This window comes from Phyllostomus discolor, chromosome 4 (assembly GCF_004126475.2).
Source record: "Phyllostomus discolor isolate MPI-MPIP mPhyDis1 chromosome 4, mPhyDis1.pri.v3, whole genome shotgun sequence".
Classification (NCBI taxonomy): domain Eukaryota; kingdom Metazoa; phylum Chordata; class Mammalia; order Chiroptera; family Phyllostomidae; genus Phyllostomus; species Phyllostomus discolor.
In genome coordinates this window covers 36,659,675-36,731,763 of record NC_040906.2, presented here as the reverse complement: position 1 = coordinate 36,731,763, position 72,089 = coordinate 36,659,675, and the positions used below count along the sequence as shown (strand labels likewise).

Here is a 72,089-nt window from a genome sequence, read left to right as displayed (position 1 = left end):
ATTATATTTTTAAAATGTAGAAACTAGAGACAAAGGAAATTAATTCTAATCCCACCAGCCTAAGGCAACTGCTTGCATGTTGGTGTGATTTTTAAATTTCATAGTTCTTTTCTTATGCATATTTTTTAAAAGCTGAATATATTATGAGTATAGAATGTCTTTTTTTAACCTCTTTCAATGTATAAGGATTAGGAATTTAATCTCAACTGTACTGTTAAAGAAAATAAGACTAGAAAGAGATGTGTAAAAAGGAAAAGAACAAAAATGATGGATGAAAGCTTCCTTCAGCCCTAAATTTGTTGAATTTTTTTCCAAAAGTCTTATCCCATTCTCAAATATTGTGCAAATGAGCATAAATATCTTAGCTTGGGCTGCTATAACAAAATGCCAAGGAGTGTGTGGCTTAAGCAACAAACATATATTTCTCACAGTTCTGGAGGCTGGAAGTCCATCCAAATCAAGATGCCAACAGATTCCAAGTCTGGTGAAAGCCCGCTTCCTGAGTTGCAGACTGACTGCTACCCTCTGCAGTGTGCTCACTGGCTTTTCCTTTGTGCATGTGCATGGACAGAGAGCTCTCTTCCTCTTCTTATAAGGGCACTAATCTCCTTCCTCATGGGGCCCTATCCTCATGACCTCATCTAAACCTAATTAACACTAAAGGCCCCCTCTCTGAATTACCACCATTTGGGAGTTAGAGATTCAACATACGAATTGGGGGATAGGGTGGGAGAAATACAAACATTCAGCCCCCACACAACAGGCAAACCATAGTTTATGCAGAGTAAAACCCCATCATTATGCTATATAAGTGGAGTCCAAGAAGTTCACTCAAGTAAAATTAAGGGTGAGTGTTACAGCAAGATTAGAGAATGACCTGGGTGGTAGGAAACAGTCATTAGTTGCACCACATCTGAACTCAAGTTCTCACAGGGCATGTTATTCCTCTGTTTTGAGAAGATGCTTACAAGGATGGTATAAAAATAGGATCTGAGCCAGTGAAAACAATGACCGTCATCTTCCTTTGTTGGATATCACTGTGAGTTTAAGACTGACAGTTTTCACTTTTAATGCCAATTCTCATTGGTTAGTACCGGCAACCTGGAGTACTGCATTGAGGAGAATGCCAAAGCATGTTTTGGCTCAGGGGAATCCAGTGCCTGATTGAGTAGGACTGTCCAGAATGATTGTGGGTAGGAAGTATGGAGATGTAGATACTGCAAATTGGTCTACCTAGTCTTTAGACATGTTAGTTTTATTACTAATGAGGACATTCAGAGAGATACTTCCAGAGAGGCAAAAGCGGGACGGGGTGGGAGGAAGTTGCCTGAAAGGATCACCAAAGAGAATCTGAAGGAGTGAACAAAGGTGGTAAACTTCAGGAAGAACTTGATTATTCCAAGGACTCAGAGTAAGCCAATCATTAATGCCCTGAAAATTAATGGAGAACTGGGCTCTCTCTCCACCTTAAAATTAGGGAGCTGTTCAAGAGGAGCTGAGAGAGAAAATACTTGAGGTATCTACTGTGGTCATTTGTAAGGGCAGACAAGCTTGCAGAATAAATAACGCATTTTTGGACTATAAGACACGCATCCCCCCCAAATTTGGGAGGAATAATGATTGTTAATGCTGCTGTTGAGTTCTGTTTACATTTACATTGGTGAAATATTATGTTATTTATGTTATTAAATATTTTACCACATTTTTTGCTTCAAAATTTTTTTTCCTATTTCCCTCCTCTAAAACCTAGGTGCATCTTATGGTCCGATATATATAGCAACCATCATCAGTGCAACACATCTGTGGGTGGGACAAAGCTAGAAAGCAGTACTTCATTTAAAGCAGTAGTTTTTTTTAGTAAAAAATTTGTATTAAAGTATAGTTAACATACAATATTATATTAGTTTCATATGCACAATATAGTAATTAGACACTTACATCTCACGATGTGATTACCACAATAAGTCTAGTATACACCTATCACTGTACAGAGTTATTACGCTATTACTGACTATACCCCCTGTGCTGTATACTACTTCCTCATGGTTCATTATTTTATAACTGGAAGTTTGTACCTCTTATTCCCCTTTCTCTTTTTCACCAATCCCCCCATTAAGCTCTCCTCTGGCAATCATCATGAGTCTGTTTGGTTTAGTTTTATTTGTTCATTGTTTTGTTTTGTTTATATTCCACACATAAATGAAATCATACTGTATTTGTCTTTCTCTGTCTGACCTATTTCACTTAGCATAGTACCCTCTAGGTCCATCTGTGCTGCTTCAAATGGTAGGATTTCTTTTTTTTTTTTTTTTTTTATTGCTGGGTAATGTCCCATTGGGTACAAGGGTGGGGCAAAAGTAGGTTTATAGTTGTTCATATGGAAAAAGACATATAGGTTATGATTATTACAATAGCTTTATTAACTCAAAAGAATTGGCATTTTGATAGGGGATTGCATTGCTTTGGGAAGTACGGACATTTTAATGACATTAATCCTTCTAATCCACGAGCATGGTACATCCTTCCATTTATTTGGGTCTTCTTCAATTTCTTTTATCAACGTGTTAATAATTTCCAGAGTAAATGTCTTTTGGCTCCTTGGTTAAATTTATTCCTAGGTATTTTTTGATGCAACTGTTTTCTTAATTTCCCCTTCTGATAGTTTGTTATTAGTGTATGAAAATGCAACCGATTTCTGTATATTAATTTTGTTTCTGTAAATGAACTCAATTAAAATTGAGGGGAACTCAATTTTAATTGAGTTCATTCATTAGTTCTAAAAGTTTTGAGGAGTTTTTGTTTATTTTAAAAATTATTTTATTTTTTATTTATTGATTTTAGAGAGAGATAAGGGGGAGAGGAAGAGAGAGAGGTAGGTAGAGGGAGAGAGAGAGAGAGAAAGAGAGAGAGACTGACTTGTTGTTTACTCTTTTCCGTCCCCTGACCAGGATGGAACCCGCAACCTTGGTGTTTCAGGACAATGCTTTAACCAACTGAACTCTCCAGCTGGGGCTTTATGGAGTCTTTAGAGTTTTTGCTACATAATGTCATGTCATCTGAAAGTTCTTTCTTTCCAACTTGGGTGGCTTTTATTTCTGTATCTTGTCTGTTGTAAAATGATAGTTATTGATGCTAATTGCATCTTAGGTTCACTTAGGGAGTTTTACAACCCTATTTCTGCCTGGGAATTATCCCAGATGAATTAAAGCATTATTTCCCAGAAAACTAGGGTATTTTACCTCAAAAGCTTCTCAGGAGATTATGGCCCATTGATCTAAAGCAAGAAGAACCAGTATAGGGTATTCCCAGTGAGTGAGGAGGATCAGAAAGACTATTCTGGAAGAGAAGGATCCTGATAAAGGAATTTAAGTCCTCTACTCTCACCTCCAACTGGTAGTCCACTGACCTCTATCTTGGGCCACGTCTAAAAGGTCTGAGGTCTAAAAGAGTGGACTTCATTCAACACCTTCTCTACGAAATCTGGAACTGAATGAAGAGGATGCGTCAAAAGTAGGAGTTGGAGGCAGGGGAGAGAAAAGGAAGCATGGAAAAATAGCAAGGAAGGCAGGAGCTTTCCCAGTCTTTAAATGTCTGTAATACTATTCGGGGTCTGATGCTTGAGAGAATCAGGTGAAGGAAATGGATATGCTTAGCTTAAAGAACAAAAGTCATAGGGACCATGATAATTGCCTTCAAATGTTTGAATGGAAAGCTACTATTGCTTGGCCTCCTGATAAAACCAGCCACATGCCAAATTCTAAAGCAAACGATATCCAAAACTCTTGGAATGTAGAAGGAATTAGACTTCTCCAATGTGGTCCAGAGGAGGAATTTGGACTGGGGAACTTAAAGTTCCAAGCATGCAGGTTTGAACCCAATCACAAAAAGAGCTTTCTATGGACAGTTTACAAGGGTCGAAAGGCTTTCGAGTCTGATGTACTTGGTCAAAGTCCTGGATCTATCGCTATTAACTGTGCAGTCTTGAAAATGTACTTAAACTCTCTGAGTTAGTGCCATTATTTCCTCACCAAGAGAATTTAGGTAATAAATAATATAGGGGTTTCAGGGTCACATGAAATAATTTATATTAAGGCTCTAATACAATATCTGGTATTGGGTAGTGACAGCACAACATTCTTGGAAAGTTTTCCTGGAATTCAAAGCTAAGGGCAAAGCGTCAAGGAACAAACAATAAATAATAAACGAACAGGGATCAGACATTCCTTTCAGGGCTTATTAAGAAGTGGTTTAAACTGGCTCTGCTTCTCCAACCTTCATCTCTGTCACCTGCTTCCAGTCCCTATAAGCAGACAAGAGCCAGGAGGACAGAATTCAGAAAATCACCTGTATCCTTGGGGTGCTGCATTGTGATGAGATGCTTTTCCTGCTCCCTCCTCATTCACTAATTGGGTGTTTTCTTGTACCATAGATGGGCTGGTGTGCCTCTGTCCAATTTGATAAGCAGAAGACAATTAGAAGGGGAAGGCAGAGCAAAGAGGAGGAGTAGAGTGCAGGAACTTCCATGCCGAACATTTAGCTTTTGGTAATGAATATCTGATTTTACTTACCATACATCAAAGGGACACTGTGCAAGACAGCCAAGCTTGAGGCTGTTTCACCAGTATCCCTCCCAAGAGGCCTTGGTGTCAGGAAAGTGAATTAAAATTTTTTTTTTATTTTTGTCTAAGTACAGTTGTCTCCATTTCCCTCCCACCACTCTACCCTGTTCCACCCTTGGTCCTAGCCCCTCTTTGGCTCTGTCCATGTGTCCTTTATACATGTTCCTTGATGATCCTTCCCCTTCTTTCTCCATTATCTTCCTCCTCTGTCCCCTCTGGTTAGTGTCAGTTTGTTCTTTATTTCAGTGTCTGTGGCTGTATATTCCTTGCTTGTTTTGTTGTTTAGGTTCCACTTATAGGTGAGATCATATGGTATTTGTCTTTCACTGCCTGGCTTCTTTCACTTAGCATAATGTTCTCAGGTGAATTCTGATAACAAGAAATGTTGGATCAAGTGAATCACCAAGGGTAGGAGCAGATGATAGAAATGGTGATGTGGGAGGCCCCCCATGAGGCTTTGGGAAATTCACTTAAGCACCAATGAGGGATCCAGATTTGGGTGTCTGCCACAGAGGGGGAGCCAACAGCCAGCCATCACTGACCAGAGGGGCTTTTAATAAACACTCCAGGTATGTCTGTCTCTTCTGTTTGTCTTACGCATCTTCACACACAGAGCAGGAAGTAGAGGAGGGTGTGCTAGGAGCAGGTAAGCCCTTATGCACTCTAAGTCCCTCCAGTGCAGGGACCAGCCAGGGCTGAGAGAGCAGATATGGTCATTGTACTGAAGTGAGATTGAAGTTTTAAGTTAGATTGGGCTGGATTAAGCTTTCAATCCCCCAAAGTGATGGGAACTTCATAGATATGCCTAAGATGTTGTCAGAGAACACATAGGAAGATTGGGAACAGTACAGAGTTGTAAGCAGTGATTGTAGAAAAATAAATTCATTTCACATTTGACCCTTCTATGAGCTAGGATTGTTTGATAAACCAGATGTAGTAGCTACTATTTTATTAACAACAAATTGGCAACAGGCAAGGAGACTGAATGACACAGCTTTGGGGGAATGCACTGGTCATGAATCACTGTGTGACTATGCGGGTGGGGTTTCCCCTGGAAGAACTGGAACAACTCACTGCCAGCTGTCCTCCGAAGAGGTCAGTGGTGAGGCAGGAAATCAGAATTCTGGGACGTGGAGTTAGCCTTCCTAGATCTCCCAGAAAGGGTGAGTCCTGAGGCCCTGAGGTACTCTCTGGAGCACACAAGCTGCCAGGGGAATAGCAGGCTTCCTCCTGGAGGGGAGGGAGCCTGTGGCCAGGTATCGACTCATTCTGGGTTCTCTTTACCATTCATTGCCCCTATACCCTCACTAAGATTCAATCAACATTTTACATATTTTGACTTGTAATGTCCTGAGGGATTATGGAGAAAGGTCTTCAACTACACTTGGGGCAAAGCAGTACAGAGGGGTGTGATTTCTGTCCTACAGCTGCAGCGGTGGTGGCATCGGCCAGCCTTGGGCACTAGTGAAAAGGGCTTTGCCCAGAAGTAATCATCTCACAACAGCCAATTGCATCAGAGGCAGTTGCCAAAATAGGGTGCTTGAGGGACTGGCTGCTGATACACATGACAGGGAACCCTGAGGGAAAATCAAGATTCTCAAGCATAGCAGAGGATACTGTGGATGGGGAGTGCCAACTTATGTCAATAAAACTAGTATAAGTCAAGCCATAGAGTTTGAGTTAAGTTATGATTAGAGTTATTCAGCACTGGAATGAGCACCTTGTCACTGTAAGTGTTTAAAGGATACATATTTTCCATTTAGAGAGTCTTCTAATGGTGTTCCGATGACATTTATTTATTCAATGTGTATTTATTTTACATTTACTGCATGTAAAGAATTGTGCTAAATGCTTTACATACAACCCATATTCATAAACAGTTTTCTAGATGAGAAAACTGAGACTTAGAAATTAAATAAGTTGCCAAAGGTCTTAACAGCTAATAAGCAGTAGAGATAGGTTGTCTACCTCTAAACACTACCTATATTCACTCCAAAGGTGAGTACACTAGATAGAGTATCCAAGTCTAGTGGGGGAGGTTGAAACAATTATAGGATGATTCATTGAGGCACATGACTTAACATGATGGAAGGAGAAGAGTGCAATGGAGAGGGTGAGTTGCCAAGAATGTGTCTTAAATGATGTCTAGGTCTTACAAAAAGGAGGGAGGAACATCATGGCCACCCGGCTGAGAGGAGGCTGACATTCCAGACAGAGGAGCCATCAAAGTGATTCTTATAGTGAGGTACTTCAATAAATATTTTAGTAGGTGAATAATAGCATGGGCAAAGTCATCTAGTCAAGGCACACACAGATTTGGGGGGCAGGAGTGGGGAGACTCCAAGCACACCAGCATGGGATGCAAAAGGAAAGGTAAGGAGTGTCAACAAGATATCGCAGGAGGCCATGAGCCAAACTGGAAAAAAAAAAAAGTAGCAGCTGTGAAATGTTTGGAGGTTGTTTTCCAAGAGTAAATTTTGGAATCTAAGATTTCTGATGCGAAGCACTTCCAGATGATAAGAAGATGCATGGATAGGGTCACCCAAGGAGTGTTGGCTTAAATAAATGGGTGGTAAAGGTTATTGACGTTCAAAGAACATTCCAACACTTCAGGCTAAGTACTTACCACTCTAAGCATCTGTAATTCTATTAATTACCTGGCTTTTCTTGAAATGAATGTGTTTGTAAAATGCTTTAGTATTATTATACCAAAGCTGGGTGCCTAATTGAAAGTTGCTATTTCACTCAGCTTTCACAAATACACTGCCAGGGCGTTACGACCAAAGCCTGTGATTGTTGTAATAGTACCCAATTAAGCCTTTCAGTTTTGTGAAGTGTGGACAGAGTGTTTATTTGTGACTCTAACACCCCGTAACCTGGTTTTCATGCAATTGATCAAGCTTATATATGTGTTAGCATAAGAAACAGATGGTCTACCTCGCTTTAAGGGTACATGCAAACAGCTTAGCTAGAAGGCTCTGAAAGCTTTATTAGTACAAAGATGCACTAGAGGCATCTTTGGTGTTTGTAGAAATCTTGAGAAGTTTGTGCCTGTTCTGTACACTCTGCTTAGACACCTTCCTGGTGTATGAGGCACAGGTAGCAACTATCAACGTAAAAAGACACATCTGAACAAGATTATGTAAACAGAGCACATCTGAGCACTTGAATATGTTTTTACCATTGAGCAAGTGGCTTTGTGGAGGTCGTGACTTCTTGCCACATTAATCCCTACTACACCTTACTATTATTCTTTTATTCAAAAAAGCAAAGATCCCAACAATGTATAAAAACATGTTTAAAAGAGTTCACTGCCAAATGTAACCATCACAACTAGAACTTTTACCTTCTCCCCCAAAAGAAGATAGCATATAAATTCAAACAGGTAATTTGAGTTAAAGTGAACGAACTAATTTTGATCATCAGTAAAGACATGCTCCTTCTCTATTGCTCCCTGGAAAAGGTCATATTGATCTCAACTCTATCATTTGAGAAAAACGTTCTCAGCCTTTAAAAAAATAGCCTCAAGTTTCAACTTGTGGTGAGTTTTTATGGTTGACTTACAAAGGGCTAAAGAGTGAAGGGGAACATGAGAGGTTTAGAGTGGAAATGCTGACTGCTTTCTTACTTTAGTGGTGCTGACAAGAATCTACTTTGCTTAAATCTCACAGATGCGAACATGAATCTTGCACTTCTGAGTTTCTTGTGGGGTTATCGATGAGGGAGACAACAGATGTGCTGACTTCACTGGAAATTCCCTGGTTAAAAGACCCTTACTAACATTTTGGAAATTGGGTCTTTAGGCTCTTGTAAGTCTCATTGTCCATCACAGTAATGAATTCCCGACCAATGTAATTTGTGAGAAAAAAGAGAAATAAATCTTTTCCCTTAACCACATGATCACTTAGGAGGAAGAAGCCCCTGCCAGTGAGTAGGTGTTTCTCAAATGCTTGCCCACTGTTTAAGAGGAAGGGCATAGCAAAGGCCTCTACACATAGCCTGCTGTTCCCAAGTGTCTTCTGCCTTTAGACTTCTTAGAAAATAGGGATGAAAAGCTTCCATTATTTTTCTTTCTCAGGAAATGATTCATGGCATTTCCAAAGTGAACAGAATCTCTCTGATACAGCAGAATATTTAAATTCCCAAAATAGGATTTGATCTTTGCCTACCTCCACAATCTCCTTGTTCATTAAATTTATGTCCTTTAGTCTCTAACTTACTGGTGATTTTGGCACTTTGAGGCCAAACAAAACAAAATAGAACTTTTTAATATATTAATATTTAACACTGAAAATTTTCCAGTCTCCCTGAAGCACATTTGGGGCCTTGGTTCTGCCTTTTAAGAGAGGGATTTGACAATGATGCAGAGGAGACATGTGTGGGTTAGTGGAAAAAATGCTGGAGTTCAGACTCATCACATCTCAGGCCTGTATCTCTTACTTACTGGCAGTGGAACTCTGGCCTCATCCTGTAACCTTGAAGCCTCCATTTCCTCAATTATAAGAATTGTAACATGGCCTGCTGAAGCTTACATGAGATCAGAGGATCTAGTATTTGTTCAGAGATCTGAAACATGTCAAGCAAAATAATGTCTGAAAGGCATTGTGTGTAATTCTTTGGAAACTGAACACTTTTGTATTTAATGGATAGAATGCTTCAGTCTGCTACTGGGGCAGATTCCTTGCTCCTGGGCATAGTATTTCACAGCCAGAATTTCTCTAAGTGACTGGTGGCGTTGGTTATAGGATTTAGTTGGGGTCAATGGCTGATCAGTAAACTTCCCCATATGGTCTTCTGAAGAAAAATTAGGGCTGTTCTTAGGGCCCTTAGGTGCCAAGATCCTTTAGAAATATTCTGTCCTATATATCCTACATACTCTCAGAGCTTGTCCTATGTACCTATACACCCTTATTGCTTGAATTTGGACCCCCTGTAACTCAAATTTCTGCTATTAGTATTCTAACATCTTCAAAGTGGTTGGATGCCGTTAGCAAAGAAGCAATGGTGCCATTTATACAACCAACAGCACTCAATTCATCGTGCCCTCTGAGGTGGATGCTGGGATGAGCTAATCATAGACTGAAACACTCGTTGACTTTCTGAGAGGTTGTCCATGGAGGGCTTGATTCCTTCTTCCTTCCCTAGGAATTGCTCTCAGCTGAAAAGAGCTCACAATGCCCGGTCAACATGGAGGCAGGAAGGTCTGGCCCCCAGGGCTTGATTTAGGACATCTTTGAAGATCATCAGTTTCCAAGCTCTCAGTGATACTGGCCGAGGCCTTTGTTGCATCTGCTTCATGATCAACTTTTTCTCTGCTCAGTCCTGCTTCCCTTCCTTCTACATAGGTGATATTTCATGTCTATTGAAAAGAACACAGCATCCTAAGACTGCTATCCTTAGAAATGCCTGCTTACAAGTTTGGCCTTTGGCTGGCATCTGGAAACTTGGGTTTCAGTAGGATTTATAGCATTCCCAAAATTGATAAGAGCAGCTCATAGTGCCTAAACTGTTCATAAAAACAATGTGGTTTAAGCTTAACACCTGCTTTCCTTCTTGGAGTCTGGAATTTTGGTATGTGGTAGGCCAAGGATACCTACGTGGCTGGCCTCCAATAAACACCACGGGCACTGAATCTCTAATGAACTTCCCTGGCTGACAACATTTTGCACATGTTGCCAGACAAGTCTTGTGTGACTCCACAGAGAGAAGACTCTTGGAAGCTTTCACCCAATTTTCCCTGGACTTTGTTCCTTGCATCTTTTCCCCTTTGCTGATTTTTAAAATATCCTTTTGCTGTAATGGATTATAACTGTGAGTACTACCATATGCCAAGGCTCTTATTCCTCCTAAGGAATCACCAAACTTCACAATGAACTTCCTGCATGCAAATCTCTGTCATCTCAGAAAACCTGACTTAAGTCACCCCCTTCCTTAGTGTTAACCCAAGCACTACTCTTCCCTGAAGCTTTATTTCCGTTAATTGTACCACCATTCTTCCAGTCCCTAATTTTACAATCTCAGAATCAAAACTCTCCTGTCCAGCTGGCTGATAGTCCCTCCAAATATATTTCTACAATGTCTCCTAACTGTGCCCCCTACATTTTCACCATCGTTATGATCACAATTTAGGCCATCATACTTCCCATCTGGACAAACATTTCAGTTCCCTAATTGTTCTCTTCTCAGTCACACCGATGCATAGTGCTGCCAAATTAATCTTCCTCATGCAAATTTGGAATAAGTGAGTTTCTAGCTTTAAAGCCAAAACTTCAATTTTTTCTTACTGATTTCAGAATAATGTTAAACTTCTTAGAAAGGTTTTTAGAGCGTCCATGAACTGGCCTCAACAATGACGCTAGTCTCATTCTCTCCTGTTCAAGGTACTATCTCTTTTAGCCATATGGAGAGTCACACTGCCCACTGAACAAGCCTTGTATGTGTGCACCCCTTTTTCTGTGCTTACGTTCTTCATCCCTCCTCAAAAGGTCCTGTATCTGTCTTCTTTTATCAATATTCTATCTCCATTTTCAATGACAATCTTCTTTTGAGAAGTCTTTTCCACAATCTGTCTTTTCAAGGTAAAATTTGTCTCATCCTCTGCTTTTCTACAGCAAAAACAGATTACTGTGTCTCCTACCTCCACCCTTGATGTGTGACTCTGAAAGTAATGACAAGGCTTCCCCTCATTTCTCTTTGATCTCAACCAATAGATTTGGCTATACAAGAACAAGAAGTTCTTAATCGATAGTTTTATTCCTTATGTGACAGAGAACCATCCATAACTTATAAACTGTATGCTCTGGACCAGTAGTCTCTAAATTTTCTGAATTATATATCCCCAAACAAATTTGAACATTTATCAGCAACTTTATATGGGCTTATTTATATGTTATATACACGTAAATTATACTGACATTTTCCATACATCATAGAACACACACATAACTAGTAATGTTCAAAGGATGAGATAAAAGTAGATGCAGAACATTCTGATATTTTCATGTCATGTCCCAGTGAATCCCCTCACACTGAGATGTGTGCACTCCTATCTAGAGAACCCCGATTCCCACCCACGGGACTGTGTGTTTAGTTTTCCCTTTGCAACTCCCTTCCTTGAGTCAAAGTTATGCTATGAGCAAAGCTAGAAAATATTAACTTCTTTGTGTGTGGCCAGACAGCAAAACTGCCATTTTTCTCAAGGGAAAGGTGAATTTCACGAACAGTGCAAGGTCCTGGTGGTTTAGTGGTCCCTCTGTAGCCAGAGATTGTCCAGAGGGAATCAGTATCATTTTTATTAAATAAGGCAGTGTTATTCAGATAGATCTTGAAGATTTCTGTTTTTGTTGTCATTGTTGCTGGATTTGCTCAAACCACACCTTCTAATAGGATCTGTAATTAGGAAGACTTTTCAGAGTCTGTGCTGGGCTGAGGGCAGATTGAGGCAAAATATTTTTTCCCTTAGTAATTTCAAATCCAGCTTGATAATGCAGAATGTAAGTAGCAGTGACCTTAAATATGTGAAGTTCTAAGCTTACTTCTGCTGTCACAGCACACTCTTGAGCAGTCCAAGCAGAAAAAACAGAAGTACAAGAAATATGTAAAGGGAGGAGTGGCATAAAAATAACCATAGAAAGGTTTTTGGAAATTATAGTCAAATACATATTAACATCAAGCATAAACTTGAGAATATGAGAGAGTACGGCTCAGAAAGAAAGCATATTTCAAAAGAACATTTACAAAGCCTTGGATTAAATAAGCTCTTTGAATTTGAATTATTGAGGAAAGAGAGCCCAGAAAGATAGAAAATTGCTGTTCTACAAAGCTATCATTTAGAATCGAAGGGCAGATAAAGAGCTTCCCAGGGGCCCTGGCTGGCGTAGCTCAGTGGGTTGAGCGCGGGCTGGGAACCAAAGTGTCCCAGGTTCGATTCCCAGCCAGGGTACATTTCTGGGTTGCAGGCCATAACCCCCAGCAACCGCACATTGATGTTTCTCTCTCTCTCTCTCTTTCTCTCTCTCTCTCCCCCTCTCTTCCCTCCCTAAAAATAAATAAATAAAAAATAAAATCTTTTAAAAAAAAAGAGCTTCCCAGGGGAAAAAAAAAAGCTAAAGGAGTTTATCATAACCAAGCCATCATTATATGAAATGTTAAAGGGACTTATTTAAGAAAAGGAAGAAGATCAACACTATGAACAATAAAATAGCAAAAAAAATACATATCTATCAACAATTGAATCTAAAAAACAAACTAAGCAAACAAGAACACAGACTGAATCATGGTTACAGAGAGCATTTTGATGGTTTCCCAGTGGGAGGAGTTGTGGGGGAATGGGTGGAGAGGTGAGGGGATTAAGAAGTACAAATAGGTAGTTACAGAACAGTCATGGGGATGTAAAGTACAGTATAAGAAATGGGGTAGCCAAGGAACCTATGCATGACCTATGGACATGAACAATGGTGTGGGGATTGCCTGAGGGAGTGGGGTTGCTGGGTGGAGGGGGACAAAGGGAAAAAAATCAAGACAACTATAATAGCACAATCAATAACATATAATTTTAAAGAAGAAAATTTCTATTGTACAATAAATTTGGGGGCTAGTATTCTCAAACACATTTCCTACAGAACTTTAATGTGATTCCATTAAGATTAACATTATCTAGCGCTGGTTGGCGTAGCCCCGTGGATTGAGTGCAGGCTGCGAACCAAAGCATTGCAGGTTCAATTCCCAGTCAGGGCACATGCCTGGGTTGTGGGCCAGGTCCCCCAGCAACTGCACATTGATGTTTCTCTCTCTCTCTCTCTCTTTCTCCCTTCACTTCTCTAAAAATAAATAAATAAAATCTTAAAAAAAGAAAAGATTAACATTACCTGTGACCTTTGTGTTTACACATGGACTCTACTTCTGCAAACAAAGTTTACTGGAAATCACTATATTGAAAGTCATTAAAACATATAGGTACTATAATGACTCCAAAAGGCAAGCTGAGCATCATTAATTGTCATTTGACACACCTCCCACACCTCCCACACAACAGAGGTAAAGACGGGCTGCAGTTCACATTCTAGCTCTGAGTATAATGTTTCAAGTCCAATCACTAGCCCACTGCTAGGAAGGGACAGTTTGGGGTTTAAAGCAAAATGCTGCTTTCCCTGGGGAAATTTCAAGGAAGTCAAAATAAATGGGGCAGAAAAGGTATATAATGAATTGCTTTCTTCTCCTCAGCCATCCTGGTATATTCTATGTCTACCTGGGTGCCAGGGCATAGCCTTTGCCTTGTACACAACTCACATTCTCAGGGGAGGTAAGGCAAAGGAGAAAGGGAGAAAAGTCTGCTATACTCTTTAACAATCACTCCAGTGCATTATGAAGCAGGTGTAGATCATAAGGGTGCAGTTTGAGGATGCTGGGTTGTGGTGTTCTTACACAGCAAAGCCTACTTACACATCAGCAAATGTACATCAATTGCACAAGTAATTAATATCAGTGCATTTACTTTTTCTGCATATATTTGAGGAATTTAAGAAATATAATTAACATGATATTTTATCAATAGTTAACATTTCTGAAAATGCTACAGATATCTTGAAATGTAACTAGTTAACACAGAAAGAGTCTAAAAGAGAAGTGATTTTTATGTCTCTCTAGAGTATAGTTACAGTGTGCATTTTGAGGTCTTTTGTTCTGTTGAGTTTAGATCAAATAAGAATGAAGAAAACACCTCATTATTCAACAGTTGGTGAGCAAAGAGAAGGAATATACCAAGATTTAGAAGTTTTTCTCCAATTCTAGAGCAATAGTGATATTTGATATTTATAATTCAGGCTATCAGGATAAATGAATACAATGTGCTGTTTAGATGTAGTAATTTTCTAATAGGATGCAAAGCTGCTAATAATACCAAGTAAGGGAACACCAAAGAGAAGTACAGAATGTAACCAAGAGGTCATATTGCAACTAGGAGGGAATGAGCAATATGGGAATATTTTTTCTGACACCAGGATAATTTTGAAGGACAAGTCCTTATTGAGCCAATCAAGACTTGCCAGTGGCTTTTAAGCCCTGCTCAGTAGACCTGTAAGCCATTTGTTGCTACCATGGTTTTTTCTTTGTCCACTGTCCATCCTCAATGTCCTCTCCATGTTCTAGGAATGACAGGACAACCTGGAGAGACACCTCTTCAAATACTCCCCATGGGCCTAGACTGACTGAACCAAACCTTCACGTCTCCTTTCCCAGGTGACAAGTAACCAAACAAATGCAGTCTTAAAAAATACACAAAAACCTCATATTGGTTTGCTGAAAAAAGATAGCCTGATTTTATTTAGAATATTACCTTATTGAGGGAGCTGATAAATTTAAAATACAGTTTAAGGCATTCGCTTACTCAAAACAAAAGTAATGTTTATTATTAAAACAGGGGAAAATACAGAATAGTCCCCTCCCCCCAAATTAAAATTTCCTATTATCCTACCTCCTAAAGATAATTCACTATCAAGATAGCAAATTTGGGCCCTGACCAATGTGGTTCAGTTGCCTGGGCATTGTCCCAATGAGTGAAAGGTTGTTCATTTGATTCCCCATGAGGGCACACGCCTGTGTTGCAGGCCAGTCCCTGGTTGAGGTGCATGCGAGAGGCAACCAATTGATGTTTCTCCCCCTCTCTTTCTTCCTCTCCTCCCCCGACACTCTAAAAATAAACAAAATTTTTTAAACAAAGATTTTGTGTACACTTCCAATATTTTTTTCCTATGTATATGTGTGTGTATATAAAACACCTTTATAACATACACAATATACATTTGTAACATTTTTTAAATTAAGGTTATGTTTGGAAGCTCATTTTTTTCACTTAATATAAGATGAATACTATATGTCATTAAATGTATTTTTCCAAATTTCTCTGGCTACATAATATTCTATTTTACAGATAAAATATGATTTATTTATCTGCTTCTAATGTCCATTACATTCTATTAATTTTTATATATTATGAAAGTGAGAGAGAAAATGCATAGTTCCTTCTTTTTTCTCATGGGTAAAAAGCAAGTATAGGAATGACTAAGTCGTAGTTAGCTGTGAGAATAAACAAAAGTGGTCCCCAGTAGAGACTGATTTTTACTCACTATCACTTCCAGAACCTTGATTTTATTGAGACAGAAATGCTCCCAGCTTAAAAAAAAAACACCTCAGCAAAACCCCTTTTGTTTTCCATATAAGTAAGGTGATGTGATCCAATTCTAAGCAGTGATAAATCAGCAGAGTAGTTGGTAGAGATACACAGAAGGGCACCTTTTTGGGAAGAAGGGCAACATCAGTTTGGAGGTGCCTATTTTTCTTTGCTTTTTTGCCTTGTTCCTGGCTGAAAAGTATGCAGATCTGATGATTAGAGGTCTGGCAACCATCTCAAGAACAAAGAGGCACACTGGTGTTGTCACAAGAATTTTTAAGGCATGCCAATACACCTGACTATTTAGTCAAAGGCAGTGATCTCTTTTCCCTTAAACTGTCAAATAAAAAAATGACAATAGCTAATACAATAGCCATCTGGTGTGAATGAGTCAAAATTATACATTTTTTTGTCAGATAAGCAAAAAAACATTTTTTTCGTGTGCTGCAGAATTCTAGTAATTAATTTATGTGTGCCATAAGATGAAAAAGGTGGAAAATCTCTGCCCTAAATACTTCACTGAGCACCTCTAAAAAAACCGAGAGCATTTTCCTCTATAGTCAAGACTGGTAGGAGAGGCAGATACACAGAGCAGGCCGGTTCCACACCCATGTGTAGTAGATAAAAATTGGGAGGGATATCTCAACAGCAAGGATTTCTAGCCCCACAGCAGACGCCCCAGCCCAGGGTTCCAGTGCCAGGAAGATAAGTCCCCATAACTTCTGGCTGCAAAAACCAGAGGGTGGTGGGTAAGGCTGTGTAAGACAGAAACTGCTAGAGACTCAGGCTGTTCCTCTTAACGTATCCATGCACAGAATTACTCGGACTCACTTCCTCTGAATTTCAGCAACAGGGCAGCAGTTTGAAAGGCACCAGAGACATAGGAAGAGGAAGTGAATTGTCTGGCATCAGGATGAGAGTTAGGTGACAGCTTTCTCCCCAGATAGAACTGCTGACAGAGGCCAATGTTCCTTTTCTAAGCCCTCCCCCTACAGAGCTGGAAGGTGGTGCCATGTATGATATTCCATCAACCTGGCTCACACAGGTTGCCCCACCCTGGTGACTCCCTGAGTCTCCTCCCTACCCAAATTTTGGGCCTACCCAAGCTGTTTCCAAAGGCTTTTCCATGCAAATGTCTTGTTTTGGCTCATGCTTCAGATTTTCCTACATCCTCTTAAACAAGCAGCATTTGGCCTCAGAAAGCCCCATACCTCTTGCTAAGTGGCCCCTAGCCTGGCAATAGCAGCAACAGATCCTGGTTCACAGCTTGGCCTCACTTGGACTCCTCCAAGCCTAGCACACAGAGCAGCCATCTTCAGATCACTTTGTAGCTTATGCCTGGTGGCCTCAGACAGAACAAAGGTGGTGGATGACCTTAGTCTGTACCTCCCAGGATGCCCCACAGTCTGCATACCCAGTGGATGACTACAAACCACATTGGAGGACAACCACCAAACCAACTCCAAGAGTGACACACTCAAGGGGCAGACTCAATGGGCGCCAAAGCCCTGCTGAAGTAAGTCCTGCTCTGTGGAGTGGGCCCCTGCACAGCCGGTCCTCTGCAGTGGTTGGAGGTTGGTGGTCAGTGGTCACAGCAGTTCATTGAAGGTCATCAGCCTGGGTAAATTTCTTCTATTGACCTGTCCACAGCAATCAAGGCTCAACTACAAGAGGAAGATGTACACAACCCACATGGTGGGCACACCTTGAATACCCAGCTTGGGTGATAAGGGAGGCTGTGCCACTGGACCCTATAGAACATCTACTATATACCAAGCCCGGGAGTCATAGCAGCTCTACCTAATATATAGAAACAACCACAGGGAGGCTTCCAAAATGAGGAGACAAAGAAACATGACCCAAATGAAAGAAAATAACAATTTTCCAGAAAAAGAACTAAACAAAATGGAAAAAAAACCCAGTATCTCAGATACAGAGTTCAAAGCACTGGTTATAAGGATGCTCAATGAACTTAGGGGAAGAGCAGATGAACTCAGAGAGAACTTCAACAGTATAAAAAAGGACATGGAAACCATAAAAAAGAACCAGTCAGAAATGAAGGGTACACTAACTGAAATAAAGAACAATTTGCAAGGAATCAACAGTAGAATGGATGAAGTTGAGAATCAAATCAGTGATTTGAAATATAAGAAAGAAAGGCCCCACTAAGCAATAGCAATCCTGAGAAAGAAGACCAAAGTTGGAGGAATTATGCTACCTAATATCAAACTATAAGACTGTAGTAACCAAAACAGCACAGTACTGGCATAAAACAGACATATGAATCAATAGAACAGAATAGAGAGCCCAGAAATAAACCCACAGCTTTATAGTCAATAATATTCAACAGAGGAAGCAAGCACATACAATGGGTTAAAGATAGCTTATTCAATAAATGGTGTTGTGAAAATTGGATAGATATGAGCAGAAAAATAAAACTAGACCACCTTCTTATACCATGTACAAGAATAAATTTAAAATGGATCAAAGACTTAAATGTTAGACCTGAAACCAGAAAACTCTAAAGAAAACATAGGTAGCAAAATTTTAGACATTGCTTGTAGCAATATTTTATTGGACATACCTTCCCAGACAAGGGAAACAAAATAAAAAAATAAACAAATGGGACTACATCAGACTAAAGAGTTTTTGCACAGCAAAGGAAATCATCAACAAAATAAAAAGACAACCCACAGAATGGGAGAACATATTCTCCAATACATCTGATAAGGGGTTAATATCCAAAATTTATAAAGTATTTACAAAACTCCACATCAAAAAAAACACAAGCCACCCAATTAAAAAAATGGGCAAAGGACCTGAATAAACACTTCTCCAAAGAGAACATACGGATGGCCAATAGAAATATGAAAGGATGCTCAACGTCACTAATCATTGGAGAAGTGCAAAGTAAAACCACAATGAGATACCATCTCACACTTGGCAGAATGGCTACCGTCAATAAATCAATAAACAACAAGTGTTGGCAAGGATATGGAGAAAGGGGAACCTTTTTGCACTGTTGTTGGGAATGCAGATTGATGTAGCCACTGTGGAAAGCAGTATGCAAGTACCTAAAAACATTAAAAATGGATCTGCCTTTTGACCAGCAATCCCACTCCTAGGAATATATATGAAGGAACCCAAAAAACTAATTTGAAAGAACATAAGTACCCCTATGTTCATTGTAGTATTATTTACAATTGCCCAGGAAGCAGCCCAAGTATCCATTAATAGATGAGTGGATAAAACAACAATGGGACATTTACACAATGGAATACTACTAGCCCATGAAAAGAAGAAAATGTTATCCTTTGTGACAATATGGGTGGACCTGGAAAACATTATGCTAAGTGAAATAAACCAGTCAGAGAAAGACAAATACCATATGATTTTACTTATATGTGGCATCTAATGAACAAATTGAACTAGCAAGCAAAACAGAGACAGACTCATAGGTGGAGATCAGATGACAGCTATTTGATGGGGGGAGGTGAGTAAAAGGTGACTGAATGGTAATGGGAAAAATATAATAAATATTTTTTAAAATAATGAATTTGGGGGAAAAACACCCAATCAGAACAGCAAGAAGGAAAAAGAACCCCCCAAAATGAAGATAGCGTAAAGAGCCTCTGGGACAACTATAAGCATACCAACATTCACGTCATGGTGGTATCAGAAAGAGAAGACAGTGAGCAAGAAATTGAAAACCTATTTTAAAAAGTAATGACAGAAAACTTCCCTAACCCAGTGAAGGAAATAGGCATACAAGTCCAGGAAACACAGAGAGTCCCAAACAAGATGGTTGCAAAGAGGCCCACTCCAAGACACATCATAATTAATATGCCAAAGGTTAAGGACAAAGAGGGAATCTTAAAAGCAGCAAGAGAAAAGCAGTTAGTTACCTACAAGGAAGTTCCCATAATACCATCAGCTGATTTCTCAAAAAACACTTTGCAGCCTAGAAGGGATTTGCAAGAAATATTCAAAGTGATGAAAAAAAGGGACCTACAACCAAAACTACTCTACCCAGCAAAATGATCATATAAACTTGTAGGGCAGATAAAGAGATTCCTAGACAAGAAAAAGCCAAAGGAGTTCATCATCACCAAACCATTATTATATAAAATGTTAAAGAGACTTATTTAAGAAGATCAAAACTATGAATAATAAAATGGCAATAAATATATATCTATTAACAATTGAATCTAAAAAACAAAATAAGGAAACAAGTGAAACAGAAACAGAATCACAGATACAGAGAATATGCTGGTGGTTGCCAAATATGAGGGGGATCAAGGGGATGGGAGAAAATGGTGAAGGTATTAAGAAGTACAAATTAGTAGTTACAGAATAGTCATGGGGATGATACAATACAGCATAGGAAATAGAGTAGCTAAAGAACATGTATGTATGATCTATGGGTATTAACAATGGGGTGGGGATTGCCTGAGGGAGTGGGGGGCTGGGTGGAGGGGCAAAGAATAATTGGGACAATTGTAATAGCATAAGTAGTAAAATATAATTTAAAAAAACAGCTAAATTATACCTATTTTTGTCAGATCAGCAAAAAAAAGTTTTTTGGTGTTTAGCCTTAGAATATTAGTAATTAATTTATGTGTGCTATGAGATAAAAAAGATTGAAAATCACTGTTTAGGGGATAAAGTACTCTCAAAAATATGTGGGCCTCTTGTGAATTTCATTGTAGTTCACTCCATTAGATAAAAGCCACACCTGCCAAAACCTTTCTCTACTTTGTACCCCTGCAGAGCCTACTGAGGGACAAGAAACTACTTAGAGGCTCTAGTGTTTGCTTCAGAAGACCTGTGAGGTGTACTCTGAATCTTTTTAAAGGACCCATTGTATGATTGAATAGTAGTCTGAGGAACCACTTTTGATCTTTGAAAATCTCAACAAAAGGTTTTACAGTCACACTGTTTGCTTTGTCTTTAGATTTTTATCTCCCAGCAGTGCCTTGGATTTGAACTTTACTCACAATCATTTCTTTCTTTTTATCTTTTATTTTTTTCCTCACCTGATGACATTTTTTCATTGCTTTAAGAGAAAGAGAGAGGGAGGGAGGGGGAGAGAGAGAGAGAGAGAGACACACACACACACACACAGGAGAAACATTGACTGGTTGCCTCCTGTATGTGCCCTGACCAAACAAAGATCAAATTCACAATCCAGGTATGTGCCAAACCAAGAAGTGAACCCACTACCTTTTGGTGTACATTACAATGCTCCAGCTGACAGAGAAACACTAGCCAGGTATGATTTCTAAATTTTAAAAACTTTTGCTGTCTCAAGAGGCTGAGCATTTTCAAAATCATAAGTTTAACAGTACTCTCAATTTATCTCTTTCCTTTGATACCTTGCTATAAGCAGGTTGTACCTTTAACACTTTGTGTGGAAAGCCGCTTAGCTAGATCATCAAGTCTATTAGGTATATCCTCTGCTCTCCACATAACTGAAGACAGCAGTATTGCTGAGATTTCTGCCACTGCTAACAATAATCTTCCTCCTTGTGTTCCTCACTTCTTTTTGAATCTTTACCACCAGCTTTCTCAAAGTTCAGATTTCCACTAACAGTCTATTCAAAGAAATTTTGGTTTTCTCTAACACACTTCTCAAAATCAGTTCTAGCTTTCACCCACCACTTGGTTTCAAGGTTACTCACAAATTTTTAGGCATTTGTTATGGCAAAACTACTGGGTTTCATCAGAGAAGAACTACTAGGATGGATATATGTATACAGAGAATTTGATGTTCCTGAATTGTAGAAGCTGGTTATTGTGGAAACAGTTTCTGTAAAGCTATTGTATTCATATCTGAACCTAGAGCTTGAAGTACAACAGGCAGGCAGAGTCTGAAAAGGATGCTGGAGATCAATAACAAGCCAAAACCCATGAGCATGCTGTTTGAGTGCCATGAGTACATTGAAATCCATGCCAATTTTTATTGCCTCTACCTTTTGGCAGGGTGAGTATCCTGCAGAAGTGATATCTCATTGTCACAGAGCTTAAACTAATACCTGGCTCAAAAGCAAGATGCTGAAGAAAAATCTCAGGGAAAATGGAGCAACTGCTGCCTCACATCAATGAGGTGAATCCTCAGGTCAACAAGGTGTGAGAGCTACAAAATGGCTGCAGCTCTCGAGATCTCCCATGATAATCTATCGTAGGATGTCCTAAATGGAAATGTACAGGAAAGGGAATTCTAGGGAAAGTGGTTCAGAGTGGCTAAAATGACACATTCTAAATCACCATGATCCATCATATCTGTAATCCAGCCAGTGGAAGAAGGAAGAAAATGAAGATCTTACCCTCCTTTATTTAAGGATATTCCATCAAAGGAATTCCTAACCCAATGGGCTAAAACCTAGCCTCTCAACTAAGCTGCAAGGGAAGTGTGAAATGTAATCTTTTTTTTTTATTATTATATTTTAATCATTGTTCAAATACAGTTTTCTCTTTTTTAATCCCAATCCTTTCCCCCCTCCCCACTTCCCTCCCATTACCACCCTCCCCTTAGTTTATGACCATGTGCCCTTTAAGTTTGTTCCTGTGAGCCCTTCCCACTGACCCCTTAAATTCCCTCTTCTCTCCCCTCCTGTCACCGTGAGCCTATCCTCTATTTCAGTGTCTTTGGTTGTATTTTGCTTGCTTCTTTGTTTTGTTATTTAGGTTCCTGTTAAAGGTGAGATCATATGGTATTTGTCTTTCACTGCCTGGCTTGTTTCGCTAAGCATAATGTTTTCCAGCTCCATCCAAGCTGTTGCAAAGGGCAGGAGCTCCTTCTTTCTTTCTGCTGCATAGAATTCCATTGTGTAAATGTACCATAGTTTTTTGATCCATTCATTTACTGATGGGCATCTTGGTTGCTTCCAGCATCTAGCTATTGTAAATTGTGCTGCTATGAACATTGGGATGCATAGGTTCTTTTGGATTGGTGTTTTAATATTCTTAGGATAGAGTCCCAGCAGTGGAATTGCTGGGTCAAAAGGCAGATCCATTTTTATTTTCCTGAGGAAGTTCCAAACTGCTTTCCATAGTGGTTGTACCAGTCTGCAGTCCCACCAGCAGTGCACTAGGGTCCCCTTTTCTCCACAGCCTCTCCAACACTTGTTGTTGGTTGCTTTGTTTATGATGGCCATTCTGACTGGTGTGAAGTGGTATCTCATTGTGGTTTTAATCTGCATCTCTCTGATAGCTAGCAATATTGAACATTGTTTCATGCATCTTTGGATTTTCTGTATGTCCTCCTTGGAAAAGTGTCTGTTCAAGTCCTTTGCCCACTTTTTAATTGGATTCCTTGTCTTCTTAGAGTGCAGTCGTGTAAGTTCTTTATATATTTTGGAGATTAAACCCTTGTCTGAGGTATCATTGGCAAATATGTTTTCCCATACAGTTGGTTCTCTTTTAATTTTGATACTGTTTTCTTTAGCTGTGCAGAAGCTTTTAATTTTGATGAGGTCCCATTTGTTTATTCTTTCCTTTATGTCCCTCACTCTAGGGGACACGTCAGTAAAAAAGTTTCTTCATGAAATATCTGAGATTTTCCTACCTACATTCTCCTCTAGGACTTTAATGGTGTCACGTTTTATATTTAAGTCTTTTATCCACCTTGAATTTATTTTTGTATATGGTGTAAGTTGGTGCTCAAGTTTCATTTTTTTGCACGTGGCTGTCCAGTTCTCCCAACACCATTTGTTGAAGAGGCTATTTTTATCCCATTTAATGTTGCTGCCTCCTTTGTCAAATACTAATTGACCATAGAGACTTGGGGTTATTTCTGGGCTCTCTGTTCTGTTCCATTGGTCTATGTGCCTGTTTTTATGCCAGTACCAGGCTGTTTTGATTACAGTGGCCTTGTAGTATAGTTTAGTGTCGGGTATTGTGACCCCTCCTACTTTACTCTTCTTTCTGAAAATTGCAGCAGCTATTCGGGGTCATTTATAATTCCATATAAATTTTTGAAGTGTTTGTTCTATGTCTGTGAAATATGCCATTGGTACTTTAATGGGAATTGCATTGAATGTGTAAATTGCTTTGGGTAGTATGGACATTTTAATGATATTAATTCTTCCAATCCATGAACACGGTATATGTTTCCATTTGTTTGTGTCTTCCTTGATTTCTTTCTTCAGTGTTGTGTAGTTTTCTGAATACAGGTCTTTTACCTCTTTGGTTAGGTTTATTCCTAGATATTTTATTTTTCTTTTTTGCTATTTCAAATGGGATTTTTTCCTTGATCTCTGTTTCTGCTGTTTCATTGTTGGTGTACAGAAATGCCTTTGATTTCTGGATATTGACTTTGTACCCCGCTGTTTTGCTAAATTCATTTATTAGGTCAAGCAGTTTTTTGGTAGAGTCTATAGGATTTTCTATGTATACTATCATGTCATCTGCAAACAGTGACAGTTTTGTTTCCTCCTTTCCGATTTGAATGCCTTTTATTTCTTTTTCTTGTCTTATTGCTGTTGCTAAAACTTCCAGTACTATATTGAACAGAAGTGGTGAAAGTGGACAGCCTTGCCTTGTTCCTGATCTCAGTGGAAAAGATTTTAATTTTTGCCCATTGAGTGTGATGTTGGCTGTAGGTCTCTCATATATAGCCTTTATTATGTTGAGGAATGCTCCCTCTATTCCCACTTTGCTGAGTGTTTTTATCATGAATGGGTGCTGTATCTTGTCAAATGCTTTTTCTGCATCAATTGATATGATCATGTGGTTTTTGTCTTTGCTTTTGTTTATGTGATGTATTACATTTACTGACTGAGAATGTTGAACCATCCTTGCATCCCTGGAATGAATCCCACTTGGTCATGGTGTACGATCTTTTTAATGTATTGTTGGATGCGGTTTGCCAGTATTTTGTTGAGGATTTTAGCGTCTATGTTCATCAGTGATATCGGCCTGAAGTTTTCTTTGTTTGTTGTGTCTTTATCTGGTTTTGGAATTAGGATGATGTTGGCCTCATAAAAAGAGTTTGGGAGACTCCCATTTTTTTGGATTTTTTGGAATAGTCTGTGAAGGATAGGGGTTAGCTCTTCCTTAAATGCTTTGTAGAATTCTCCTGTGAAACTATCTGGTCCCGGGCTTTTGTGTGTTGGGAGTTTTTTATTACTGCTTCAATTTCTTTTGTTGTTATTGGTCTGTTCAGGCTTTCTGCTTCTTTTTCATTGAGTTTTGGAAGATTATATTTTTCTAGAAAGTTGTCCATTTCACCTAGGTTTTCAAATTTCTTGGCATACAGTTCTTTGTAGTAATTTCTTACAATCCTTTGTATTTCTGTGGTATCTGTCGTAATCTCTCCTCTTTCATTTCTGATTGTGTTTATTTGGGTCTTCTCTCTTTTTTTCTTGATGAGTCTGCTTAAAGGCTTGCCAATTTTGTTTATCTTTTCAAAGAACCAGCTCTTGGATTCATTGATCCTTAGAATTGTGCTTTTAGTCTCTATGTCATTTAATTCTGCTCTGATCTTGGTTATTTCCTTCCTTCTGCTTGCTCTGGGCTGCCTTTGTTGTTGTTCCTCAAGTTCTTGTAGACGTAGGGTTAGGTTGTTTGTTTGGAATGTTTCTAACCTTTTTAGGTGGGTCTGTATCGCTATGAACTTCCCTCTCAGGACTGCCTTGGCTGTGTCCCATAAGTTTTGGGTTGTTGTGAGTTTGTTTTCATTTGTTTCCAGAAACCTTTTGATTTCTTCCCTAATATCATTCTTGACCCATTCATTGTTTAATAGCATGCTATTTAATCTCCATGATTTTGAGTGTTTTTGGTTTTTTTCCTTGGGATTGGTTTCTAGCTTCAGTCCCTTGTGGTCTGAGAAAATGCTTGGTATGATTTCAATTTTCTTGAAATTCTTGAGGCTTGTTTTGTGACCTATCATGTGGTCTATCTTTGAGAATGTTCCGTGTACATTTGAAAAGAATGTATATTTAGCTTCTTTTGGATGGAGGGCTCTGTATATATCAGTAAAGTCCATTTCATCAAGGGTATTGTTCAATGCCACAATATCTTTGTTGATATTTTGTTTAGAAGATCTGTCCATTTTTGATAGTGGGGTGTTAAAATCTCCCACTATAATTGTGTTGCTGTCCATTTCTTTCTTGAAGTCCTCTAAGATTTTCTTTATGTATTTGGGTGCTCCTATGTTGGGTGCATATATATTTACAATATTTATGTCTTCTTGATGTATTCTTCCCTTGAGTATTATGAAGTGACCTTCTGGGTCTCTCTTTATGGACTTTTTTTGGAAATCTATTTTGTCTGATATGAGTATTGCTACCCCAGCTTTTTTTTCCTGTCCATTTGCTTGGAAGATTTGTTTCCAGCCCTTCACTTTCAGCCTGTGTAGGTCTTTTATCCTGAGGTGGGTCTCTTGTAGACAGCAGATATGTGGGTCATTTTTTCTTATCCAATCAGCTATTCTATGTCTTTTGATTGGCGCATTTAATCCATTTACGTTTAAGGTTATTATTGATAGGTACTTATTCATTGTCTTTTATGTACGTGTGTTCCTCTCTCTCTCTCTCTCTTTTCCCTCCCTTCCTTAAAGCAGTCCTTTTAGAATCTCTTGCAGAGCTGGTTTGGTCGAGGTGTATTCTTTTAGACTTCTTTTGTCTGGGAAGCTTCTTATTCGGCCTTCTATCTTGATCGAGAGCCTTGCTGGATATAGTAGCCTTGGTTGCAGCCCTCTGGTTCTCATTACCTGGAGTATTCCTTGCCATTCTCTTCTGGCTTGAAGTGTTTCCATTGAGAAGTCAGCTGTTAGCCTTATTGGGGGTCCCTTGTATGTTACTTCCTTTTTCTCCCTTGCTGCCTTCAAGATTCTCTCTTTTTCTTGAAATTTTGTCATTTTAATTATAATGTGCCTTGGGGTGGGTCTCTTTGGGTTCCTCTTGATTGGGACTCTGTATTTCCTGGATTTGTGTGACTTTTTCTCTCATCAAATTAGGGAAGTTCTCCTTCATTACTTGTTCAACTAGGTTTTCGATCCCTTGTTTTTCTTTTTCTCCTTCTGGTATCCCTATTATACGGATATTATTACGTTTCATATTGTCTTGCATTTCTCTTAATCCCTCTTCATTCTTTCTGAGCCTCTTTTCCTTTTCTTGCTCTTTCTGGATGCTGTTTTCTACTTTGTCCTCCAGCTTGCTAATCCGATCTTCTGCTCCATCAAGCCTGCTTTTCACTCCTTCTACTGTGTTCTTCAGTTCAGAAATTGTATTCTTCATTTCCTCTTGACCTTTGTTGAGAGTTTCTATTTCCTTTTTCATGTTTATATAGTTTTCAGTGAGATTGATGTAGTTTCCCTCTAATTTCTGAAAGCTCATTGTGAGTTCATTGAACTTCCTGGTAATCATTGTTTTGAACTCACTATCTGATAGTTGAGTTGCCTCTATTTCATTTAGCATTTTTCCTGAGGCTTCCTCCTTTCCCTTCAATTGGGGGTTGTTTCTTTGCTTCCTCATTGTTCGTGGGTTTCTTCTTTTTTCTTCTTGTTTGTTAATTTGATCTGTTCTAATTCCCTTTAATTATGGTGTGAACTTCTGCAGTAGAATATTTGTGAGATTCAGTGGTACAATCTCCTTCACGTATCCTGGTGCTCACAGCTTCCCCCTATTCTTTTTTGTGATCTGGTTTGTCAGGAAGCCTGGGCACTGCCGCACACACCGGCTCTCTGGATCTCACTCCCGTGTTCTTCCGGACTCCGAGGTCCTGCAGGTTTCCAGTTCTATGATCCCAGGAGGCACCCGCAACGTTTTTGGATTCACTGCGCCCTCCCTGGGGATCGTAAAAGGGCGCTCCCCTCCTCCAAACTTTTGGGACTGGGGTCTAGGATCGACCTAAGCACCTCGCCGAGTCCCTTCTGGCATCAAAGTGCGCAAGAGTCAGTCATCCTGTCGGGGCGCGCGCCGTTTCCAGCTCCCTGTTCCCCGCCGAACCGCACTGCGTCTGGGTGTGGGCGCCTTTCCCTGCTCCCCGGTGGGATCACAGCGCAAGATTCAGGCCTCCCTATGGGGTGCGAGTGGAGCGGAGAGTGGCCCGGAGCGCGGCCGACTCTGTGCTCTCCACCAATTTGCACTTCCACCGGGCTAGGGTTACAGGCGCCCTTTCAGGCTGCCCCGGGTCCTGTCGGCTAGTGTCTCTCACTCCTCCCAGGCCTCTGGACGGGTGTTCACCATCCCTGGGCTATTTTTTCCCAGTCCACTGTCCAATCTGTTCCTTTTAGCAACGTTCTCCCCTGGAGTTGCTCACCCCCAGTATTCCGGGGAAGGAGCAGCGACTTCTCTCTCCCGGGCGCCCTGGGGCAGACCCCGGAGCACCCCGGGCAGGCCTGGGGTCTGCACACCCCTAGACCCCGCACTGATCCCTAGGCCCCCTCCGTCTTGTAGCAGACTTCTTACTGTCTGGGTTTCCAGTGATTGTAATAATTTTTGATGTCCTGTTTTCAAAAGTGATTCGGTAACCTAGTCCACTTGCTCTGTTTCTCCACCGATCCGCGAGTTTCTCTCCTCTTCACAGAAGCCGAGAAAAACGCTGCCTAGAGTAAAGCCGCCATCTTAGCCTCCCCCTGAAATGTAATCTTTATTTCAGTGCTCACAGGCCCAGGAATTCTGTTCTTGGGGAAGAAGGGCGGATATTGAAAACAATTCACAGTTTCTGCCACAACCCACTTGGCTCCACCTCTGGAATGTCTTTTCCTCCTTTTCTGCTTGGCAAACTCTAGTTCACCCTTAGAGACTCAATTATTATCCTTCCTGCAAAGCCTTTACTCTGTCTTCATATTGGGTTTTATAAATTCCCCCATCTTGACACTATCTTGTTTACTCCTTTAGAAAATTTTAAGATCATTGTTCTGGGAACTGAGGATTTAGCAGGGACCAAAACAAAATATTTTCATTTGCAAAATTTATTACACCATAATTACTTAGTATCCTTTGTACTCTAAGGCTGCCACCAACTGAGATAAGAAGGGTAAGTAAGATTCATGGATAACTTCAAGCATTTCTATTCCTAACTAAATTCGTAAATCTGTTAACCATGATTAAGATGAAATAATTGGGTAAGGCTTTGAAGTACTTCATGTTCTTTTCTATTAACCACAAAGTAATGTTTATGATTTATAAATTATGTCTCTTCTAAAGAGTCATGAACCTTAAAAGGACCTGACCTAAAAAGGAGCTGATCTAAATTTAGAAAAGGAATTTAAGTCTTCAATCAAAAGATTATTTGCTCAAAATTATGTGCCAAGTTAGTGTCAGGGCTAAAAGTGGAATCCAAGAGTATTGATTCTTGACACATTGTATTTTTGTGAAAAAAGTCACAGTGAAAATATATGTCAATTATGTTTATAGAGCCAGTCTTTTAAAAAATTATGGCTTCAAAATTTAGGTTTAAAAAAAGCCTGTTACCAAATTCGTTTATTAGTTCTAATAGTTTTTTGGTGGAATCTTTAGAGTTTTCTATAAATAGTATTGTGTCATTTGCAAAATAGTGACAATTTTACTTTTTCTTTCCAGTTTGGATAACTTTATTTCTTTTTTTGTCTGACTGCTGTGGCTGGGACTTCCAATACTATGCTGAATAAAAGTGGTGAGAGTGGACATCCTTGCTTTGTTCTTGATCTTAGAGAAAAAGCTTTCAGCTTTTTACCACTGAGTTTTATGTTAGCTGTGGGTTTATCATATGTGGCCTTTATTATGTTGAGACATGTTCCTTGTATACACACTTTGCTGAGAGTTTTTGTCATAAATGAGTGTTGAGTTTTGTCAAATGTGTCTGTGTCATCAATTAAGAGTATCATATGATTTTTATCCTCCATTTTGTTTATGTGGTATATTATGTTTATTGATTTGCAGATATTGAACCATCCTTGCATTCCTGCACTAAATCCCACTTAGTCCTGCTGTATGATCTTTTCAATGTATTGATAAATTTGGTTTGCTAATATTCTCTTGATAATTTTTACATCTATGTTCATTAGGGATATTGGCTTGTAATTATTTTTAGTAGTGTCTTTGGTTTTGGTATTAGGGTAATACTGGACTCATAGAATGAGTTTGGAAGCTTTTGCTTCTCTTCAGTTTTTTGGAATAGTTTAAGAAGGACAGGTATTAATGCTTCTTTGAATGCTGGGTAGAATTCACCTGTGAACACGTCTGGTCCTGGGATTTTGTTTGTTGAAAGTCTTTTGATTACTGACTCAATTTCATTTCTAGTAAATCAGTCTGATTGTCAGATTGTCACATAGTTTTAAGAATTTATCCACTTAGCTTTTGTGTCTCGGCCGCCAACATGCCATCCAGACTGAGGAAGACCAGGAATCTTTGGGCCACGTGAACCACAGCCACGGCCACATCAGCAAGCACAGGAAGCACCCGGGAGGCCGAGGTAATGCTGGTGGCTTGCATCATCACAGGATCAACTTCCACAAATATCACCCAGGTGACCTTGGGAAAGTTGGTATGAGGCACTACCACTTAAAGAGGAACCAGAGCTTCTGCCCCACTGTCAACCTGGATAAACTGTGGACCTTGGTCAGTGAGCACACATGGGTCAATGCTGCCAAAAACAAGACCGGAGCTGCTCCCATCATTGATGTGGTGTGATCAGGCTACTACAAAGTTCTGGGGAAGGGAAAGCTCCCAAAGCAGGCTGCCATGGTGAAGGCCAAATTCTTCAGCAGAAGAGCTGAGGAGATTAAGAGTGTTGGTGGGGCTTGTGTGCTGGTAGCTTGAAGCCACATGGATGGGAAATCATTAAATGTTCACAAGTGCTTTTGTCTTCTGGTCTGGGTGTAGGTTCTTGGCACCACTACCTGTGTGTCAGAAACCTGCAGGTTCTAGGAGTTAAAGCTATGAGGGCCTGGGCTCCTCTGCCAACTCCCCTGATAAAGAAAGTATGCAAGAGTTAGCACCAGCGCTTAGAGGCCTTGGTCTGTTACCTGACTTGAACTTCTCGTTTATAAAGTGAAAATGATGGCTGTTGGTGATGTTTGTGTGATAAATATAAAATAGCTGAAAGGCCAAAAAAAAAAAAAAAGAATTTATCCATCTATTCAAGGTTGTCCAAGCTGTAGACATATAATTTTGTTTGTAGTGTTCTCTTAAAATGCTTTGTATTTCTTTGATGTCAGTTGTCACTTCTCCTCCTTCATTTTCAATTTTATGTATTTTGGCCCCCTTCATTATTTATTTATTTTTCTTTGGTGAGCTTGGCTCATGTTTTAACTATTTCACTTATTTTTCAAAGAAGCAGCTCTTAGTTTCATTGACCTTTTTGTTTTCTCCTACTGTTTTGAGTCTCTAATTTATTTCTTCTCTGATCTTTATTATTTCCTTCCTTCTACTCCCTTAGGGGTTGTTTGTTCTTTTTCTAGTTCCTATAAGTGTATGTTTAGATTGTTTATTTGAGATTTTACTTGTTTCTTGAGGTAGGCCTGTAGCACTATGAATTTCTCTCTTAGAACTGCTTTTGCTATGTCCCAAAGATTTTGAATCATTTTGTTTCCATTATAATTTGTCTCAAGATATTTTTCAACTTTCTCCTTGATTTCTTCATTAACTCATTGGTTGTGTAGCAATATGTTGAATAGTGTTTAATAAATGAATTCAATAAAATTATAGGATACAAAATTAATATTCAGAAATCTGTTGCATTTATATAAACAAATAACAAACCATCAGAAAGAGAAATTAAGAAAGCAATTCCACGTACAATTGCACCAGAAAGAATAAAATATCTTGAAGTAGATTTAACTAAGGAGATAAAAGACCTGTAACCTGAAAACTAGACATTGATGACAGAAATTGAAGAACACACAAATAAATGGATGGTTATACTGTACTAATAGCTTGAAATAATTAATGTTGTTAAAATGTCCATACTGCCCAAAGAAAACTACAGATTCAATGCAATTCCTATACCAATAGTATTTTTCACAGAACAAATAATCCTAAAATTTATATGGAACCATAAAATATCCCAAATAGCCAAAGAAATCTTGAGAAAGAAGAAAAACTGAAGGTATGCTCTCTGATTTCAAACTATACTACAAAGCTATAGTAATCAAAACAGTGTAGTACTGAAACAAAGACAGATACAAAGATCAAGAACAGAATAGAAAGGCCAGGAATAAACCCATGCTTATATGGTCAATTAATCTACAACAAAGGAGGCAAGAATATACAATCAGGAAAAGACAGTTTCTTCAATAAATGTCATTGGGAAAACTGGATAGATATATGCAAAAAAATAAAATTAGACCATTTTCTTATACCATATATAAAAATAAACTCAAAATGAATTAAAGATTTAAATGTAAGACCTGAAACCACAACAATCCTAGAAGAAAACATGGGCAGTAAAGTTTCTTTAATACATCTCTTAGCAATATCTTTTTGGATATTTCTATGGCAAAGGCAACAAAAGCAAAACTAAGCACATGGGACTACATCAAACTATAAAGCCTTTGCACAGCAAAGGAAACCACCAAGACAAAAAATCAACCTACTCAATGGGAGAAGAAATTTGCAGATGATATATCTGATGGGGGTCAATATCTAGAATATATAATAAAACTCATATACATCCCTTTCTGGTGTTCAAGATGTCGAAGCCAGGATGTGGCGAGTCCTCTGGTGGGAAATTTCAGATTTCCCTTGGTTTTCCAGTAGGAACTGTGATCATCTGTGCCTACAACACAGGAGCCAAAAATCTGTATATCATCTCTGTAAAGCAGATCAAGGGATGACTGAATGGGCTTCCTACTGCTGGTGTGGGTGACACGGTGATGGCTACCATCAAAAAAGGCAAACCAGACCTCAGAAAGAAGGTACATCCAGCAGTAGTAATTCAACAATGAAAGTCATACCAGAGAAAAGATGGCGTGTTTATTTTGAAGATAATGCGGGGGTCATAGTAAATAATAAAGGTGAAATGAAAGATTCTGCCATTACAGGACCAGTTGCAAAGCAGTGTGCAGATTTGTGGCCCAGGATTGCATCCAACACTGGCAGCATTGCATAATTCTCTAGAGTATTTGTAAAGAAAAAAAAGTAAAAATTATTTCCTCCTCCCTCCCAAAATCATACAACTCAATATCAAAAAATAAACAAAAGCCAAAATAATCCAGTTAAAAAATAGACAGAGGACCTTAATAAATATTTCTCCAAAGAAGACACACAAATGGCCAACAGACACATGAAAAGATGCTCAACAACACTAATCATTAAGGAAATGCAAATCAAAACTGCAATGAGTTATCACCTCACACTGTCATAATGGCTATTATCAAATAAGACAAGAAATTACAGTGTTGGTGAAGATGTGGAGAAAAGGGAAGCTTTGTGCATTGTTGATGGGATTGTAAATCAGGGCAGCCATACAGAAAACAGTAGGAAACTTCCTCAAAAAGTTAAAAATGGAACTACTGTATGCCCAAGCAATTCCACTTCTGGATATTTAGTCAAAGAAAACAAAAACAATAATTCAAAAAGATACTTGTACACCTATGTTCATTACAGAATTGCTTACAATAGCCAAGATATGGAAACAACCTAGGTGTCCATCAATAGATGAATGAATAAAGAGGTAGTACATATAAACAATGGAATATTAATCAACCATAACAAAATATAAAATCTTGCCATTTGTAACAACATAGATGGACCTACATAGTATTATACTAAGTAAAATAAATTGGACAGATAGACAAATTAAAAGACAAATATACTGTGACTTTACTTATATGTGGAATTAGAAAATAAAACAATGAACAAACAAAATAAAACAGAAACAAACTCATAGTTACAGAGAATGAAATGATGGTTGCCAGGAGGAAGTAGGGGGCTGGGGGCCCCCTTGGTAGAAAAGGGGGGAGAATTAGGAAGTACAAATTCCAGTCATAATATTTTTTAAAAAAGGGGAACTGTTACCTGAATAGTAGTATGTTGGTACTCATGTGTGTATGTGATAGTGTTATGAACATTTTCTTGTTCAAATGTGAAAAAGGTATAGGTAATTTGAATATAAACATATTAGGTAATATAGTGGTAATATAGACTTGTAAAATGTCAAGTTAAATTTTAAGGATGACACATGACTCTTCTTATCAAGGTCTATGTATTTTAGGTCTTTCCTAAAATTTCATGGATTCTATTAGAGATCTGCTTTATGTTAATTTGAGATCTATAATAGTGCACACACACACTCAAAAATCAAAGTTTTAATTAAAACTGATATAAAAATTAAAGCTATTATGCACAATTTTGAGCAGCCACAGAATTCTAACAGACATCCTTTCTCTTTGAACCTTTGCTCCCTCACACCAACAGATGCAGTCTAAAGCACATGACCCATGTTCACACCTACGCATTCAGCTGCTCACCTGCCCCTCTCCACAGTTCTGACACATTTGTTCCACCTCTTTCATCACCATAGGAGATAGTGTAAAGGAGAAATGAAAGTCAGGAGCACAGATGCAGATCATATAAATATATGTACTACACAAAACCTATTGGAAAAAATCTTTCAATGAAATAACATTCATTTATTTCAGAAAAATTAGCTTTCAATAGAATCAATGAAAACAGCCAGCTCCTTCAGGCCAAGTTCGTGAGACTAAAAGGGAAGATTGCGATTCAGGGTTTAATCCAATCTATCTTTTAAAACAATATATCTGAGCAAATACAATAAATTGATGATTTCTTGAGAAAAAGGGTTTAAAACAGTACTATTAAATTAGCTCTCAAAGTCCTAAAAAAAAAGAAAAGAATTTAATTTTGTTCTCATGGTACAAGACGACTCTAAATTTAACTCAAGAGAGGTTTTGTCCTGGAGCCTGAAGTCTTTCTCATTGTGGACTATATTTAGGTCGAGGGTACAATTAGATCAAATATCAGATTTCTAAAGTACATAAATATAAATCATCATCGATGCTACTGCTAAAAATACATAAGCCAGGAACTGTGGCAAATCTAAAATACCAAGTAAGATAGATGTTATGAAGTCTCTCTGAAAAGTAGTGGCATTGACTGTTACTGTTACTGACAAAGCATTTTGTATTTTATGTAATAAATGCTTGTTTATCAAGAATCTTGGAGGTCCTGGCAAGCAATAAACTTATTAACAATGGATAGAAAGATGCACACTTTCTCCACTGATGCATAGAAATAGCTCACCTTTGTTGCAGGCTAAGACTATAGGAAGTGCGTGGGACTCTTTTCATTACAAGTGTCAGAAAACCTGACCCAAACTTGTTAAAAGGAAATTTGTTGTCTTGTGTAACTGAAAAGCCCAAGTATAAGGCCCAGGCTTTGAGCATAGCTGAGTTTAGGCTAAACAAGTCATTAGTACTTGGTTGCTTTATATTCTTCAACTCTACTTTCTGCCAGGCTTCAGTATCAGGTTCCCTACAGTCGTGCTCCAGTCCTTCCATCCTTTCAGGTTCAAGGTCAAAAAGGAAGAGCAAGTTGGATTCCAATCACAATGGCTAAGGGAATATGATGCAATGACTGTGTTAGGCCTAAGGAGAATGTTTCACCTCTGAATAATGACAGAGGTGTAGTCTTGCTTGATTAAGTACATGGACTAAAGAGTAAGGAAAGAATAAAACTCAATATAAAAATTGGGAGCTGTTATTAGAAGATGAAGTGGATGGCAAGCTTGTTATAGGAGGAACAATTGTGGCCATAGAGATACTGTTTTACTGCCTCTGTGAGGACCAATTAACAAGTAATCTTAGATCTAAGGTGATGATAAAAATGCATGGTGAATCCACTGTTTATAAGGCAGATATGCCACTAGATCATCAGTTTCTTTGGCTGTATGGCAATTATACCACTTACAACTCAAGTTTTTTTGGTGAGGACTTGTAAACCAGTGCATGTAAAACCATACCTGGTTAATAAATGTCAATTATCTTCCCATTTCCCTTTGAGTCAAATTTTCCTTTCTTATGTTGGGAGCTTTTCAAAATAGAAAGTATGTCTGATTCATTTTTTTAATCTCTAGAACCTAAGAGAGAACCTAATACATAGTAGAAACTTAATGTGTGCTGAGCAAACAGATGTTGGGTATATTTTTTACTTTTTAAAAAAACATTTGCTTTTTTTAAAAAAAGGACTTTATTTATTTATTTTTAGAGAGAGGAGAAGGGTAGGAGAAAGAGAGGGAGAGAAACATCAATGTGTGGTTGCCTTTTGCATGCCCCCTAGTAGGGACCTGGTGCACAACCCAGGCATATGCCCTGACTTGGAATCGAACAGGTGACCCTTTGGTTCACAAGCCCACACTCAACCCACTGAGCTACACCAGCCAGGGCTATTTTTTACTTTTAAAGGACTTTCATAATTAGGCTTGAAAAAATTTAAGATTAGGTTGTAGGATTAGCTCCTGTAACAAAGAAACCCTAATATCTAATGGCTTAAAGAAGACATGTGCTCATTGTTATCTTGCAAAGCATTCTAGAGCTTCTGGACCGTTGTTCGTAAGAAGACATCTCTGTTCCCATAGGTTATGCAGCTTCTTTCTGTTATTTCCCCTGTTTCTCTCATCGGCACATTGAAGCTAGCTGACTACCATCAAAACTGTGTTCCAGCTCATGGGAAGCGGGAAGAAGCTATGAAGGGCAAACAGTTTCCTTTTATTATTTCTTCTTTTAAAAAATATTTTATTGATTATGCTGTTACAGTTGTCCCATTTTCCCCCCTTTATTCCCCTCTGCCCTGTACACCCCCTCCCACTCACATTCCCCCCCTTTAGTTCATGTCCATGGGTCATACATATAAGTTCTTTGGCTTCTACATTTCCCATACTATTCTTAACCTCCCCCTGTCTATTTTCTACCTACCATTTATGCTACTTATTCTCTATGCCTTTTCCCCTTCTCTCCACCTCCGACTCCCACACTGGTAACCCTCCATGTGATCTCCATTTCTGTTCTGTTCTAGTTGTTTGCTTAGTTTTTGTTTTTATTTTAGGTGTGGTTGTTAATAACTGTGAGTTTGCTGTCATTTTACTGTTCATATTTTTTTAGCTTCTTTTTCTTAGATAGGTCCCTTTAACATTTCATAAAATAAGGGCTTGGTGATGAACTCCTTTAACTTGACCTTATCTGGGAAGCACTTTATCTGCCCTTCCATTCTAAATGAAAGCTTTGCTGGACAGAGTAATCTTGGATCAGGTCCTTGACTTTCATGACTTGGAATACTTCTCTCCAGCCCCTTCTTGCCTGTAAGGTCTCTTTTGAGAAATCAGCTGACAGTCTTATGGGAACTATTTTGTAAGTAACTATCTCTTTTTCTCTTGCTGCTTTTAAGATTCTCTCCTTCTCTTTAATCTTGGGTAATGTAATTATGATGTGCCTTGGTGTGTTCCTCCTTGGGTCCAACTTCTTGGGGACTCTGAGATTCTTGGACTTCCTGGAAGTCTATTTTCTTTGCCAGATTGGGGAAGTCCTCCTTCACTATTTGTTCAAATAAGTTTTCAATTTCTTGGTCTTCATCTTCTCCTTCTAGTATCCCTAAATTTTGTTGTTGGAATGTTTAAAGATGTCCTGGGGGTTCCTAAGCCTCTCCTCATTTTTTTGAATTCTTGTTTCTTCATTCTGTTTTGTTTGAATATTTCTTTCTTCCTTCTGCTCCACACCATTGATTTGAGTCCCAGTTTCCTTCCCATCACTGTTTTCCTTTATTTCACCTAGCATAGCCTTCATTTTTTCATCTAATTTGTGAGGAGATTCAACCAATTCTGTGAGCATCCTGATTACCAGTGTTTTGAACTGTGCATCTGATAGGCTGGCTATCTCTTCATCACTTAGTTATATTTTTTTCTGGAGCTTTGATCTGTTCTTTCATTGGGGCCATTCTTTTTTGTCTCGGCATGCCTGTTATGTAGTAAGGGGCAGGGCCTTAGGTGTTCACCAGGGTGGGGCAACCCACATGGTTGCTTTGTGATGCTGTATGTGGAGAAGGGGTCTGAGAAGCAACAGTGGCATTTGCTCCACTCTCTGCCAGATTTCAGTCAATTCTCCTGCTACCCACAAACAAATTGGGCCCTTCTGGTGCTGATTCCTGGGTGGGTGAGTTTGTATACATTCTAGGACCCTGTGGGTCTCTCCAACAGACTCTCCTGTGAGGATGGGAGTTTCTCCCACTGCCACCTCAACCCCCACAGGTATTTTCAGTCAGTGGTTTGAGGCTTTATTTCCCCAAGCTGGAACCCTGGGTTGTGCAGTCTGTCTCACTCCCCAGTTGTTCCTCCTGGTTTATCTGCACTGGAATGTGGGACCACCTGGTCCTCCAGCCACTGCCTTGCCAGCCAGCTGCAGCCTTGTGCACCCTGCTCCACAATCCATCGCCTCATTGGGTCTGCCAACCACAGCCTTGCCCACCCCAGTCCTCCAGCCGCCGCCTTGCCACAAGTGTTCTCCTCCTGCCTACCCGTCTGCCCATCTCTGCCCCTCCTACCTGTCTGGATGAATATCTTCTTTAACTCCTTGGTTTTCAGACTTCCATACAGTTCAATTTTCTTTGTTGTTTTTTGTTTTTAAATTGTTGTCCTTTTGGTTGTGCGAGGAGGCACAGTGTATCTACCTATGCCTCCATCTTGGCTGGAAGTCTACTTTGCCCATTTTTTAATTAGGTTGCTTGTTTTCTTAGAGTGGAGTTGTGTGAGTTCTTTATATATTTTGGAAATCAAACCCTTTAAAAGTAAAAAGTTTTCTTTGTCTGGTGGTAGAAGGGGAAGTCAGAGAGATTCAAAGCATAAGAAGAATTCGACATGAAGGTTTTCTGTTGCTAAGATGAAGGATCCACAAGGCAAGGACCTGAGAATGACCTCTAGGAGCAAAGCATAATTGCTAGCTGACAGCCTGCAAGACACAGGAATCTGTCTTACAACTAAAAAAAAAAAAGAATTCTGCCAACAATGTGAAGGAATTGGAAGTGGGTCTTTCCCTAGTTGAAACTCCAGGTGAGGAAATAGCTGGCCAATAGCTTGATTTTAGCCTTATCAGACTCTGAGCTATGAGACTTTTGTTATGAGAAACTATAGATATAAATTTGTACTGTTTTAAGTCACTAAATTATTGGGTATTTGCTTGTTTTTGAGACAAACACTATGAAAAAGAAATGCATTTTTCCACTTCTATGGTACTCCAATAGTGGAGTTGATTGGTGGAACTCTGACTTCCACCTGTATTAGTTGCTTGTTGCTGTTGTAATAAATTTTCACAAAATTAGTGGTTTAAAATAACACAAATTTATTCCCTTATAGTTCTGGAGATCTGAAGGCCTAAATGTGTCTTATAAGACTAAAATAAAGGTGTTCATAAAGCTGCATTCTTTCTGGAGGCTCTAGGGAAAATCTGTTTTCTTGCCTTTTCCAGTTTCTAAAGGCTACCTGCATGCCTTGGCTCACAGGCCCTCCCTTTACCTTTAAAGCACATCATTCCAATCTCTACTTCTGGGATCATACCTCCTTTTTTTGACCTTTTTGTTTTCCTGCTATAAAGACACTTGTGATTACATTGGCCCCCACCTAGATAATTCAGGATACTCTTCCCATATCAAAATCCTTAACTTGCCTTGACCAGTGTAGCTCAGTTGGTTGGGCATTGTCCCACAAACTGAGAGTCTGGTTCAATTTTCGGACACGGCACATGCCTGGGTTGGGTTGCAGGTTCAGACCCCAGCCAGAGAGCACATGGGAAGCAACTGATTGATGTTCCTAACATTGATGTTTCTCTCCCTCTTTTTCTCCCTCCATTCCCCTCTCTCTAAAATGAATAAATAACCTTTTAAAATAAAAGACCATTAACTTAATCACATTTACAAAATTTCTTTTATGATATAAGGAAATATATTCATAGGTTCTGAGGATTAGGGTGTGGACACCAGGGGCAGGGGTTGCTGGGGGGAGCATTATTCTGTCTATCACAACCTCCTGCAGCAGAGCACTGTAGAGGCTTTATAAATGAAATTGACATTTGAATTATAGCCCACAAAATTGGGACAACACATACATCCTGAACATAAAAAGGTTATCTATATGCTAAATTAAGAGATCTAAAGAAGGAACCAGAATCTTAAAATATAATATCCAAATTTCTAGGATATAGTACAAAATTACTCACCATATCATGAAAATTTCAAGTCAGGTAAAAACAATCGACAGATGCCAACACCAAGATGATGAAGATGTTAGAATTATGAGACAGGGATTTTAAGCAGTTATTATATAAATGTTTTAATATAGAATTACAAATATCTTAAATCAAATGAGAAAATAAAAATCTTAGCAAAGATTTATGGAAGATACAAAGAAGAGCCAAATGGAAATTTTTGAGTTAAAAAATATAAGAACTGAAATTAAAAACTCATTAGATGTATATTTTGACTGTACTCAGGATTTAAGTTATAGAGGTGGCTGAGTGAGGACACTGAGAGGTGAATGTAATTGAAAACAGTCTATTAAGGGGCATGCCATGCCATGCAGAGCTACATGAGGAAGTGCCAGGGTCAGTCAGGAGGCAGGAGGAGTGAGGAGAAGGCACAGGCACAAGCCTTTACTGTGGTTTGGGTAGGAAAGTTTAGGAATGAATGGTTTGAATCATTCCAGTGAGCTCTGGGTGTAGCAGTGGTCTCTAGTTGTCTAATACCTGGTCCTGGAGTGATCTAGAGCAGGGGAAATACTGACTTGGTGTGTACAAGTTAGATGAAAGAGGTGGTTGGGAGCATGGACTCTGGGTTGGTTGGTTGGCAAAGGAAAAGCACCTGGTGGGGGGGTCATTTATTATCTCTAGGAATTTGTTAGCTCTGAGAGGGAAAGCATTTCCCTATGGAAAATAAAAAGCATACTTAAAACAATGGCTCAATAGCAAAATGGGGGTGTCAGAAGAGTCAGTGAACTTGAAGATAGAGTGACAGAAAATCAATATGAATGAGAGTGAAAAGAAATTTTTAAAAAATGAATGAATCCCTAGGGACCTGTGTGATAGTAGTAGAAGAACTAACATTCATGTTATTAAAGTTTCAGAAGAAGAAAAAGAACACCAAGCTGAAAAATATTTGAAGAAATAACTCCTCAAATTTGGTGAAAGATGTAAACCTAGAGAATCAAGAAACTGAGTATACCCCAAACAGACAAACTAAGGAATTGACACCCAGACACATAATCAAAGTTCTAAAAATGAAAAACAAAGAAAAACTTTTAAAAACAAAGAAAGACAATGACCAATCAGGGAATAATGACTCAAATGACAGCAAATTTCTTCTCAGAAACTTGAGGGACAGAAGAAAGAGGCAAATATTCCCCAGGTCCTGGAAGAGAAAGCACTACCAACTCAGAATTCTTTATCCAGTAAAAATTATTTTTTCAGGAAAGAAAGTGAAGAAATGTTAAGAGAATTTGTCACCAACAGATCTTCTCTAAGAAAATGGCCAAATGAAGTTCTTCAGACAGAAACAAAACGATAATGAAAGGATATTTGGAATATCCTCGCAAATGCAAAAAAAAAGCAGTAAAATTATATGGACTGCATATTGTATAATATTATCAAAGTGACAAAATTATAGTAATGGAGAATAGATCAGTGGTTGGAAGGGGGTTAGGATTGGGAGTGAGTGTGATTAGTAAAATATAGCACAAAGGGATTTCTTTTTGGTGATGGAGCAGTTCTGGGTTCTGATTGTAGTGACAGTTACAGAAATGCACAAATGAGATAAGATTTCAAATTTCACTCTCTAAAAAAATGTATGCAAAGAAAGACTGGTGAAATCCAGATTGCAATTGGCACAGGAAGAAATTTAGTTAGTTCAGTGAGATCATTCCGTGCATATCCCCCTCCAATCTACACACATATGTGCATATGCACACTTACACACAGGCACACATAGTTGCCCGAGTTTCAGTATTTCCCTGGTGTTTTTCTAGTATTGTCTTTCTAGCCAGCTTAGATTTTTCTGTGCTTAGCATTCAGAAAGATCTCTCAAATTATCCCTCTTTTCCTGTTGGTAGTCTAACCCATTTAACTCCTCTTCACACTCCCTCATCTCCTACCCCTTTTTGAAACCCTCATGCTTTCACAAAATTATAGCCTCTTTTTAATAATTATATTGCTAGCAGCCTATTTAACATTCCGGCATTTTCTGAAGTCTTATTAGATGTGATGGGTAAGAGGACACAGGCTGAAGCTTGACCAAAGACTAAGTGATGTCAGACAAAAGGAGTCACCACAGTGGTGCCCACAATCTCACTGCTATATTCCTGAGCCCATATGTCCTCTGGAGAGGCGTGGGGGAAGAACAGTTCCAGAAAAATCTGAGGATACCATGGCAGGATAAATGGAAGTTGGAGGAGAGAAGGGAATGATAAGAAGTTATCCCATTTATGAGAATAGTACACAGCTTAAATCCTTTGATAATCATTCAAACCAGGACTGAGAAAGGATAGGAGAAGTCAAGATAACAGAATAAACAGAAAACTTCTTACAGCCAGACTATTCCCATCTTGTTCGGAGGCTTGAAGGAAAGGAAGGATCAAGGATGGTAGACCAAGTTCCAAGGCTGCTGGGAGAGGGAATAAAGAGAGCTCAGTTGCTGTGGATGACTCTGCGAATCCAGTCTGTATAGTGAGCTACCTTGGTGTAGTAGCCAATATCACCTCTCAGGATACACCCATCTGACCAGGAGAGGATCCCTTGGAGCTGATTTTGGCACAGAATCGGGGCAGCAGCTATTTCCTGTTAGAAAGAGGAGAAATGGGTCAGGCAGAGTAGCCAAAACAAAGATAATCTATTACCAAGTCCCTATCTGAGGGGCCCAAAATAGAAAGACTTAGGTAATGAAGACTGGAAAAAATGTGTGGTGGCTGCCTTGGGCCCATCCCACCCCTCACCTTGGGCCACATCAGAGGAAGCCATAAAGAAATGAGAACATTTTGTGATGTTTCTGTCCTGACATCTAAGTTCATTTATGATTGGAAGGACACTTATTCCTTCCTGGACCCCCATTTACCTTGATCTTTTCTTAGATGTAAAGACAAAAAAATTGGATTGGGTTATGAGAGATACGTGGGCCCCAAAACCATCTCAGACAAAACTTAGGAAGAAAGGGACAGAAGGGAAAGAGTTACCTTACATGAGTGCATGCTATCCAGAGAAGATCCCGCACAGAACATGTTCTCTGTGATTTTAACAGGAATTTTCCTTTTAGGGGACTCTTGACAGTTCTCATTAGAGAACCAAAAGACAGTCTGGTTTATCTGGATATCAGGGTCTGTGTCTGATTGCACATGTGCATGCAGAGAGAGAGAGAGAGAGAGAGGATGAATTTGTTTCTCTTTGATGCTTCATATATCCATCTCCTTTTCTTCTGTCCTTACCTCCCTCTTTTCTGGTATTAACCTCTCCATTGTTCAATGAAAGAAAAAAACAAAATTAAAAGGAACCAGAGAAGAAGAAAAGAGATAATGGAATGAGAAAACCAAGGTCTGATTCCAGTATTGTAAACTGCATTCCTTGGGTTTACACATGCATGCTTTTCTTTGTGAATGTTTATAAGTTTCTAATAAATGAACTGCACGCAGCATTTACCAGCAAGATTGCTCTCCAACCCCTTCTCCACCCAGACATCCTTTCACCTTCACCTGGGTGATGAATGAGGCAAGAACACCGGATTCTAGAGACCTCCAGCCATAAATAGCCATGCTAACCCTGGGTGCATCATGTCAACAATTTGGGTCTCAATTGCCACATTAATAAAATTAAAGGTTAAGATATGTAAGTTTTCAGGCCCCTTCCAGCTCTAACGTTATATGATAGCTAATAGTTATATGATAATCCTCACTGAGTGGTTACTCAAGGAACACTAAGGGTCTGTCTTCAGGGCCACTCACAGAAATTCTCCCATGTCCAGCCCCAGCCAGAAACAGTGCACATGTCCCCTCTTCTGACATCCGCAGGATTGGGCAGATCCACGAGCTTCACATGATTTAGAGGATGCATCAGCTTGATGAGCATGAGGTCATGCTCAGCAGAATCCCGGGTGAAATTTGGGTGTTGGATAGTAAACCTGGATTTTAAGTTCCCCATTGTGTTTAGGAAACCCTCCTCTTTTGAAGCAGCAATGTCTATCTCAAGAAATCTGCAACAGGCCATGAAAGATTAGTAGATGAAGGAGACATTCTATTGTTCATCTCTCATCCTTTCTTCCCCTAACTTGCTTTGTGACTTGGCATGAGTTCCATAACTTGCCAAGACCCCTGTCTCCTTGCTGTAAAATAAGCAATTTCCATTTCAGTCGCATAATTCTTTGATGTGCACCACATTGGTTCATCACCTTGTCCTCGGCTTCCCCAATTCTCCCTGTCTATACCATCTCACTCAAGGATCTAACTCATAACTACATAGATCTATTTTCTGCCTCCTTCCAACCATTTCTCAGGTTTCAGAGTCCCCTGTGCATGTCTCTTAAGGGCTGAGCCTCAGTCCCCTCTGAGCAATCCCAGTGACTAAGGGGAAAAACCACTCCCTCCAGGACCTCCCTCACTCACGGTAAGAAGCAGTGGGCTGCAGTGAGAGCCCACTGTTCATGGATCAGGGTCCCCAAACAAGGCTCATATTCTGAGTTCAGGAAAATCAAAAATGTTGGTGCAGGTTTGGTGTTCATTTGATTGAATTGCTGAACTAATTTTTCTTGTGCTGGTATTAGTGTTGTAGTTTCTGTTGTTATTGCTGCCAGATAGGAGAAAGGAGAGGAGAATCTTAGAGACGGGGTTTAGATTCCAGAGGACAGTTCTGAGATGTTTTAAGCGGAAGTGCTCTGAAGTTGTCAATGGGTTATTGATACCTAAGGTATTATTGAACCACTTCAGGATCCTTCTATTAATTTTTCCCTTTGAGTTCCCTCTGTATTTGTGTCCTCCCTCCTATTCCTTTCCTTCCTTCCTTCTTCTTGGTTCTTCTCTTCAAGCTTCCTTCCTAGCTATATATAGCAAAATCATACTCTTTTACTAGCACCTACCATACATTGTATCAATTCTCACAATCTCATTTCAAATCTTCTCTTGCTCCCAGGGAGCCAGAGGAAAACCAGTGGGCTCTAGATATTTTTGAGTGTTCTAGGAAACTTCCAGTCACTGAGGTCTTGAATCCTTTTTCTTTCTAATTGCTAATCTCTCCACCCCTCTTACCTAGACCCATTTCCTCCAGTTCCCTCCAAGGTGACCTTTTCAGAATTTTAAGGCAAAAATAGGAACCTGCACTCACCAGTCACTGTCAGAAAGGTGAATACTAGAAAGAGGTGGTTCATATCTGCTGTCTTCATACCCTCTTCCAGTGAGAAGACCTGGGGAGTGAAATGATAACCAACCTGATCAGCTGGAAACTTTGTAAAGGGGGAAATTACAAGGATGGCTGGGAAGTTTAAAGGGAGCAAGGTGCTCTTAACTAAGAGTGGAAAGACATCAAAAGGAAGAGAGACAACCAGACTGTGTATCTTGAGTGTCTACCCTCCTATTGTAGTCTAGGCGATTTCTCCAAGATGAGATTCCTGATCCCTCCCCTCAGAGGGGTATATTATAAGCTAAGAGCTTTGCTCTTCTTTATTAGCAAAGAAAAATCTCCACTGGCCAATCCTGTCTGCCTTAATCCACTGTTTCTAGTAATAATTCAGCCCCCTGGTTCCCTTAGGCTTACTTAGCTGTCCTCACCTAGTGTGGCTGATCTCCACCTCTCTGCTTAACACTTACCAGCCCTCAACTTAAAAATAAACTCCCTCCTCTATGAACTACAGACCCCTTCACCTAACACTGAACCCCCCCCATGTCACATTGCCCCTTGTCCTCATGTCACACTGGCTCTACCCCCATGTCATCCTCTCCTCATGTCACACTGTCTCTATTATATGTCATCCTCCTCCCACTCCTTAGATACCACTGACCTCTCCCTGAAAATTTGCAGTAGTCAGTGACAAAAAGGGTATGCTCATCATAGATCTCCCTTGGAACGGAATCAAAGGGGTATTGAGTAGAATGTATTAGTTGGCTTTTGTCACATAGCAAATTTCCTCAAACCTTAGTGGCTTAAAATAGTAGCCCACTATTTACACAAAATTCTGTGGATTGCCAATTTGGTATGGGCTCAGCTGGATGGCTCTGCTGTCAGTAGGATTGAGTCATGCATCTGTGATCAGCTGACAATCAGTGGTCCCATGAACATGACTGCTGGTTCTATAGTTGTTGCTTGGAGTGATGGGGGTAAATGGGCTATGTGTCTATATCATCATCCAACAAGCTAGCCAAGATCATTTATATGATAGTAATTGCAAGGTCCCCAAGATCAGAAAAATGGTAAGTTCCAATGCCCAAGACTTTTCAAACATCTGAATATATCAGGCCAAATCAGGTTGCATAGCTAACCCAGATTCACAGGTGAAAAAGAATGAATCTACTTCTTTTTTTAAAAAAAATGTGTTTATTGATTTTAGAGGGAGAGGAAAGGGGAGAGAGAAACATCAATTGAGAAAAAGTGTAAAATAATATTGCAGGATAACAGACATAAGAAAAATAATCTTGGAGGAAAAGAATTTCTTCTTGTCATTTTATTGTATTAATTTTCAAATATAAAAAATTTAAAAGTCTGGTTCGATTCCCAGTCAGGGCACATGCCTGGGTTGTGGGCCAGGTCTCCAGTAGGGGGTGCATGAGAGGCAACCATGCATTGATATTTCTCTTTCTTTCTCCTTCCCTTCACCTCTGTCTAAAAATAAATAAATGAAATATTTAAAAAAAATTTTAAGTATTTTACAGTGAACACTGCCATACCCACCACTGATTTTCTTCAACCAGCAATTTACTATATTTGCCTCTCTTAGCTATCCAGCTATTCTACCACACAAATTGTATTCAATCTCATCCCCTTCTTAATCTCCTGCAATTTGGCCTTCTCTCCTACTTCTCTGAGAGCTCCTCCTTTTTCTACCACCATCACCATATAACTCCTGAGTGGCTGCAATAGCTTTCAAGTTGACCTTCCTTGACAGCCCATCTCTTGATCCAATTGATCCTTGAAACTTGCTTCATTTATTGTGCTCTTGCTTAAAAGCTTGTGGTGGTTTCTAGGGCCTATCGCTTCATGTCTTACCTCCTTAATAATCTAGTATAATGATTATACTAGATAATGATGCCTGACTCTGTAAAGATATAACACAATGAGAAGAGTCAGAGTTTCTGGGCAATCTCAAAATCAGCCCATGTCCTTGGGAGGTCTGATGGTATACTTCTTATCTCTCTCCGACCAACTCTAGTCCTTGTGTGTCCTAACTTCTTTTTGTGAATTGACTGTAATCTTTGGCTTTTAATTCTCTTAACTTGGTATCCCCATAACACATAGTCGAGCATCTCCCAACTTCACTCCATAAGCACCAATTTCCACCTGGACCTGAATACCTTCTTTTCCTGGGCTCCTTGTCAAAAACCCCTTAATTTTAATTTCTCTAAGGTCATCTGTGTTCTTGCATTTGAACAAGGACTGTCTTCTCCCCCTGCCATTTGGTCAAATAGTGGTCCTCACTGTTTTCAATATATTCCTTCTGACTGGCTGTGAATCCTTGCCTATATTACTTCCTGGTTCATAGCCACAAGAAAGGATTTCCAACCATCTTTTGATCTAGCTTCACCCCTCACTACACCAAGGAAGACCCTTCTCCTCTCCCTATCTGTGCCAATCCCTGTCTGGCACCCATTGCACTCCACTTGTCCAAACTGGGTTTTAAGAGCCCCTCAAATTCCAGTTTGAGTTCACTCTCTTAAAAACTGTTCCTTAGTGCATTATTTTTCTCTTCTTTACTATGGACTTTCCACTCTAGGCTAGCCAGTTTCTTCAGTATATTTCAAATTGGCCATTTCCATACATGCTTCCTTTCATTCTTGGCTCACTGTACTGACATATTTGGAAGCACCTAACTTACCCACTCTTTGTCAGAGAGTCTGCCTCTGCCCATAACCCTTGCTGAGTAGCTCAAGTTTAGATGTCTAAGGGTAGAACCTGGATCCTCAGAGATATCTCCAAGATCAGTGCAGCTTAATGCCCAGCCACAGTTCTGTCTGATCTGGATCTGACCCTTCTACACACATAGCTCATCCTATTAGACAGAACTTCATATGACTCTGGATGGCCTCAGACTTAAGAAGCTCCATTTACCTGGCTTATGACCTTGACTTCCCTAATGGCATAATTTATATCTGATTCAGTTCTGTATCTCTAGATCCTAGCATAAAACCTAGAACCACACAGATTTCACACACACATATACACAATTTTTTTTGATGAATTAGGAGATAGCACCTGTGTATCTTCTAACTTAAAACTGTCCACAACCTGCCACACTGACCTGACTTCCAGGTAATCCAAGCTTACTAGCTTAACCCAGGTCACTTTCTTGTGAGGTACAGTGGAAATAGCATTCTCAGAGTATGATCTTTGATCCCAAGGACAGGTATTGGACATTATTGGCATAGATTTAATCTTTTTTTTCTTTTAACAGTCTAATTAAAGTATAATGACATATAATAAACTGCACATATTTAAAATGTATAATTTGGTAAATTAATGAGCACATTCCCAAGATTCCTTATGACTCTTTTTAATTCCTCCTTCTTTTTCTCCCACCCACCACCATGTCACCAGGCAACCACTAATCTGCTTTCTGTTGCTATAAGTTAATTTAAATATTGTAGGATTTAATTTTTTTTATTGTAACCCTCATTTGAGGGTATGTTTTTTAATTGATTTTAGAGAGAAAGGAAGGGGAAGAAACAGAGAGAAAGAGAGAGAGAGACAAACATTGATGTGAGAGGAGAGAGAGACAATGATCAGTTGCCTTCCATGTGAGCCCAACTGGGGATAGAACCTGCAACCTAGGTTTGTGCCCTGCCTGGGACAACACTGCAACTGAGTCACCCAGTCATGGAAAATATTGTAAAAGTTTAGATAAATAGAGTCATACAGTATGCTCTCTCTCTCTCACTTTTTGGTCTGGTTACTTTAACTCAGCATAATTTGAGATTCATACGTGTTGTTGAGTGACTTTAGAGTTCCTTTATTTTCACTGCTGACTAGTATTCCACTGTACTGAAATATAAAATGTATTTATTTACCTGTCAATAAACATGAGTTATTTCCAGTTTCAGGTTGTTGCAAATAAAGCTTCTATGAACATTATATGTGTGGGTCATTATTAAATATATAAGTACATATATGTCTTTGTGTAGGCATGTTTCCTTTTCTCTTGGGTAAATAATGAGATGTGAAGTGGCTGGATCATATATAATAGGTATATGTTTAACTTTTAAAGAAACTGCCAAATTGTTTTCCAAAGTCCTTTACATTCTCATCCGAAGTGTATGAGAGTTTCATGTCCTCCGTATTTTCACCAACACTTGATGTACTCACTCTTTTTTTTTTTTTTTAGGTATAATTGACATATAACATTGTATTAGTTTTAGGTAGAGAATGTGATCAATCTTTTAATTTTAGCTAAAGATTTAATTAAATCTTTCAATTTAATTAATCTTTTAAAAGCCCTCACAATTGAGATGTGAGGGTTTTTTGTATATTTTGGATAGGAGTCCTGCAATGTTCCTAGCAGCTGGAGGAATGGAATTCATAGATCCATCCATCTACTTCTTTCCCTAGACCTGCTTGTTATTTAATTTTAATTTTAATTTTAATTTTTTATTTTTATTGTTCAAGTACAGGACCTACTTGTTCTTAATTTTCTATTCTTTCCTCTTCCAACTCCCTGACCAAACATCCATACTATTTATTACTGATGAGTCCTTTACATTTTTATTTCAGGCTACTTTCTTTCTACACAAAGTAGATAACCAGGTATACTACCAAAGATTTTCACATTAGGGGAGTTTCCTTTCACTGCTGTCTTGTAGGGGCCATCTTTGAATGGGGCTATAATGTAGTGATCCATTTCTGGCTTTCCCACATACCAAGCTGACCTATCTATGTACCAGGCACAGGTTTTTCTTTTTTATGAGCTGATCATTATTATATCTCCCTGTCATCTCTCTTCTTTCCCCTTCTCACAAACAATCATAAGTTGAAGGAGAGACAATGGTGCTATAGTAGTGGATGACAATAGAATGTGAGACCTCTATTCATACAGCTTACTTGTCTACTGGCCCTGCTCAGAACCAATACTACTGTGTTCACATGACCCTATGACTTAATGGATCTGACAGAACACGCCTTATGATGAACAGTTCTCACTGCATGGTCACTGGATGTCCCAAGATCATGTGCTCCATCTCTACCAGGGCCCAGCAGTATATGGAAAACTATTTTTTGGATGGTTTCTTCTGCTGATTGGCATAACATTGCTCTGAACTCTACAGTCTGCATGGTGATTCTCTTACTAGGGCTTGCTATAAACTCCACAAAATGTCTTTCCCTACCACAGATACCTCTCATAGCATAGATAGCCAAGTAACAAAGCTGCTTGTGTCATACCCTGAGGCTTCTTCAGAGCTTTTTCCTGTTCTGGACCCCACTCAAAACCAGCAGCCTTACATGTCACTCAGCAAGTGGTTTAGTGCAGTATTTCCAAGTGTTGAATATACTGACTCCAGAACCCAAAAAGCCCAGTAGGCAGAATGAATCTTTTTAATGGTGGGGTATGTGGCATGTACTAGACTACTAGATATTTATGTGGTGAATCTTAGAATTTATCTTTTACCCTTTAGAACACATGTATCTTACCAAGGTCACCAATATTCTTGCCACTTCTTAATCATCTGCTCTGATTAATCTGATATAGTAATTATCTGTTGCTGTGTTACTTGGCTATCTATGCTATGAGAGGTAACAAGCAACCTTGTTACTTGGCTATCTATGCTATGAGAGGTAAATTACCCTAAAATGTAGCATATTAAAACAGTGTTTATCTCATAGTTTCTATAGGTCAGGAATTCAGGAGTGGCTTAGCTGAGTGATTGTGGCTCAACGACTTCCATGAGGTTTCAGGTAAGATGTTGTCCAGGGCTACAGTCATATGAAGGCTTGACTGTGGCTAGAGGATCTGCTTCCAAGATGGCTCACTTAAATGGAGTTTGGCAGGAGGCCTCTCAGTTCCTTTTCATATGAATTTCCCTGTAGGGCTACTTCAGTGTCCTTATCACATGGTGGTACCTGACTTTCCTCACAGCAAGTGGTCTAAGAGAAAGCAAGGAATGAAGGTGTATCTTGGAAGTCATACATCTTCACTTGTGCAAAATTCTTTTTGTTAGAAGCAAGTTTCTAAGTCTGGCCCACATGCAAGTGTAGAGGAATTAAGCTCCTCCTCCTGAAGAAAGTAATATGAAAAAATCTGTGGGCATACTTGAAAACCACCACATATAGCATCAGTTAGTGGACCACTCTGATGATATGCAGAATGTCCAGGCAGTCCAGATTTGGGGGTGTTATTATGATAAAGGGCAAAAGAATTAACCCCAGGCAAGACTGTAAATACCTGTGTCATGCACCTGCATTTATTCCCCTTTCTTGATAGGAATTAAAATGAATGTGTTAATATTTGCCAATCAGTGCAAGGTACCCAAGGCCATATTAATCTGTTCCAGTAGAGATGTTATATGTGGCATAGGAGCTTGCAGTTAGGGCAGCTATTTGGTTGAGTTTATTATTCCTCAGGATGAGACATTTTTATAAGGGCCAGACTGGTGAGTTAAATGGGGATAAAAGAGGGCCATCCCCATGCATCCTTAGGATAACACTAATCTGTGCCACTAGGTGGAAGGCAGACCATGAGCAACATCATGCCAAGGTTCTCAGCACTTTCTATGTCTCTTGTCTCCCCCAGTGTGGGATGAAGTACACATACTTAATCTTTCACATTTTCCAGTAGTAATTATTGGTGTTTTGGGCCTCCACGCATGGAATTGTTTATTTTTAAACATTAAATTATTCATGAAATATTTAAATACTTTCAGGTTTTCTCTTGAGAAAATTGAAAGATCTGGCTATTGTCATTTTTCCTGGTGCTTAGAAATGAATGCTCAGTTCAGAAGGGGTATGTGCTTTTTAATTGTATTAGGTTCTCACCACTCCTAATTATCTTCCACACTAAAGCTAAGGTACAGTTATCATTCATCAATGTATAAATAGGACCATTTTTCTTAAAGCTTAAAACAAAGTAATAGAGTTTTTATATCCAATTCCATATAAAAAGTGGGAAGAATGAAATGTAGACAGAGTAGTAAACATTCAATATAAGTGAAAAGAGTGTTGTGGAGAGGCAAGAGAGAACAAAGTTTATTCCTAGGCATTTAATATGTAATACACAAACAAATTATGACTGAGGACACAGAGTGCGACTCAAGATATAAGTGCCCTGAGTTTGCACTCCTTCCTCTAATTCAGTAAAGAGGAATAAATAGTATACTCAACTTATTGCTTAATTTGCAAGGTACTTATTTCTTTTATAAAAATCTCTATTTTGCATTACTGTGCACCACCATTTTAGTTTTAGGGTTTTTTTTTTCATAGACATCATGCCCCCAAGATACATAGTCTCACTTCAACTTCCAAATTTTGCCCTTTGGGAATGGAAATACAGAGGGACTCATTGCTAGTTCATATGTTTTGTAACTGTTGCTTCCTTATTTGCATAAAGAAGAGTTTTACAATTCTAGCTCAGGAAACACTTAATTAAAATCTTAGCTAAGGATCCTCATTCTCTTTAATTTTGATATAGGAAGTGATTTATTGTTCCAGTTGCTTTCAGTTGATGGTTTTGTAACTATAATTACAACAGTAATAGTAAAATTTCATATTAGTAGTTTGAATTCTGGGATGTCCTTAGCTAGTAAATATACACGATGACTAGAAAAATGTAGTATCATCAGGTAAAAGTTCCCAGATGTTTTTTTAGAAGACCAAATTTCCATCATAGTCTTTCATTAAGCTAAGCTTAAGTGGCAGTTACGGTGCTGGTGTATTTGTCAAACTCTTGCAATGAAACAAGGATGTTCTTATATTTATCTGAATCTGGGGCATATTTGTCTTTTTCTATCCATCACCTTTTTCCATCTGCATTCAAGCCAGCTATAAAAATAAGGCAGTTTTTGAGCCCATCATTCACTGATAGCCAAGCAGGAAGCTTTTGGGTATGACTCATTGGAAGCCAAATGTTTGTATTAAAAGCTCCCCTTAAAATGGCACAAAAGCAAATATTTATAAACATGTTTAAAAAGCATTGTAGAACTCTTGGGAGGAGGTGATAAAATAATGCCACCAATTCCTAACTGCATAATTTTGATATAAATGTTGCTTATTACCATGAAGCCTGGCCCAGGCTCTAAGCCTTCAGAAATGGAGTTACTGTGATTGGTAAAAGTATACTGACTCACAGTACCTCTTATTTTGAAATATGGCTCTATTTTGATAATCTCAGCCCAATCTGTATTTTGAGCACATTAAAAATTTATATACTGCTTGTGAAAATTTTAAATTTTCGATTGATATATCTTAATTGTAATTTATACAAATAGAGGTCGTAAGAAAAGAGGGGTTAAAAGTGCAAATTTGTTTTTTACTGAGCAAACTTTCACCTCAAATGGTGTAAGCGTATATTTAAATTCTGTACCTTGATGTTACCTATTGTTTTACATACTTGTCTTTAGCCCTGATGCAAATACAACTGGTTTTTATCATTCGAGCAGATATTTTTGGCACACATCAGGTTTCTGCTTAGACTTATCAGGCCCTCATTTGAGAACCTAGAGCCCACCATGACTCAGACTGATTTGAGGCCTATGGAAGTCAGTTCCCGGTAGAAGTCTGAAAATGAGGGTGATAGTAGTGTTGGAAAGTTGATGTTTTTCCATCTGATCCCAATTTGAAAAGGAACCGGGGGGGCAGGAGGTGTTCAGGCCAAGAGGCCAGCCTCCTGCTAAACCAAGCTGCCTGCCCTTTTTTTGTGACTCCCCACAGGGTTCTTTGCAATGTTGACATATTTTTTAAAGGACATTGAGTTATTCAGGCATTGATGATTGAACTCATTATTGAACTAAGCAGCAAAAGTCTTTCAGAATTTTGTCTTGTATCCAAAAAACCCCACACACAAAAAAAACAATATGAAGTACTTAGAACAGTGGCTATAAAGAGGTGCAAATTCAAAGGCTGGTGTCAAGGAAAGATAATGTAATTTTCAATCTCCATATTTGGGGCTGGTGTTATCTATCTGTAGCAAAAACATCTTGACCAGATGAGTGTTTGGGAACTATGGTTATAGATATAGCCTTGCTTCCTTTAGCCAAGATCATAAGAAAATATGCTAAGTGAAATAAGCCAGGCAGTAAAAAACAAATACCATATGATCTCACCTATACATGGAACCTAATCAACACAACAAAAAGTGAGCAAAATAGAACCAGAGACACGGAAATAAAGAACAAACTGACAATAACCAGAGGGGAATGGGGAGGGAGATAACAGGGAAAGAAGGGGAAGGGTCATCAAGGAAAGTGTATAAAGGACTCAGGGACAAAGACAATGGGGGTTGGGGGACTGAATATGGGATGTGGGGGGCAGGGCAGGGGAGAGTAATGGGGGAAGGGGACAACTATAACTGAACAATAGAAAAAAGAAAATGGGTTCTCTAGATAAATAAATTTCCTAGATTTCCAGGTTTCCCCTATTAAATATCAAAATGGACATGTAGCATGAGCAAGAATTAGACCTTTCTTGTGCTAAGTCACTGGGATTTCAGATGAATTGGGTAACTGCTACAATACATACACCTATGTTTTCCTCACATATTCTTTGTATTTTGTTCATCCTCCACATTAATAGCTCCAAACCTCATGAAGGCTCAAAGCCACCATTAGTCATCTTCAGACCCTTACATCATTTCTTCCTTCCCTCATAAAATTGCTCAATGGCAGTCCAGGTAGATAGATGCATGTGATATTAAACTGGAGTTATTTTCATCCTTCAGGCTAATTGAAATGGTAGGACATTTTGTCAGTGTTAGAATAATATTTTAAATTAGAAATAATTAGCAGCATTTGGATAACAAGGAATTCACTTATAGTAAATGTTCCCAAGTGTGATTGATATATATTTGATCTCTGTCCCTAGTTTCTGACACAGTTTCTAAAACCCTTAGAATTTCCTAGCAGGGGTGATAGGATGGTCTTTTGTATTAATAACAAGCATCTTTCAACCCTTCCTTAGTTGTGTATGTGAATGACGTGACTCTTGGAGGGCCTTTAGATAGCTTCAGGATGAGGGATGTTTGCCAGAGGAACCACCCATATGATTAGAAAGTTAGAACTTTCAACCCTACTCCTATGACCTTGAAGGGAGGGAAGGCAGGCTGAAGATTCAATTAATCATCAATGGTCAATGATTTAATCAATAATGCCTATGTAATAAAACCTCTTTATAAGCCCCTAACCAATAAGCTTTACAGAGCTCCCTGGTTGGTGAACACATAGAGGTATTGGGAGAATAGTATGTGCCTGGAGAAGGCATAGAAGCCCTGCAGCTCCCCACCCCACCCCACCCCATCCCACCTTATACCTTGCCAAATGCCTGTTCCATTTGACTGTTTCTGACTTGTATTCTTTGTAATAAACTGGTAATAGCAAGTAAACTCTTTCTGAGTTATGTTAGCCATTTAACAAATTATGAAACCTGAGAAGGGTGTCATGGGAACCCCTAATTTATAGCCTGTCAATCAGAAGTATGGGTGTCCTGGGACTTGTAATTTTCATTTGAGGAGGGGGCAGTCTTGTGGGAATGGACCCTTAACCTGTGGGGTCTATACTAACTCTGGCACTTAGAGACAGAATTGAATTGTAGGAAAAGCAAATGGCATTTGGGGAGTTGGAAAATTCATTGGTGTAAAGAAAAAACCTACACATTGGGTGTCAGAAGCGTTGTGAGTAAAAAACAGCTCACCAGGTTTTTAAGACTGCAGTACACTTGAATATCTATCAGGTTGCCAAATCCATGTAAAAAAACATACATATAGGCTCTAGTCTACTGGATAGATCAGACAAGACTCAGCTTACTCACAGATACATGGAAATAGATCAAACAAGTAGCATGTGTTTGAAAGGAACACTTTAGTTAGATAGGGAGTGGGGATTTTTTTGACAATCGTTCTGAATATGAGTCAGAGTGTGGGTTTGCATGGGTGAGTGTGTGGGTGGATACATCTGTGGGTGTCGGAGACAGACAGAGATAGATGGCTGCAGTTCTGTAGCTAGTAAAATGATTATGACAGTAAAATAAAGTTAAAGGCACAGAGCTTCATGGAGCCCTTTAAAATAGTTTTAAACTAACAGTGTCTACAAACAGGTTTATTTAAAATACCAATTGCTTCCCACGAAGGGTTTAAATTATCCCTCCTCACATGATACCAGCCAATTTTCATTTACCACTTACTTGAAATTTGGTAATTATCACAAATGAAGCCCTATACTAAATCCTGGTAGTCAAAAGTTTTTAAAAGTGTGAAAATTGAGGTAAATTGGCTGCATTTCTCATCTAGAGAATGACCTTCAGCTTTTCGCAGACCAGGAAATAACAGCAGATAGCTTGCCTAGGAAAAAGGAACTAAAACAGGTAAATAGGATAAGAAGAATTTTATCTAAAGCCATACAAGATGAATTCTGACATGCTTATGTACATTAAATAATTGTGCAATACAAAGATGTCAAAGCAGAGGTAACTGGTGATAAAATTGTTCATCTGGTGTTACCCGGGAGGGTAATGATGTGATGAAGTGGCATCTGCATAGAAACTCCATTTAACCAAAAATTCACAGCTTCTTACTGCATTTGTCAATCTCGTGATTCCATCCCTGGACCCTAGCAAGTGTGCATTAATGGGCAAGTCCAGGGTCTACAAAGGTACTAGGAATGTCACTTGAAACTAAAGCAAATAATACCTGAATGAAAGAGATGATGGAACAATATGCACAGGGTATATAGAGTCATTCAAAATGCAATTCACATAGCCAAGTCCCTATGATATACCCTCCTGCTGTGCTTGCTTCTAGAATTACAACCCTGCATCTGCCCTCAAGGAACTCAGCCTCTGAGTTAAACAGTTTAGGAAACTGATGAGCACTGTTTGTGCCAGGTGCTATTATGTGTCAAAGGAGGAAACAGTCATTAATTCTTCATTGACCAAGTGATTTTTTCCCAAAAGAGAATAACTTTTTCTAATTTTAAAATAATACATGCTCAATATAAAAAATTCAAATACAATAGAATATCTGTTGACTTGAGGAGAATTCATTTACAACCATTAGACACAAAAGGAGCAAAGGATCTGTGCTTCATTTCACATTCCCTTTTTGTAAACTAACTTCTCCACTCTTTGTCATTCATCATGATTCTTTCATTATTAACTGGTAGAAAATAAGTGATACAATGTACTGGCCTAGCAGGGCAAGAGACCCAATTCAGTCTTTGTCATTATTACCTTTTTATGTCTATATACAATTAATTATACCATTAATGGTTCTCACATATTGCAAGCATAATATAAATTTATTTCATAAACTACTTGGGCTTGGAAAAATTTTCAGACACTACAGTTGCCTTTTTTTTTTTTTGCATTAGCAAGATTACTCCTGAACTCATAAGAAGGGAGTTCTTACCTCTCTCTATTCTAAAGTCCTGATTCTTTACCTCACCCTTTCCCTTAATAGCTAGGAACTCATTCCATACAACCAGTCTGAGGATGACTAATGGTGGCTTTGGGCCTTCATGAGGTTTGGAGCTGTTGATGTGGGGGATGAACAAAATACAAAGAGTTTGTGAGGAAAAGATAGGCATATGCATTGTAGCAGTTACCCAATTCACCTGAAATCCCACTGACTTAACATAAGAAGGTTTAATTCCTGGTCATGTTATATATCCATTACAGGTAGGGAGGCAGTTTTACTCAACAACCAGGATGGTGGAGGCTCTGCCATCTTGTAGCTGCCCTGGCTCCTTGGCCACTGCAGCTGGGAAGGAGAAACGGGAGAATCTCAGATGAGCTTTTCACTACCTCTGCCCAAAAGGAACACCTGTGGCTTCTGCTCACATTTTATTGGCCACGGCTAATCCTATGGTCTTCTAATTTCAGAGCTGAGGAATTTGCAGAACAGATGGAAGGATTGGTTAGAACTGTCTCTCCTTTAAACCTAAGTGTGCATTTCTGACCATAGGCTGACATCATTCAAAATCAAGTGATAAATTATTTACTTATGTCAATTTTCTACTCTATTAACATGAATATTTCAGTGTGAGATGTATGCAGAGAAGAATGTGCCTTACACATAAACACAATTTTCCATATATAAGGTAATTACTATATATATAATAGCTTACTATTTTTCATAATAGGTATTGAAGAAGGAGGAAGATGATTATGGAAGAGAAAATAATACCTGGCCCTGATTTCTTACCACTAATTCTGATTTAGGTTGACTAAAAGCAGCAACATGCCTGAATTTGTCAGGGTAGACTAATTTCTGTAAGAGTTATCTCTGGTCTTTGGAATTCTAGCTAATTTTTTTTGTTTATCTGAATTTTATAGTTTTTGTATAATCTTGGTGATATAAGACAATAGATTTTAATTGTTTGTACAATAGTTCAGTGTGGGTATTTGACAAGAGGCTTTCCATGAAGTGATTCAGGGACCTCAGCTCCTCCTTCCTGAAACTCTGTCACCTTCAACAGTCTCAGAGTCCTCTGCAGATCCCTTGCATCAGCCAGAAAGACAAAGGAAGAGAATAATGGGGAGGATTAGGGTCCAGGCTTGGAAACAGCATATGTCATTTCCACCCACTTTCTGTTGGCTAGAACTCGTGGTCACAGTTACCTTCCAGGGAGCCTGGGGAATGTACTCTGGCTCTGTGCACAAGAGGAAAAGAAATAGGTTTGGTGACTGTCTCTACAACAATGTCCCTCACATGACAAACATATATACATATATACATACATAGAAAAAATCTAAGGAATCTGACGAGTTGGATGTGTCCAGGGGAAAAAAACATTTTTTTTCTGTTGCTATGTTCTTAATATTTTCTTAATTTATACTTATATGTTGATTTTCTTCAGGTTCTTCATTTTGCTTTCTTTAAAAACCAGTTTTCAAGAATTATACCCTGCTTTGCTGAGAATATACAGAAATAAACATGATGACACTCAGCTAGTTGGAATGTAACCTGATATAACCTTACTGAAATGAAATTTGTCTATATGAATCAAAAACCTTAAAAGGAGTACAGTCAATAATTCTTCTTCTAAAAGCATTCGATAATGTACAGCACCCATTTATGATAAAAACACTCAGCAAAGTGGGAATAGAGGGAGCATACCTCAACATAATAAAGGCCATATATGAGACCTACAGCCAACATCATACTCAATGGACAAAAACTTAGAGCTTTCCCACTAAGATTAGGAATAAGACAAGGATGTCCACTTTCACCACTCCTATTCAACATAGTACTGGAAGTCCTAGCCATAGCAATCAGACAAGAAAAATAAATAAAAGGCATCCAAATTGGAAAGAAACAAAACTGTCACTGTTTGCAGATGACGTGATAGTGTACATAGAAAATCCTATAGACACCACCAAAAAACTACTTGACCTAATAAATGAATTTGGCAAAACAGCTCATTACAAAGTCAATACTCAGAAATCAAAGGCATTTTTGTATACCTACAATGAAATATCAGAAACAGAAATCAGGAAAAAAATTCCATTTGATATAGCAACAAGAAAAATAAAATACCTAGGAATAAACCTAACCAAGGAGGTAAAATACCTGCACTCAGGAAACTGTACAACACTGAAGAAAGAAATTAAGGAAGACACAAACAAATGGAAGCATTTATCATGCTCATGGATTGGAAGAATTAACATCATCAAAATGGCCATACTACCCAAAGCAATTTATAGATTTAATGTAATCCCTATTAAAGTACCTATGACATATTTCACAGATATAGAACAAACATTTAATAAATATATATGGAACCATAAACGACACCAAAGAGCTGCAGCACTTTTGAGAAAGAAGAACAAAGCAGGAGGAACCACAATACCTGATATCAAACTATATTACAAGGCTGTGGTAATCAAAACAGCCTGGTACTGGCATAAAAACAGGCACATAGACCAATGGAACAGAACAGAGAGCCCAGAAATAAATGCAAGTCTCTATGGTCAATTAATATTTGACAAAAGGGGAAGAAACATAAAATGGAGCAAAAATAGCCTCTTTAACAAATGGTGTTGGGAGATTTGGACAGGTACATATGAAAAAATAAAACTTGATCACCAACTTACACCATACACAAAAATAAATTCAAGGTGGATAAAAGACTTAAATATAAGTTGTAACACCATAAAAGTCCTAGAGGAAAACATTGGCAGGAAAATCTCAGACATTCCATACAGCAACATCTTCATGGATATGTCCCCTAAAGCAAGGGACATAAAGGAAAGAATAAACAAATGGGACCTCATCAAATTAAAAAGCTTCTGCATGGCTAAAGAAAACAGCATTAAAATGAAAAGAGAACCAGCTGTATGGGAAAACATATTTGCCAATGACACCTTGGACAAGAGCTTGATCTCCAAAATATATGAAGAACTCACATGACTCCACCCCAGGAAGACAAACAACCCAATTATAAAATGGGCAAAAGATTTGAACAGACACTTCTCCAAGGAGGACATACAGAGGGCCCAGAGACACATGAAAAGATGCTCAGTATTGCTAGCTATCAGAGAGATGCAAATTAAAACCATAATGAGATACCACCTCACACCAGTCAGAGTGGCCAACATAAACAAATCAACAAACAAGTGTTGGAGAGGATGTGGAGAAAAGGGAACTCTAGTGCACTGTTGGTGGCTGCAGACTGGTACAGCCACTGTGGAAAACAGTATGGAATTTCCTCAGAAAACTAAAAATGGAACTGCCCTTTTGACCCAGCAATTCCAGTCCTAGGATGATATCCTAAGAGCCCTGAAACACCAATTTGAAAGAACTTATGCACCCCAATGTTCATAAAGCAATGTTCATAAAGCTATTTACAATAGCCAAGTACTGGAAACAACCTAAGTGCCCATCAGCAAATGAGTGGATCAAAAAACTATGGTACATTTACACAATGGAATTCTATGCAACAGAGAGAAAGAAGGAGCTTATACCCTTTATTACAGCATGAAAGCAACTGGAGAGCATTATGCAAGTGAAATAAGCCAGTGGTGAGGGACACATACCATATGATCTCACCTTTAACTGGAACATAATCAACAAAAGAAAAAAGCAAACAAAATATAACTGGAGTCATTGAAATTAAGAACAATTTAATAATAGCCAGAGGGAAGGGGGGAGGGGACAGTGGAAAGAAGGGTTTTCAGGAACTACTGTAAAGGACACATGGACAAAACCAAGGGGGAGGGTAGAAGCAAGGGAGGGAGGTGGGTTTGGAGCGGGAGAGAGGTTGGGAAAAAATATGGACAACTGTAATTGAAAAGCAATAAACTAATTTAAATTAAAAATAAAAAAATAAAATAAAATCATCTAAAAAATTCTTCTTCTAGAATTTCATCCTAGGGAAATAAGCAGATAATATAAACAGATGCATGTATAATTATGAAATACTTCCATGACATAAATATCCAGGAATTGAAGGTAAATTAATAATGTTACTTCTAATAAAATATTATGTAGCCATGAATAATGCCATAGATGTTTATTTAGTAATATCAAATAATGTTCCTTATATATTAAGTAAAAAATATCAATTTATAAATCTGTCTACAACATTCTCATTTGATTTTTTAAAAAATTATATATATACACACAGTATATATCAAGTCAAAATCAAAATAGGATATTCTAGACATAGAAGATTTATAACCTGTTATTATATATGTACTATATATACATAGTTTTGCCTATCTGTGTTTTCTAATTTTTCTATATAAACAAGTATATTTTTCTAAAAAAGAAACTTTAATTTTAGATCAAAAAATGAAAACCCTAATGTTAAAACAAAAACAGAGTTTTAATCCATAAGCATCTCAAAAAAAGACAACAAAACACCACCTGGTTATTCATACTGGCTTTATTTTCCAGATGGCGACCTTGCCTGAGCACCTGGAGGAGTCCCAGCCACCGGATGGGGGCAGGGGAGCCAAGTTCTTGGTTGGACTTGCCTCAGTGCCAGGCTTGAACAAATTATAGAGTCCAGGCATAGCTGCTGCTCTTCATTCCTCACCTCCCTCACTCTGACAATGGTCTGCTTTCTTTTCTTTGAGTAGGAAACAGGCAGAGGCAGCTGGCTTGTGATATTTTGTGTAGGCACGTGAGTTATATGCAAATCACATGCAAAGTCGCTCAGAATCCTTTCTCAGATGGTCCAAGTTAAGAATATTTGTCTTGAGTTTATATTATACTTAAAAGAAGGCACATACATCTCTTAGTTAATTTCTTCCAGAGTAAGTCAAGCTGCTGTCAGAAGAGGTTTCAGCTATTTAAATTCACTCTTCATTTTGGAGTCATCCATGCATGCATTCTTACAAAAGTTAAGTGATTTTCAAAGATAGAATTTTTCCAGAGCAATTGAATTCAAAGTAAGTAAAGAGCCAGAACATAATATTTTTATCTGAGAATCAACATCCTTTATAGTTCAATCCATATATGTAATATGGATTTATAACAACTGAATGATAAAAACTTCTAATTGCTTTTGGTATTAATGTGATTTTATGAACTGTAGACTTCACTGAGCAAAACCAGACATGTCTGTCACTCACACACACATATACACACCTCCCAAACTTTATTAATTCCTGTTAGTATTATACCAAGTATATTCACTTAAAATTAATTCAAAATAGTGTGCTTTTAAAAAGATATTACCTACAATAAAAAATCAAAACTAATCTTGGTTCTCTATTAAAAAGTCCACTTTTAGTCAATAAGTATACTCTCTTCAGAAAACTATTGTGAAACTCAGAGGGAAAAGAAACACAGAATACACTAAGGCATTATTTTATTTGCTAAATTATAACACCCTATACTAGCCCAGGCTGCTATTTGGTTTTTCAAAGCAGGTTGAAAAGAGGAGATATCAGCAATGATTTGTAACTCATTCTGATTGTATGGATTAGCAGTAAGCTGAGAATTCTCTCACTGACAGGAAGGATGTTAGCTCTCATAATATTCTGACTAGGGTCCCCTGCTATTGCCACAGCTGAAATCAATGTGTGAGGGGGGTTTACTGTATTGGGCAGAAAAAAAGAGAAAGAAGCTCACCAATCTCACCTGAGAATTACCCTATAATAGTGTTAGGCTAGTGGGAGGGGCTAGTACAATTATAAAGGTAACTGAGTGTACAGCTTGTTCTCTGATAACCAGAGGTCAGATAGTAACAGGTAAGATAAAAGTAAAATTTGGCATCTCAAGTTTATTTTGTTTTGAATCTCTTTGACAAAGAAGCTGTTTGACGGTTTCTGTATGACAGTAACACCTACTCATCTTCCCACTTACCCATGTCACCCATCCGTCCATCCCCTCCCTTCACTCCAACACTTACCTTTTGGCTCACTACCCCAATTCTCCCACCTACCAATCAGTGAATCTGTTATGTGCTCTTGAACCCTTTCACTGTTACATCATGCATCATGGTTGTGTTTGTTGTGTAAGCATCTGTTTCCTTTCATCTCTCAAACATTCTTTTCTTTATGTAAACAGGTTCTTTGGATAACCTGTGTGCCCATATTGTTACATAATGTAATGAGTAGGTGTGTGCACCGTAGTGAAAGATGGGTGAATCTTGAAGGTGGTTTAAATCAACCATCTTTATATACAAAGTACAGACTGTATGTATGTAGATATGTACACACCAAAAAGTATGCAACTCTTATGTTTATCTGGGTTTAGGTTCCTGGGTTGTATTTATGTGTGCCTAAGTATACATCAATATACATCTGTATGTGTGTCTCAAGGCATAGCGAATAGCTTCCTATAAAATATGACCATCTGTTTCCAAATCTCCCTACCTCACAGTATTACTCTCTTATTTTTTTTTGGAAATTTAAAAAAATTTTTATTGTTGATACTATTATAGATGTCCCCACTCCCCCACCCCTTTTGCCTACCTTCACCCATTTTAAACAATTTTGACTGTAGAGTTCAGATTCATTAACTACAATCACAGTGTTGGACAATCACCACTACCTGTTCCCAAAATTTTTCAACACTGCAACAGAAACTCTGCAACCATTAAACAATAACTCCCTATTCCCCTCTTCTTGCAACTCCTGATAACCTCTAATATACTTACTGTCTCTAAGAATTTTCCTATTTTAGATACTTAATATAAGTGGAGTCATATAGTAATTGTCCTTTCTATGTCTGGATTATTATACTTAGCATGTTTTTACAATTCATACATGTTGGAACACATAAGAGAAGTTCATTCTTTTTTATGGCTGAATAATATTCTCTTACATCTATATGCCACATTTTATTTCTCCATTCATTTGTTAATGGACACTTGAGTTGTTTCCACTTTTAAGATATTGTGAATGATGCTGCAATAAATATTGGCAAACAAATATCTGTTCAAGTCCATGTTTTAAATTCTTCTGGGTATATACCTAGAAGTAGAATTGCTGAGTCAAATAGTCATTTTATGTTTAGCTTTTGGAAGAATCACCAAATTGTTTCCATAGTGACCACATCATTTTACATTACCATCAGCAATGGATGAGGGTTCTAATTTCTTCACATCTTCACCAGCATTTGTTATTTTCTTTTTTTTAATAATAGGCACACTAACGGGTGTGAAATGGTATCCTATTATAGTTTGGATTTGTGTTTCCCTAATGATCAGTGATGCTGAATAACTTTTCATGTGCTTATTGGCACCTGTATATCTTCTTTGGAGAAATGTCTATTCAAGTTCTTTACCCATTTTTAATTGGGTTGTTAATTTTTTGGTTGTTAAATTGTAGCAGTACTTTATATATTCTGGATTCTTTATCAGATCTATGCTTTGCAAATACATTCCCCTATTCTTTAGGTCATGTTTTCACTTTCTTGATAATGTCCCTAGGTACACAAAAGTTTTTAATTTTGATGAAATCCAATTTATTTATTTTTTTCTTTTGTTGCTCATGCTTTGGTGTCATATCTAAGAATCCATTGCCAAATCCAATGAAGATTTACTGCTATATTTTCTTCTAAGTGTTTTATGGTTTGAGCTCTTATATTTAGGCCACTGACTCACTTTGAGTTTATTTTTGTATATTATGTGAGAAAGGGGTTCAACTTACTTCTTTTGCATGTGGAAATCCAGTTGCCCCAGCACCATTTGTTGAAGATACTTCTTTTTGCATTAAATTGACTTGGCACCCTCGTCAAAAATCAATTGGAGTTTATTTCTGAACTCTCAATTCTATTCCACTGGTCCATATGTCTATCTTTACTCCAGGACCACTCTTTCTTTTTTTTTTTTTTTCTATTACTACTCTGTTTTGATTACTGTAGCTTTGTAGTAAGTTTTGAAGTCAGAAAATTTGAGTCCTCTGCTTTTTGTTCTTCTTTTAAAGATTGTTTTGACTAGCCCTGGCCAGGTTGCTCAGTTGGCTGGAGCATCATCCTGTACACCAAAAAGTTGGAGGTTCAATCCTCTGTCAGAGCATGTACCTAGGCTGTGTGTTCGATGCTCAATTAGAGCACATACAAGAAGCAACTGATCAATGTTTCTCTTTCACATTGATGTTTCTCTCTCTCCCTTCCTCTCTCTAAAATCAATAAACATATCCTCAGGTGAGCATTAAAAAATAAAAGATTGCTTTGGCTATTCAGGACCCCATGCAATTCCATATGAATTTGAATATTAGCTTTTCTGGGAAAAGGGCTATTGCAGTTTTGATAAAGATTTTGTCCCTGTAGATTGCTTTGAGTACTATTGCCATCGTAACAATGTTGAGTCTTTCTATCCATGAACATGGCATGTCTAGTCATTTAAGTCTTTAATTTCTTTAGGCAATGTTTTATACTTGTCAGTGTAGATGTCTTTTATCTTTTTGGTTAAATTCATCTCTAGGCATTTTATTTACCATCTCCTTTTAAGTGACTTGAATCCTCCCCCATTGTAATTATTAGGTTATAATGTGTTCATAGTACATAGAAGAGTTCCCAGCACATAGCAGACATTGAATAAATGCTAACTGAATATAAGAATCTCTAAAATCATAGGAACTTAGAACTTTGAGGAAACACTCATACCAATCCCATTCTTCTAAAGATGAGGAATGATGTTCAGAAAGGCTAAGTGAATTGCTCTTATTAGCTAGTGGTAAAATCAGAAGTTCACATCTCCTGAGAGTTTTCTGTAGATCAAAATGTAAATATTAAATTCCAAGATTCTGTCTGCTAGAGTAAATAAATGGGAATGTTTATAAACTTAGATGCCTGTCTTTGGGTATGGAGGTTGTTCAGTATCTGGTTCCCATTTCTCTGAAATGAATCTTAAAGAATTGGTATAGCTACACAAGTAGCTTGCATTTAAGACCAAAGAATAGTGCACATATTTCAGCAAATGAGGTTATTCAAGTGGACACACAGCTGAGTTAATGGTGATCTGGAGATATGTATCTATGAGAGCATCATATATAAAGTCTCTCTGAGTGTGTGTATATGTGCATTAGATGAGATAACTGAGTGTCATTTTGGAAATCAATTTAACCCATTAGATCTTTCCATGCTGAGAGCAGATGTCCCTCCACTAGATTTTAACTCCTAAACAACTTTTTTCATTTAGAATTACTTCCATTTATATATAGAGTGGAGAAAAGAGAAGAGAATGGTGTCCTTTCTTACAAACTGGGGTATTCTTTAATGTACTTTAAGAAAAAAAAGAATTGTTTATTGACTTTCTGGATCCATTACAAGGTAAGGGTAAGTCAACCCAGAACAATGTTTAGTCTTGCTTTATTTTGGTCTTTTTCCATAGCTGGTCAATCCCTCTGTGATTCTCTTACCTCTTCTGATATAGGTTTCTCCCAAAGATGAGTCTGTAAATTGTCTAAGTCAATAGTGCTACATCAGCAACTCTGAAATTTGTGAGCTGTAGGAAAGAATTGCTAGCTGCCTACTCAATATCCATTTCTCTTCTTTTCCTTACTAATAGCTCTACAATTTCATTGTAGGCAATAATAAAGGCAAAAACAAAACAAGAAAACAAATGAACAAAAACTATATTTCCCATTAGCCTTTATGGCTAGAAGTTGTCATTAACTCAGCTCTGGATAATCAATCATGAGTGAAAGTTTTTGTATGGGACTTTCAGGAATAATCTTCGCAGTGGAGCTGACAAATGCCTTTTGCCCTTTACGCTCTGCCCTTCTTCATAGCTGGATTCTAGATGTAATTCTGGAGGTGGGACAGCCTGTTATAACCATGATAACCATGACAGAAAGGTTCAAATGTCACAGAGATATCAACACTGACATCACTATGCTGCTGAACCAATGCCTAATACCACCTACCTCTTGTGATATAAGAAAAACCCCTAATTTGTTTAAACCATTGTTTGGGGGATATCCTTAACCAGTAGCTTGACTTAATTCTTAACTGATACAGAAGCTTAAAAAACAAGATGAGATAATTTGAGTCAATGGAGTCCTATGTACCTGCTGGCAAATTAGACAGATTTATAGTAGACATTAGGGAGGGATTCTAGGTAGTCACGATAAGGGTAGTGGCATAAGTCTGAATCTTCCAACATATCCTCCCTGTCAAAGAAACAATGACAGTCACAACAACAAATGAAACTACATAAATCTATATCTTCAGCATAACTAGAAAATAGAGAATGTCCAAATTTCAAATTAAATGTAATAGAAAAACACTAAACTCCAGCAAGCTGCTTCCCATATTCCTGACGCAAGCCTCTCAGGAAAATAGTCAGTTTGGAGAAAACTGCAGAGAATAGAAAAAGGGAAGCTTGTGGTGAACTTAAATCAACACCAGAAAAAGAAAGTCCACCCTAAGTTTGAAGATACTTAAAAAGCATACTGGTAGATTGAAATACTTACTATAGGGAAGGCACTTAACCATGTGTGCAGAGTGCAAAAGTAAAGCTTCCGGGTGAAAAGGGTCAAAAGGAACATTAGAGGATTCCTCCAGAAATCATGTGGGGTGGGGGGAAAAAACTTGGGGAGGATATTTACAAACCTGCCAGATTCTCTGTCCTTCCAAGATGGAAGGAGATCCAATTCCTTCTCCTATCATTCCTCTTCTATACAAAAATTATAATAAACTTTAATTTAAAAAAATTATACTTTGCTACACTGACAGGAGGGGGTGCTCTTGAACTAAGAATCTTGCAACTACCTCAAACCTCCAGTCCCGTTGATAGGAATGCAGATTACTCTCCATTTAAGCAAAATTACTAATATAAAAATAAAAAGAATCCAACCAATTCAATTAATAAAAGTTCCTCCCCCAAATAATGGCAAAGTGGAAGAAAACTATAACACAATTCTCCAAACTGAATTATAGATCCTCAAATAAGCATTTAGGAATATGAAAAACACCTTGAAGAACAAATTCAAAACCTAAGTAGAGAAATAGGCAAAAAAAACCCCCCAAAAACCCCAAACTAAAACAAAACAAAAATTAAAAAAAAACAGAAAGAAATGAGAGTTGATTGAACTCAGAGAAGAAATAAAAGAAAAAAACAGAATATTCATTATGATGCATTACCTGTAATATTTTACATAACATGTACTAAGATATAATGGTGGAAAAGCTACATGGTGGAGAAATCATTTGAATGTACCTTGAATGATGGCAATCATTTGTATGTACATTCAAATGATTTCTCCATCATGTAGCTTTTAGGGATTTGTCTTAATTGGATATGACTGTGGAGGTATGCAATAAATGGTGTCTATTATTTTTGCTATTATCACCATTACTAGCAATTGGTTGAATAGAGCAAAAGAGTGGAGGAAGACCCATGTAAATGTCTGGAGCAAAAATCACGGAGTTTAGCATCCTGAAGTAGCCACCTAGTCCAATGAGGAAACAGATTCAGAGAGCTAACTTGGTGGCTCAAGGCTCCTTAAAGTCAGTTGGTGACAGAGAAGAAAATGACGAAAGCCTTTCTTTTTGTCTGTCTCTTCTTTTCTTCCTCTTGCTTCAAAAGACAAGAGGCACCTCCTCCTCTCTGAATCCACCCTCCATCATCTCCCACGCTATGACCTCCCCGCTGAGCAGGATCTCTCCTTTATATTTACTTTCTCTCCTCTTTTCCTCTGACCCATTCCCCCAGACACGAGCTGTGCCTAAGTCACTCTCATTTTAAAAAGCAAATAAACCAAACCATGTCCCTTGATTCTGTCACCTCGGATTTCCCTCTTATTATTAAACTTCTGAAAGTACATTATACTAGCTCTCAGCTTTTCCTCCCTACTATTCCTGGAATGCTTGCAATCTATTTCTCCCTTCATTCTCTCAGAAAGCCACTTGTTCAGAAACTGTTGGCTACCGTCTTTTAGACACTCTTATCCCATGTTTTTTTGAATCCACAAGCTTTTTTCTCCAGTCAATTCTACAGCTATCCATTCTCTTGTTCTGGTTTATATTCCTTCCTCTTAAATGTGGTTGTTCCCCACTCCTTCTCTGTCTGCCCTCACAGCTGCCAGTTGTAAATACCTGCTGCTTGAGTGGCTCTCCTGCATGACCTGCTAGACATCATCTGTAGGTTCAGGAGTCACTCACAGCTCAATGCACATGAAACTGAATTCCACACCCTCTTTTCAATTCTGTACCTCTTCCCAATCTCCAACTCAGCTTCAGATGGTCCTTGATACCATCCTTTCTCTTATCTTTTGTCCAAAATCATTCATAAATTCAACTCAAAGCTTTTACTGAGTACCTAGTATGTGTAGGCAGTGGCCATAGGACTAGAGATAGGAGGTGAATAAGACCCACTTTCTACATTTGCACTTATGAAGCCAGTGAAAAGTCCTGTCCCATCAGCATATACAATTTTCCTTCCATCACTGCTGTCATCCTTTTTATTCCCACTGTCACCTTTCAAGTTCAAGTCAGCATTATCTATTTCCTAGAGTAATAAATCAGTCCCTTAAGAGGCTTCTCTGAAACTAGCCTGGTCAAACTGAGTTGATCTCTGTTCTCCTTGTACATTTTGTAGTTTAACCCATTTAATACTACTTCTGTGTTTCCCTCTATGTGGAATACCACATGGATGAATGTTTTCCCGCACTTCCTGAGCCAGAAATGTGTCTTGATCTGAATTTGTGCAGATTTGCCCTCTGTAGATTTATTTTACCAGTCACCTCTACTGTCCAAGCTAGGAGCTCCACAAGCTATAAGAATGTACGAACCAGTTTTATGTGATAGGGAAGTGGATCAGTGATCAACTTCAAAAAAGATTATTCCATCATTAGCTTATTTATATAATGCCTTTTTTCTAAAGGTTTGAGAAACTAAACTTCTGGAAAAGCTGAATATGCTAGAATTTGCTAAATTGGTTCAGTGCTTTAAATGAAATAATAAGTTACTTCAAGAAAGTTACAAGTTCTTCAGACAACAAGTTTCATTACCTAGAAAATAGAAAAGTTATACTAAAGGTTCTTCAGTCTGCTCCCAGATCTGACATCCTAAAATTAAGGTTTCTAGGTGATTTGACTGGGTGGCACAGCCTGTTCATAGACTAGTCCAGCACCCATCCCCAGCCCCTTTCCTTTACCTGCCTTCTCTATAGAAGTTGGAAACGCTAGATATCCCCTTTACCAGTCTTCCTTGCAGTTAGTAGTGGCTGTGTGATATAGTTCTGGCCAGTGAGATGTAAGCAGATCTCTATTAATGGGAATCCTGGGAAACCATTTGCTTTCTAGATGAAAGAGAAAGGCTCAGAGGATATCACTCCTATGGTAGGCAGACTTCTCAGATGGTCTCCTGGTGTATACAAGAATATAATCTCTTCCTTCTGAGTATGGGTGGAACCATGGGATATCACCCCCATGATTAGGCTACCTATCAGTTAACTTTCATTAGTCAACTTTTTTATAATTTTGCCTTTTGATTAGTAAATCAAAAGGGAGATTATCCTGGGTAGGCCTGGCATAATCGGGTGAGCCTTTCAAACGAGACTTTCTCCTGTTGTTCCCTTAGAAGAAAGCTAAGAACTATGTAGTGAACTGCTTTGAAGCAGCCTCTAGAAACTGAAGGCCTCACCCTTAGAAGCTGAATTCTACAAAGAACCAGTGAATTTGAAGTAGGATCCTGAGCCTCAGCTGACATGCAGCCCAGTAAACACTTTGATTGCAGCCAGCTGATTTCATGAACAGAGAACTTAGTTAACCAGTGGCCATACTTTTCACCTACAGAAACTGTGAGATAATACATTTGTGTTGGTTTAAGCTGCTGTGTTTGTGATAATTTGTTACACAGAAGTAGAAAACAAGTACAATCCTTTCCACCTATCATGAAGGCTTGGCACTTTAAAAAACTATCTGTGATCATGAAGGAAAGAAAGGTCAAGCAAATCACAAAACCCCTCACTCTGACCTCTTGTACCTCTAAACCAAGGTTAGCAGATGCTTTCCTCCAAACATTTTTTTTACACCAGAAAAAGAAATGTCTATTTTTATAAGGCAATATAAATTAGTATGCTCTTCTTTTACTTGAAGTTGAAAGCATTTCTAACTGATAAAGCAACTTCCAAAAGCAGCACGAACAAATTCTTATTTATTCATTGGCAAACATTTATAAGGAATCTATAATGTTCCAAATATGGAAAAAATACCAGATATAAAAAAAATTGTTGCCTTCAACAGGCTCATACCCTAGTGATTGAAGAGGGGCAGAGGGAGATGGGAGAGGGAAAAGGCAAAGAAATCAGGATACAATTAAAATAGAGAGTGGTTACGCTATGATAGGTATAAGCAAAAGGCTTTAGGGAAGCTCAAAGGAGGAATACCAAAGCAGACCTGGCCAGGAGGTAAGAAGGGCTGGATATAGAGGTTTAGGATGTGAAACAAAATTATGAGGATGTATGAGTCACTTAGGAGCAGGAGATGAGGCTCAAGGGAGCCTTGGCACAGAGAGTAAAGGTCAATCAGTCAAATAATCAACAACAACCAAAGCACCTAGTGTGAGGTCTGGGAATGTACCAGATGCTACAGGGAGACAGACATGGAT

At 38.5% G+C, this 72,089-nt stretch overlaps 2 pseudogenes; both read left to right on the top strand.

The window, feature by feature from the left end:
- Window positions 1–30,090: 30,090 nt before the first annotated feature.
- LOC114494556 lies at window positions 30,091–30,584 on the top strand (annotated as a pseudogene).
- Window positions 30,585–32,238: 1,654 nt separating this feature from the next.
- LOC114495483 lies at window positions 32,239–32,870 on the top strand (annotated as a pseudogene).
- Window positions 32,871–72,089: the final 39,219 nt, after the last annotated feature.